Raw genomic sequence first — 72,089 nt, 5'->3', positions numbered from 1 at the left:
TTTTTTTGCATCTCTGTACATTTACATAGTCAATTGGTATCAAGCTCAAAATACTTGTTCCATTACCGATATATATACTGTGTTTTTTGTGTATCTAATTAATTTATTGCTAAAAAAACCTTTATTTATTTAATCATTTGTGTGTTCTTAGGTTGATATTCATATCAGTGATATTTCCGCTTTATTTCTTTATTTATTCATTAATTTGGTTATGAGTGTGGCAAACATGAATCAATTTTGTATCTATCTTTGTATTTATAAATTGTATTTATAGCTTTTTATCATCAATTAACATTCAAAAATCGTAGCTTTTACCTATGTGTTTACACATGTCATTGACATACATTTTTTGCTATATCCATTGGTTTAACTAATGCAAGTAAGCTATTGTGTATTTGTAATCTTGGTTCCTCTAACAATGTCTCAATACATGTTCTGATACAGATGCAATGCATTTCATCTAATTAGCTATGACCAATAGCATGTCAGTATTGTTCTTAAATAAGGTGATAATCAAATTGAACTTCAGTCTATGAGTAAGGCCACCTGTCCGAAACATGTCAGACGTTTCTTTCTGATTATTGTTCATGCTTTTTAATTGGACCATTAAAGTTGGACGTTTTAGTTTACAGTTCCAGACTATTTTGTTCTTTCTCATTATATGTATACATATGTATTTATGTGTCTATATGTGTATATATGCATGTAAATACATAAATACACATAATTACAAATGTACACCCATATATATATATATATATATATATATATATATATATATATATATATATATATATATATATATATATATATATATATATATACAGGGAGTGCAGAATTATTAGGCAAATGAGTATTTTGACCACATCATCCTCTTTATGCATGTTGTCTTACTCCAAGCTGTATAGGCTCGAAAGCCTACTACCAATTAAGCATATTAGGTGATGTGCATCTCTGTAATGAGAAGGGGTGTGGTCTAATGACATCAACACCCTATATCAGGTGTGCATAATTATTAGGCAACTTCCTTTCCTTTGGCAAAATGGGTCAAAAGAAGGACTTGACAGGCTCAGAAAAGTCAAAAATAGTGAGATATCTTGCAGAGGGATGCAGCACTCTTAAAATTGCAAAGCTTCTGAAGCGTGATCATCGAACAATCAAGCGTTTCATTCAAAATAGTCAACAGGGTCGCAAGAAGCGTGTGGAAAAACCAAAGCACAAAATAACTGCCCATGAACTGAGAAAAGTCAAACGTGCAGCTGCCAAGATGCCACTTGCCACCAGTTTGGCCATATTTCAGAGCTGCAACATCACTGGAGTGCCCAAAAGCACAAGGTGTGCAATACTCAGAGACATGGCCAAGGTAAGAAAGGCTGAAAGACAACCACCACTGAACAAGACACACAAGCTAAAACGTCAAGACTGGGCCAAGAAATATCTCAAGACTGATTTTTCTAAGGTTTTATGGACTGATGAAATGAGAGTGAGTCTTGATGGGCCAGATGGATGGGCCCGTGGCTGGATTGGTAAAGGGCAGAGAGCTCCAGTCCGACTCAGACGCCAGCAAGGTGGAGGTGGAGTACTGGTTTGGGCTGGTATCATCAAAGATGAGCTTGTGGGGCCTTTTCGGGTTGAGGATGGAGTCAAGCTCAACTCCCAGTCCTACTGCCAGTTTCTGGAAGACACCTTCTTCAAGCAGTGGTACAGGAAGAAGTCTGCATCCTTCAAGAAAAACATGATTTTCATGCAGGACAATGCTCCATCACACGCGTCCAAGTACTCCACAGCGTGTCTGGCAAGAAAGGGTATAAAAGAAGAAAATCTAATGACATGGCCTCCTTGTTCACCTGATCTGAACCCCATTGAGAACCTGTGGTCCATCATCAAATGTGAGATTTAGAAGGAGGGAAAACAGTACACCTCTCTGAACAGTGTCTGGGAGGCTGTGGTTGCTGCTGCACGCAATGTTGATGGTGAACAGATCAAAACACTGACAGAATCCATGGATGGCAGGCTTTTGAGTGTCCTTGCAAAGAAAGGTGGCTATATTGGTCACTGATTTGTTTTTGTTTTGTTTTTGAATGTCAGAAATGTATATTTGTGAATGTTGAGATGTTATATTGGTTTCACTGGTAAAAATAAATAATTGAAATGGGTATATATTTGTTTTTTGTTAAGTTGCCTAATAATTATGCACAGTAATAGTCACCTGCACACACAGATATCCCCCTAAAATAGCTATAACTAAAAACAAACTAAAAACTACTTCCAAAACTATTCAGCTTTGATATTAATGAGTTTTTTGGGTTCATTGAGAACATGGTTGTTGTTCAATAATAAAATTAATCCTCAAAAATACAACTTGCCTAATAATTCTGCACTCCCTGTATATATATATATATATATATATATATATATATATATATATAAATATATATATATATATATATATATATATATATTTAGAACCTTTGCAGACCTTGAGGCCTACTTATCAAGCCATCAACTGTGCTGCATTTGCCGGCACCAATACGCTCGCCTAACATCGCGGCCGCGGACCTGAATACGCTCTCCATATTTATAAAAAAAGCTGTCAAAAAGCCGCGCACCAAGTATGGGGCGATGAGCAGCGGACTGTTAACTTTCTAGAATCATCACATTTATATTCACATTTTCTTTGATTGTGATGTTTGGTATATTTTTTATATTACTTGTTGTTAACTAACAGTCATCGATCTTGCTGCTATTCGGCTTTTTCCCAAATTTATTTATATCCTGTCACTAAACACCAACACTATACTAAAATGTTTAACCCCTATCCCACCGCTCCCGGACCCCGCCGCAACTAAATAAAATGATTAACCCCCATCCCGCTGCTCCTGGAGCCCACCGCAACTCTAATAAAGTTATTAACCAATATCCTGATGTTCCCGGAGCCCACCGCACCTAAATAAAGTTATTAACCCCTATCCCAATGCTCCCCGAGCCCACCGCAACTAAATAAATGTATTAACCCCTAAACCCCTGGCCTCCCACATCACTAACACTTACTAAACCTATTTAACCCTAAACCGCCAGCACCCCACATCGCTATAAACTAAATTAACCTATTAACCCTTAAACCTAACAACCCACTAACTGTACATTAAAATTACATCATCCCTATCTTATAATAAATTTAAACTTACCTTTAGAATTACATTAAACTATATTAAACTATTAATTAACCTACCCTAACTATTAAACTAAAATTACATTAAACTATATTAAACTAATAATTAACCTACCCTAACTATTATACAAAAATTAAATTAAACTATATTAAAATATTAATTAACCTACCCTAACTATTTTACTTAAATTACATTAAACTAAAAATGTAATTAACTATATTATGTATTTAAAAACCTAACCCTACTCAAATTATTTAAATCTACTATTAAAAATTACTGTTACAAAAAACTAACAACTAAGTTACACAAAATAAAAAATAAATTATCAAATATTTAAACTAATTACACCTAATCTAAGAGCCCTATGAAAATAACCCCCCCCCCCCAGCCTACAATAAACTAACAATGGCCCTTAAAAGGGCCTTTTGCAGGGCATTGCCCCAAAGAAATCAGCTCTTTTACCTTTAAAAAAAATACAAATACCCCCCCAACAGTAAAACCCACCACCCACACAACCAACCCCCCCCCAAATAAAATTCTATCTAAAAAAACTAAGCTCCCCATTGCCCTGAAAAGGGCATTTAGGTGGGCATTGCCCTTAAAAGGGCATTTAGCTCTTTTTCCGCCCAAAGTCCCTAATCTAAATATAAAAACCCACCCAATAAACCCTTAAAAAAAACTAACACTAACCACCAAAGATCCACTTACAGTTTTTGAAGACCCGACATCCATCCTCAACGAAGTGGCAGAAGTCCTCAGCGAAGCCGGCAGAAGTCTTCATCCAATCGGGCCGAAGTCTTCATCCAAGCCGGCAGAAGTCTTCATCCAGACGGCATCTTCTATCTTCATCCATCAGGCGCGGAGCGGCTCCATCTTCAAGACATCCGGCGCAGAGCATCCTCTTCTTCCGATGTCTTCTGGAACAATGAAGTTTCCCTTTAAATGACATCATCCAAGATGGCGTCCCTTACATTCCGATTGGCTGATAGAATTCTATCAGCCAATAGGAATTAAGGTGGAAAAAATCCTTTTGGCTGTTGCAATCAGCCAATAGGATTGAGCTTGCATTCTATTGGCTATTCCAATCAGCCAATAGAATGCGAGCTCAATCCTATTGGCTGATTGGATCAGACTTCTGCCGGCTTGGATGAAGACTTCTGCCGCTTCGTAGAGTATGGATGTCGGGTCTTCAAAAACTGTAAGTGGATCTTTGAGGGTTAGTGTTAGTTTTTTTTAAGGGTTTATTGGGTGGGTTTTAATTTAAGATTAGGGACTTTGGAAGGAAAAAGAGCTAAATGCCCATGCAAATGCCCTTTTCAGGGCAATGGGGAGCTTAGAATTTTTAGACAGAATTTTATTTGGGGGGATTGGTTGTGTGGATGGTGGGTTTTACTGGGGGGGGGGGGTTGTATTTTTTATTACAGGTAAAAGAGCTGATTTCTTTGGGGCAATGCCCCGCAAAAGGCCCTTTTAAGGGTCATTGGTAGTTTATTGTAGGCTGGTTTTTTTTATGTTGGTGGGGGGGGCTTTTTTATTTTCATAGGGCTCTTAGATTATGTGTAATTAGTTTAAATATTTGATAATTTATTTTTTATTTTGTGTAACAGTGTTTATTTATTTTATGTAACTTAGTGTTTATTTTTTTGTAACAGTGTTTTTTATTTTGTGTAACTTACGGCTAGATTTAGAGTTCTGCGACCAAAGGGGTGCTTTAGCTACGCATGCTTTTTTTCCCCCGCACCTTTTAAATACCGCTGGTATTTAGAGTTCACAGAAGGGCTGCGTTAGGCTCCAAAAAAGGAGCGTATAGCATATTTACCGCAACTGCAACTCTCAATACCAGCGTTGCTTACGGACGCGGCCAGCTTCAAAAACGTGCTCGTGCACGATTCCCCCATAGGAAACAATGGGACAGTTTGAGCTGAAAAAAACCTAACACCTGCAAAAAAGCAGCGTTCAGCTCCTAACGCAGCCCCATTGTTTCCTATGGGGAAACACTTCCTAATGTCTGCACCTAACACCCTAACATGAACCCCGAGTCTAAACACCCCTAACCTTACACTTATTAACCCCTATTCTGCCGCCGCCGCTATCACTGACCCCTGCATTTTATTATTAACCCCTAATCTGCCACTCCGTACACCGCCGCAACCTACGTTATCCTTATGTAGCCCTAATCTGCTGCCCCTAACACCGCCGACCCCTATATTATATTTATTAACCCCTAATCTGCCCCCCACAACGTTGCCGCAAGCTACCTACAATAATTAACCCCTAATCTGCCGACCGGATCTCGCCGCTACTCTAATAAATGGATTAAACCCTAAAGCTAAGTCTAACCCTAACACTAACACCCCCCTAAGTTAAATATAATTTAAATCTAACGAAATAAATTAACTCTTATTAAATAAATTATTCCTATTTAAAGCTAAATACTTACCTGTAAAATAAACCCTAATATAGCTACAATATAAATAATAATTATATTGTAGCTATTTTAGGATTAATATTTATTTTACAGGCAACTTTGCAATTATTTTAACCAGGTACAATAGCTATTAAATAGTTAATAACTATTTAATAGCTACCTAGTTAAAATAATTACAAAATTACCTGTAAAATAAATCCTAACCTAAGTTACAATTAAACCTAACACTACACTATCAATAAATTAATTAAATACAATACCTACAAATAACTACAATTAAATAAACTAACTAAAGTACAAAAAATAAAAAAGAACTAAGTTACAAAAAATAAAAAAATATTTACAAACATTAGAAAAATATTACAACAATTTTAAACTAATTACACCTACTCTAAGCCCCCTAATAAAATAACAAAGACCCCCAAAATAAAAAATGCCCTACCCTATTCTAAATTAAAAAAGTTCAAAGCTCTTTTACCATACCAGCCCTGAAAAGGGCCATTTGCGGGGCATGCCCCAAATAATTCAGCTCTTTTGCCTGTAAAAAAAAACATACAATACCCCCCCAACATTACAACCCACCACCCACATACCCCTAATCTAACCCAAACCCCCCCTTAAATAAACCTAAAACTAAGCCCCTGAAGATCTTCCTACCTTATCTTCACCATGCCAGGTTCACCAATCCGTCCTCCGAAGTCTTGATCCAAGCCTCCGAAGTCTTCATCCAAGCCCAAGCGGGGGCTGGCGATCCATAATCCGGCTGAAGTCTTCTATCAAGCGGCGGCTGAAGAGGTCCAGAAGAGGCTCCAAAGTCTTCATCCTATCCGGGAAGAAGAGGAGATCCGGACCGGCAACCATCTTGATCCAAGTGGCATCTTCTATCTTCATCCGATGACGAATGGCTCCATCTTGAAGACCTCCAGCGCGGATCCATCCTCTTCTTCCAACGTCCAACTGAAGAATGAAGGTTCCTTTAAGGGACGTCATCCAAGATGGCGTCCCTCGAATTCCGATTGGCTGATAGGATTCTATCAGCCAATCGGAATTAAGGTAGGAAAATTCTGATTGGCTGATGGAATCAGCCAATCAGATTCAAGTTCAATCCGATTGGCTGATTGGATCAGCCAATCAGATTGAGCTCGCATTCTATTGGCTGATCGGGAAACAGCCAATAGAATGCGAGCTCAATCTGATTGGCTGATCCAATCAGCCAATCGGATTGAACTTGAATCTGATTGGCTGATTCCATCAGCCAATCAGAATTTTCCTACCTTAATTCCGATTGGCTGATAGAATCCTATCAGCCAATCGGAATTCGAGGGACGCCATCTTGGATGACTTCCCTTAAAGGAACCTTCATTCTTCAGTTGGACGTCGGAAGAAGAAGATGGATCCGCGCTGGAGGTCTTCAAGATGGAGCCGTTCGTCATCGGATGAAGATAGAAGATGCCGCTTGGATCAAGATGGTTGCCGGTCCGGATCTCCTCTTCTTCCCGGATAGGATGAAGACTTTGGAGCCTCTTCTGGACCTCTTCAGCCGCCGCTTGATAGAAGACTTCAGCCGGATTATGGATCGCCAGCCCCCGCTTGGGCTTGGATGAAGACTTCGGAGGCTTGGATCAAGACTTCGGAGGACGGATCGGTGAACCTGGCATGGTGAAGATAAGGTAGGAAGATCTTCAGGGGCTTAGTGTTAGGTTTATTTAAGGGGGGTTTGGGTTAGATTAGGGGTATGTGGGTGGTGGGTTGTAATTTTGGGGGGGAGGGGGGTATTGTATGTTTTTTTTACAAGCAAAAGAGCTGAATTATTTGGGGCATGCCCCGCAAATGGCCATTTTCAGGGCTGGTAAGGTAAAAGAGCTTTGAACTTTTTTAATTTAGAATAGGGTAGGGCATTTTTTTATTTTGGGGGTCTTTGTTATTTTATTAGGGGGCTTAGAGTAGGTGTAATTAGTTTAAAATTGTTGTAATATTTTTCTAATGTTTGTAAATATTTTTTTATTTTTTGTAACTTAGTTCTTTTTTATTTTTTGTACTTTAGTTAGTTTATTTAATTGTATTTATTTGTAGGTATTGTATTTAATTAATTTATTGATAGTGTAGTGTTAGGTTTAATTGTAGGTAATTGTAGGTATTTTATTTAATTAATTTATTGATAGTGTAGTGTTAGGTTTAATTGTAACTTAGGTTAGGATTTATTTTACAGGTAATTTTGTAATTATTTGAACTAGGTAGCTATTAAATAGTTATTAACTATTTAATAGCTATTGTACTTGGTTAAAATAATTACAAAGTTGCCTGTAAAATAAATATTAATCCTAAAATAGCTTTCAATATAATTATAATTTATATTGTAGGTATATTAGGATTTATTTTACAGGTAAGTATTTAGCTTTAAATAGGAATAATTTATTTAATAAGAGTTAATTTATTTCGTTAGATTTAAATTATATTTAATTTAGGGGGGTGTTAGTGTTAGGGTTAGACTTAGCTTTAGGGGTTAATACATTTATTATAGTAGCGGTGAGTTCCGGTCGGCAGATAAGGGGTTAATAAGGGAAGTTAGGTGTCGGCGATGTTAGGGAGGACAGATTAGGGGTTAATAATATTTCTTATAGGGTTATTGAAGCGGGAGTGAGGCGGATTAGGGGTTAATACATTTATTATAGTAGCAGTGTGGTCCGGTCGGCAGATTAGGGGTTAATAATTGTAGGTAGGTGGAGGCGACGTTGGGGGCGGCAGATTAGGGGTTAATAAATATAATATAGGGGTCGGCTGTGTTAGGGGCAGCAGATTAGGGGTACATAGGTATAATGTAGGTTGCGGCGGTGTACGGAGCGGCAGATTAGGGGTTAAAAAAATATGCAGGTGTCAGCGATAGCGGGGGCAGCAGATTAGGGGTTAATAAATATTATGTAGGTGTCGGCAGTATTAGGGGCAGCAGATTAGGGGTACATAGGGATAACGTAGGTGGCGGCGGTGTACGGAGCGGTAGATTAGGGGTTAAAAAATTTTAATAGAGTGGCGGCGATGTGGGGGGACCTCGGTTTAGGGGTACATAGGTAGTTTATGGGTGTTAGTGTACTTTAGAGCACAGTAGTTAAGAGCTTTATAAACCGGCGTTAGCCCAGAAAGCTCTTAACTACTGACTTTTTTCTGTGGCTGGAGTTTTGTCGTTAGATTTCTAACGCTCACTTCAGTCAAGACTCTAAATACCGGCGTTAGAAAGATCCCATTGAAAAGATAGGATACGCAATTGGCGTAGGGGGATCTGCGGTATGGAAAAGTTGCGGCTTGGAAGTGAGCATTAGACCCTTTCATGACTGACTCTAAATACCAGCGGGCGGTAAAAACCAGCGTTAGGAGCCTCTAACGCTGGTTTTGACGGCTACCGCAAAACTCTAAATCTAGGCCTTAGTGTTTTTTATTTTGTGTAACTTAGTTGTTAGTTTTTTGTAACTTAGTAATTTTTAATAGTAGATTTCAATAATTTGAGTAGGGTTAGGTTTTTAAATATATAATATAGTTAATTTACTTTTCAGTTTAATGTAAATTTAGTATAATAGTTAGGGTAGGTTAATTAATAGTTTAGTGTAATTCTAAAGGTAAGTTTAAATTTATTATAAGATAGGGATGATGTAATTTTAATGTACAGTTAGCAGGTTGTTAGGTTTAGGGGTTAATAGGTTAATTTAGTTTATGGTGATGTGGGGGGGCTGGCGGTTTAGGGGTTAATAGGTTTAGTAAGTGGTAGTGATGTGGGAGGCCAGGGGTTTAGGGGTTAATACATTTATTTAGTTGCGGTGGGATAGGGGTTAATAACCTTATTTAGTTGCGCGATGTCCGGAAGCAGCGGGATAGGGGTTAATAAATTTATTTAGTTGCGGCAGTGTCGGGGAGCAGCGGGATAGGGGTTAATACATTATTTAGGTGGCGGCGATGTCGGGGCGGCAGATTAGGGGTGTTTAGACTTGGGGTTTATGTTAGGGTGTTAGGTGTAAACATAACTTTTACTCTACCATAGAAATCAATGAGATATAGGGCAGCAGCGAACATAAGCTTTCGCTGCTTTCAGACTCCCATTGATTCCTATGGCATCCGTGGCATCCAGGATGGCGGATTGAAAAGCAGGTACGCTGGGCCGGAATAGTGGCGAGCGTACCTGTTAGGAGTTTGATAACTAGCAAACGGCTAGATTACAAGTTGTGTGTTAGGCTTAAAAAGCAGCGTTAAGAGGTCGTAACGCTGCTTTTTTACGCCCGCTGGTATTGCGAGTCTTGAAAGTTTAGGGTCACTGCACACTTCTTTGGCCTTACTGCAAAACGACTTACGCAATTTTTTAAAAAATTATTTTTATAAGATAGTGTTATTATAACTGTATTTTTGATGTGTTTTGTGCAACTTATTAATGTAGAGTACAGTAAACCAGAGCTCTGAAGTTGCGCTATCCCTTCACTCATTAAATTAAATTGCACTTGAGTGAACGAGTTTACTTTCAACTTATACCTGCACTACATCCAATGCGCGCAAAGAGCTGTGATAAACCACTTTTCGCTTGTGCTCAATGTGTTATTGGGCCACTCATAATCTAAACCTTTGTGTGGGAGGTGTCACAATTAGACAATGAGAAATAGACACCTAGAGATCAGTTATAAATATATACACTTCATGTTAGCTTCACTTTGAACTTTTTTTTTAAACTTTCCTCCAGTGTAATTGCATACTACTGCTGATACAATTTTTTTTTTAGTGTAATGCATGCTCTAATTTAAGTTACATTACTTTTAACTAAGATTTGTAGTGTATAAGTCTAATAAAGATGGACATTGATCACAATTTATTGTTTGACCTATCTTTGTTGTGTCAATGATCAGCCATATTCATGGTTTGTTGGCAGCACCTTTGTCTTTATTGTTTGAGTAAAAAATGGCCAAATACTTAACAAGTTCCAGTCCTGTTTTTGTGATCACAATCCAAATTCTCAACACATTTACAGAGAGATTTTCATGTATTGAATTAAATAGCTAAAAGAACAGACAACACTTTTCCACTTATTACAGTGCACCCCGAAAACGTAACATTGATTTTTCACACACTGAAATTACACCATTATATTGGATGATATTTGAAAGCAACTTCAACAGATACAAATGTTACAAATAAGCACTTTTACATTAATATAATTTAACCAAGGGGGAGTGTCCAGGCAGCGATTACTAGGGGCTATGAGCTGGAGAATTATAATCCACCTATTATCTAACATCTATCACTAAAAGGGTTACATGTGCTTAAATAAGAAGCTGCTAAATAGTTTGATATCAAATTTGTTGCTTGTTCCCATTTAAAAGTTGGTCTGGATTGTTGGAACTGGTAGTGGCGACTCTTTAATTATTAGAAATATTTAATAAATAATACTTATTACTATTCACCAAAGATTGTCACTAAATAACAGTGGTGACTATAATTGTTCAGTAATAAATCTGATTCCTAAGTTCTTTTAGATCTTGTATATGGCATATTCATTCAGTCTTACTTACAGAACAAATTGGCTGACCAATGTGTTCAGATAGCTCCCATTAGTGCATTGCTACTCCTTCAACAAAGGATACCAAGATAATCAAGCAAATTATATAATAGAAGTAAATTGAAAAGTTGTTTAAAATTGTATGCTCTATCTGAATAATAATAATAATAAAAAAATGGTGTTCCATGTCCCTTTAAATATAATACTAGTAGACATAGAGTCTTCAACAAGTGTGGACCCATGGATGCGAGCTACACAGTTCAAGGACACTTGTGTGGAGATACTCTTAATACAACAACTTATAAGGTACAAAGAGTTAACAATAGCCACCCAAAGTTTTGAAAATAATCTCCCACACTTTGCTCGCAATAGATTTACAAAGAAAAGCGCTAGCAGCAATCTAATATATCGCATATACTTTTGTATTTTGGAAAAAGGTGTAATCTAACTTCTGTGAAACTATCCTGACACTATCTTAGTTTATTACAGGACTGCTGACATGTTTTATATTAGACATGAATATATACTATTTTAATTGATGGTATGCCTCCCTGATGGTTGATGTAGGCCACTGCCGTGATGTTCTCTGATTGGAATCATATATAACGGGTGGAACCCAACTGAGGCCACGCTAGATGTATATAGCCCTTAACTCTAGAATTTTGATTGGAAGGGACACTTCCTCCTGGCACCAGGTTCCTTGGGATCTCAGGGTACCCCACTCCACACCCCATTCAGACAGACTCGCTTCTGGGGTGATTATAAACCAAGAGGGGTGACCTAAACACGTTCCTAGTAGAACTGGAGTTGGGGATTGCCACCAGGAAAGATTCCGTCTCGTCTGGGAGTCCAGGCAGATGATCTGCAACAGATCTGAATGATCTCCATTCCATTGTCTGAGCATACACAACTGAAGTGGTCTCAAATGAAAGCGAGCAAACGGTATAGCATCCAATGACGCCACCCATAGACCTACCACCTCCATGCATTGTGCCACCAAAGGATGAGCAGTGGCCTGAAGCATACGACAAGCTTCCTAAAGCTTCTTTCTGCACTGATCTGTGAGGTAAATGCATACACAACTGAAGTGGTCTCAAATGAAAGCGAGCAAACGGTATAGCATCCAATGACGCCACCCATAGACCTACCACCTCCATGCATTGTGCCACCAAAGGATGAGCAGTGGCCTGAAGCATACGACAAGCTTCCTAAAGCTTCTTTCTGCACTGATCTGTGAGGTAAATGCACATAGTGACAGAATCTATAATCGTTCCAAAAAAGTTTACCCTCATTGTCGGGACAAGGGAGCTCTTTTCCAAATTGAACTTCCATCTTTGCCACTGGCAAAGATAGAGTCTGGAATAGCCAAAAATCCAAAGAAGTGGCAGCAATCAGATTTATTAGTAATACACATAACACACAGATACAGAAAGCAGCAACATTTCAGGATTGCTCCCTTATTCATGCGAACACACAGTCACCTAGATTACAAGTTTTGCGTTGCGGCTTGTAATGCTGAAAATATTACTATTACAAGTGTTATCGGTATAGGTGTATCGCACACCTTTTAGCCTATAATGCAAAGTCAGTCCCGCACACATAAAAATTATGTTTTTTAATGGGATTCCCATAGCGCCTGTATTACGAGTTTTGTGTTCTGGCTAAAAAGTGAGCGTTACAGCCTAAAATGACAAGATCTGTACCGCCATCTAAAGTCAGTAGTTATGAGTGTTACGCTACAATGCTGTAGCATAAAACTCATAACTAAACTGTTACAAAGTACACTAATTACCCATAAACTACCTATTAACCCCTAAACCGAGGCCCTCCCGCATCACAAACACTATATTAAATTTATTAACTACTAATCTGCCGCACCCAACATCGCCGCCACTAAAGAAACGTATTAACCCCTATTCTGCCGCTCCCCGACATTGTCACCACTATAATAAACTTATTAACCCCTAAACCGCAGCCCTCCCGCAATGCTCCCCACAATGAAATATACTAAAATAAACTATTAACCCCTAAACTGAAATCCCCCACAACAAAATAAACTAATTTAAACTAGTAACCCCTAAACCAAATGACCCCCTAACTTTATATTACAATTACAATTTCCCTAGCTTAAATTCAATTAAAACTTACCTGTCAAATTAAAAAAAAATAATTTTAAACTAGCAATTAAACTATTATAATTATTAAACTAAAATTAAACTAACTACCAATTAGCTCTTTTACCTGTAAAAAAAATGCAAACACCCCCCCAACAGTAAAACCCACCACCCAACCAACCCCCCCAAATAAAAAACTATCTAAAATAACCTAAGCTAACCATTGCCCTGAAAAGGGCATTTGTATAGGCATTGCCCTTAAAAGGCCATTTAGCTCTTTTACATTGCCCAAACCCTAATCTAAAAAAAACAAAACACCCAAAAAACCCTTAAAAAACCTAACACTAACCCACGAAGATCCACTTACAGTTGTTGAAGACCTGCTTGAAGGATTTTCATCCAGCCGGTTAAGTCATCATCCATGCGGCAAGAAGTCTTCATCCAGACGGCCTCTTCCATCTTCATGCAGCCAGCGAAGTGCTCCTCCAGGCGGCAAGATGTCTTCATCCAGACGGCCTCTTCTATCTTCATCCAGCCAGCGAAGTCCTCATCCAGGCGGCAAGAAGTCTTCATCCAGCCGGCCTCTTCGATCTTCATCCAGCCGGCGCCGAGTGGGTCCATCCTGAAGACATCCGGCATGGAGCATCCTCTTCATACGGTCGCCGCCGTACACTGTATCTTCAATGCAAGGGACGCGATTCAAGATGGCATCCCTTGCATTCCTATTGGCTGAAAAATTTGAATTAGCCAATAGAATGAGAGCTGCTTAAATCCTATTGGCTGATTTGAACAGCCAATAGGATTTTAGCAGACCTAATTCCTATTGGCTGATTCAAATTTGAAGAGGATGCTCCGTGCCGTATGTCTTCAGGATGTAGGCTAGAAGAGGCTAGAAGAGGCCGTCTGGATGAAGACTTCTTGCCGCCTGGATGAGGACTTCGCCGGCTGGATGAAGATAGAAGAGTCTGCATGGATGATGACTTTGCCGGCTGGATGAAGATCCTTCAAGCGGGACTTTAAAAACTGTAAGTGGATCGTCAGGGGGTTAATGTTAGTTTTTTTAAGGGCTTATTGGGTGGGTTTTATTATTTTAGTTTAGGGTCTGGGCAGTAAAAGAGCTAAATGCCCTTTTAAAAGCAATGCCTATACAAATCCCCTTGTCAGGGCAATGGGTAGCTTAGGTTTTTTAGATAGTTTTTATTTTCTTTTGCGGGTTGGGGGGTGGGGGTTTGTAATGTTAGAGAGTCTTTGTAATTTTTTTTCAATAAAAGAGCTGATATCTTTAGGGCAATGGGGCTGCGTTACAGAACTTTTGTTTCCACGATCGCAGGTGTTAGTTTTTTTTTCTAACCCGCTCTCCCCATTGATGTCTATGGGGAATTCGTGCACAAGCACGTCTCAGCAGTGCTCTGATTGTGTGCGGTATGGAGCTCAACGCAACCATATTGCACGCAAAAGGCGTATGTTTGAAAACTTGTAATGGCAGCTCTATAGGAAATTAAATAACGTAACTTTTGTTGTGTTCGTTAATTTCTCAGTGCTGAAAACTCGTAATCTAGCTGAGAATGATTAACATAATCTATTTATACAAAGCAATTTATATTAACTTTTAACTGGCCATAGGCAAAGATATTAAAGGCAACAATGTTACTAAACAAATTAACAGATTTCAATTAATTACAATAGAAAATTAAAAATAGATATAATTTCTCCTAACTACTATGTCTTCAGGCATACCTAACACTGTAGAGCATACAAAAAATGGTTTAAGATATCCATAAATACCAATTAGATGTATTTAATTTGTTAACATCCTTATGGTACTGTACACATTTTATATATATTAATTATTTAAATTATTATTGAAAACTGATTCTCAAAGATTCAAAGAAAAACTGAAAGATCCCAATGAAAAGATCCATGAAAGAAAAAATTTAGGTTCAGTGTCCCTTTAACACATTTTTATTTAGCCATATTGGCTTAGATTTTTTTTTTTTTTTATATCTCTTTATTTGTCGCCAACAATGTTCAATACACATAGTTCCATCAATGTCACACATGACCAAAAACAAAAACTTAGATGCAGAGTTTATCACAAAACACAGTATGACATTAATTTGTCGGCATTTTTATACTCGACGCCTAGCAGCACCTGGCTGCAAGGAGCCCTAACATAAAAAATAAACAAGAAAAGAAAAAAAACAAAAGAAGAGAAAAAAAAAAAAAAAACAACACCCTTAACCAATCCCTGGGATAATTAGTATTATATCCCGCCTGCATTTGTTATCCACGTATACGGAAACAACTCTAATATAACCATTTCTGCAAAGCTAGAAGAGGACAGGAAAGGCGATAAGATCTGTTTTTGTATGGATATAGGGTAGGACTTAATAATGGGGTACCATCCAAATAAAAATTTCTTAATTCTTTTTTCTGAAGTATCCAGCAGATGATAGGATTCAAAGACAATCTGTTCTTGAATAGCTTGAGTAACCACTGAGAAAACAGGCCCTCTTTTAGCTTTCCAACTCTTTAATATAACCTGTCTTACTGCTAATATTATGGTGTATAAAGTACGTACCCAGTGGCTATCTCTATTATTAGGAGTCTCAATTAATAATACAATGTCTTGGAACGTGAGAGGGGTAGACAGATTATAATAATTATTAAACCAATATATAGTTTTCAACCATAATTGGTTGATCTTAGGACATGACCAAAACATATTAAATAAATCTGCTTCGGGATTCATACATCTTGGACAACATGGGGACCTAGTTGCATAAAATCTAGCAAGTTTAACTGGATGTGGATAAAAATTATTTAGAAGCTTCATATGTGATTCCTTCCAATTCGATGGAACTTTACATTTATTTAAAGTACTAAAGCTTTGCTTGACTCTGTCATGCTCTATATCGGGAATTGACAGAACCCAATAATTACAGATCTTATCTAGAAATCCTTGACTTTGCTTTGACAACATAATATCATATATTAATGAAATTGACGTGTCACCAGAGACAAATTTTTGTATCAGGATTCTGATATTGGACCACGCAACAGATAAAGGAAACAGCCAAAATAACCCGCTCTTCTTAAAACCCCAGACTATTCAAACACCTATGATCGCAGGCTCCCTCTCTAATATTCCAGCACACACCTTACTAAATAACAGGGTAATGCGCTCACAAGCAGAAATAGGACAATTTCTAGGCCCACCATTCCATTTGTGGTTTCCCTATTTCCAAATTAGGCACGCCATATTCAGCAGTCCATATAAAACAAGCCTCACTAGACCCCTCTCCCCCTTTGAGTCACTTTGCGCGTCCCCCTCTATAAGGAGCTCTCATATCTCCATAATCTATAAACTACTCAGGGGGTCTTTCCCCAATAAAAAATCTGCGTATATTACTAAATGGTAGAGGGAGCTTGGCATAAACCTCCCAGATACCCAGTGGTGCCGTATTTTTAGAGAAAACAAAAAAGCATCTATATCACTGATACTGATAGAAATGAATTTTAAATTAACGTCCCGTTGGTATTTAACACCTCACAGACTCCATAACATTTTTCCCAATTCTTCCTCCCAGTGCTGGAGACATTGCGGTGAGACCGGTACCCTCTCCCATATCTGGTGGTCCTGCCTGCTCCTACTCACATTCTGGAACGCTATTAGCAAAAAGATAACTAAAACTCTAGGGGGTAATATCAAACTCTCTATTAACATGGTCCTGCTGGGCGATATACCAAAAATCCTCTGTTTATACAGGAAGAAATTACTGCAGATTATGCTCAACAGTGCCAGGCGCCTGATACCCAGGCTTTGGAAGAAGGCTGTAGTTCCATCATATGAATTGTGGCTGAGAGAGGTGGGTTATATCTTAGAATTAGAAAAAATACACTACACTTATATTGGTAAACAAGGATTTATTGCTGATGTGATGTTCCAAGACCTGTGAGTTCCATGGATTTGTGCTGTGTTGAGTTGTTATATTATGGCTGATGATGATGATGCGTTATTGGAAGCTGTTTGAACTGAGATGTGGTAAGTCTTCAATAAGAACGTTAATGTATCTATTTCTCTCAATGTTATTGTTATAATGGTGAGGTGTGACAACTCAATTTGATGTGTTGAGCAATATAAGGTATTTTAACTCCCGCATTACTCCTTTTTTGTGTCTTTCAATTGTGTTTGTTGTTTATTTCAAAATGTAAAAGAGAAACTTCTTTTTCATTGCCATTCATGTAACTGTACCTCACTTGCTATTTATAAAAAGATTTATTGCAAAAAAAAAGGAAACAGCCAATTCTGAGCAGAAACAAAATGTCAAACTTGAAAAAAAGCAAATAAACCTGACCTGGGTAGCTCAAATAAAGAAAAAAGGGTTTCCCCGCAAGCAATTGATAATCAGGTCCTAGTAACTGATTTTCTAAGCTTAAGCCTTTCTCTGCCCAAGATTTAATAAAAGGTCTATGATTAATACCTGGAGAAAATAACGGGTTACCCTGAATAGGAAGAAACTCTGAAAAAGTAAAATCTACCCCTAAAGTTCTACAAAACTTATGCCACGCAAGGACTATATTCTTGAATGTTATGAGCGAGAGAACTTTAGAAGGCAACTGTCGAGGATTACAGTGTAATATTGCTGTTAGCGCGAAAGGATATATTAAAAAAGTCTCCTCTTCAATAGAAGAGAATATATTTGTTCGAGCCAGCCAATCAATCGCAAATTTTATCAAAGAGGCAACATTGTACGACCTAATATCTGGAAACGATAATACCCCTGAACCAGTTTTCTGTATTAGCCTGGCCAATGCCATGCGTGTTTTTTTATTTTGCCAAATAAATTTGGAAAAATACCCATGCAGTTTTCTTAAGTCACTATTAGACAAAAACAGAGGTACATTTTGTAACGGATAAAGAAGACGCTGAAAAATAATAGTTTTCACCAAGTTCACCCTTGCCGTTATGGACAATGGGAAGGAAACCCAAAATTGCAAGTCCAATTTAATTTTTTGGAATAAAGGAGCATAGTTATCTAAGTACCAATGTTTGGGATTATTATGCAGCTCTAATCCTAAATATTTAATAGTATCGACCACTTTAAATGGGTTATTAAAAAAGGTAGGGGAGGATTTACCCACATACATCAGTTCGCTTTTTTCTACATTGACCTTGTAGCCTGAAAATGAACTGAACTCATCAAGCAGATGAGTCAAAATTGGAATAGATTGCTGGAGGTTCTCCAAAAACACTAGGATATCATCCCCGTATAACAAAGTTTTTAGACGTTGAGAGCCTAATAAAATCCCTATTAGGCTATCTCTTAATCGTATCGCTAGCAGTTCTAAAGTTGTATTAAACAGTAAGGGTGATAATGGGCAATCTTGCCTTGTGCCACACTGCAGTGTTATCTTAGGGGAACAAGTTCAATTTACCAGTAAATATGATATTGATTTAGAATAAATTCCGTGGATAAACTGAACAAAGTTCCCATTAACCCCAAATTTTTCAAGCGAGATGAATAAATGTTTCCAGACTATAGAATCAAATGCTTTAACCGCATCTAATGTAAGGACAGCCATGTCCTGAACCCTACTCAGTTTATGATCTTGCTCCTTATTCCAAGCATAGTCTAAAAAAGTTGTAAGTTTGCGAAAATTCTTACAGGGGTTCCTGGTCGTCATAAACTCTGTTTGATCCGGATGTATAAGATTCTGTAAACAGTGCGAGAATCTAGCAGCTAGAATAGAAGCTAGAATCTTATAATCCGAATTCAGGACTGATATCGGTCTATATGATGCTGGATCCTCTGGATTTTTACCCTTGTTCAGAATAAGGGAGATATTAGCCATTGAAAAATAAGATGAGATTGCTTTATCTACTGTGTAATAATTATTAAACAAGGTCTCTAATACCGGGAGTAGGTCCTCCCTTAGACATTTGTAATATTCTGCTGGAAATCCATCTGGACCAGGAGCTTTATTCAGTTTCAGTTTGTCAATAGCTTTACAAATCTCTTCTCTAGTTATAGGTTCATTTAACATTGCCAGTTCTTCAAGTTGAATCTTAGGAGTCACGACTTTAGACCAGAATATATCTTGGTTATGCGAATTAATCTTTAGTGAGGAATATAAATGTTGATAATAGGTAGCGAATACTTCACTAATTTCCTGAGTCTCAATATGTCTAAACTCACCACCTTTAATAACTGGTATAAAAAAAATTTCTTCCTACTTTTGGTGAGGTTTGCAAGATATTTTGCCAAGCACCCATGAAACCCCCGGTAATGACGATTTATTCTAACTTCTTCTGCTTGTAATTTTTGTTTTAAAAAGAGATCTCGCTCTTTTCTACTTGCTAAATACTTATCCCAATTTGTCTGCGAGGGAACATTCTGTACCTCTCTATACGTATTCTTTACTCTATTAGCCAAAGAAACCTCCCGCAACTTAATCTTTCTTCCTCATCTATTCAGATAAGCCATACTCTCCCCCCTTAACACTGTTTTAGATGCCTCCCAAAAAATTTCCACTTTGTTTCTGTAATCAGCATTATTAAAGCCATACTCCTGCCATTTTTGTTTCAACCATGATCGAAATCTAGGATCGGAATATAAAAAACGAGGGAAACAAAACACCAAATTCTGTAATTTGCCCTTACTAGAGGGAGGAAACATTAGTGAAATTATTGCGGGGTCTGATATCAAGATCTCTCTAATCTCCGCCTTTAATTGCCATATAGAAAGAGATTCTGAGACTAAAAACAGGTCAATCCTGGAGAACGTCCTATGGGCTTTAGACTCACACGTATATGCTAGAATATCAGGATTTTGGATCCGCCAAATATCTGTCAGATTTAATTTATGGCAAAAAAGTATTTAGCACTTTGCATATAGCTGGCTGCATTTTTGTGTGAGAAATGATCTATAGCTGGCTCCAATGTCATGTTGAAGTCTCCACATAAAACTAGGTTTTGCCCCTTAAACGGAAATACCTTATTTTGAATTCTTTCCCAAAATTCTATCGAGAGTCTATTTGGCGCATTGATATTACAGATTATAAATTTTATGTTCTTAACCATTATTTGGAGTAAAATAAACTGGGCTGCGGTATCAATCTCTATTTTAATAATCTTATAATCTAATTGTTTGTGCAACAATACTACCACTCCACATTTTTTGTTGGAGCCTTTGGTAGAGATTACTTCTCCGACCCAGTTAGTCTTCAGCTTCGCAGCTTCCAACTCGTTGAGATGAGTTTCCTGAAGAAAAACTAGGTCGGCTTTTTGTTTAGCTAGGGTTCTAATGATTAATTTGCGTTTAACTGGAGACAAGATGCCCCCCACGTTCCAAGATAACATCTTAATTTCCTCTATCATCTTATCTTATTCACAACCCCCAGGGAGAAGAAGAAAAAAACAAAAAAAAAACAAAACAAAAACACAAACAGTCCAGACATATTATTAAATTCCAGAGACCATATATACATCTTCCAATATCTAACATTTCTTAACATTAAACCATGTAAAATAAACATCAGGATCAACATCCCAGCACTCTGATTATTATATTTACTCTCTGTTATTATCTTAGGCTTTTTAAAAATTCATTGACATCTGACACTTCACTAAACACATGTCTACTGCCTTTGTCCTCCACTACAATTCTAGCGGGATACATTAACCAAGCTTTTATACCTTTATTTATTAGCTGGGTACAGTATGGTGCCATGGCCTTCCTCCTGGAGGAGGTCTCAATAGAAAAATCCTGAAACAATAGTATCTTATTGTTACCAAATACCAAGGAATCCGCTTTTTTAAACAGCTTCAATAGCTCAACTTTATACTGGAATTTCAGGAGTTTGAAGATTGACATTCTTGGTCTGAAAGACCCATTCCCTACAGGTTTCCTAGGGCCGACTTTATGCACCCTTTCAATTGCTAATGGTAGCAAGTGTGCTGGCATACCCAGGGCCTGTGGTAGGGTGATGGAAGTAAATACCATCAAATCCTCAAACTCGGGTAATTCCGGTAGGCCAATGATTCTTATGTTATTGCGCCTGGAGCGATCTTCCAGGTCTTCCAGGTGCAATTGCATGTTATTTAATTTGGCCTCTTGTTTTTGTATGATTGTTTCTTGCACATTTGCCTGATCTTCTAGTAACAAGATCCTATCTTCTGCTTCAACCAATCTTGTTGAAAATTGCTTAACTTCTATAGAAAGTGCCCCTATATCTGATGAAATAACTCCTAGTTCTTTTTTAATGGAGTCAAATTGTGGAGAAAAAAATAGCAGTCAACTGACCGATAAGAGCCTGAGTATCAATAACTAAGGGAACCGTGTCTGTTGGACTATCAACACTGATATCAGCCGTCTTGGCTTTTTTATCTTTGGATTTCACAGGCATTTTTGGTGAATAAATAATACATTTTTCCAGTAAGTGAAGTGCAAAAAAAAAAAACAAAAGAAGAACAAAAACAACAAAATTACTTGAGTGTATCTGAACACACTCTGGCCTAGATTTGGAGTTTGGCGTTAGCTGTGAAAACCAGCGTTAGAGGCTCCTAACGCTGGTTTTGGCCGCCCGCTGGTATTTGGAGTCAGTGATTAAAGGGTCTGACGCTCACTTTTCAGCCGCGACTTTTCCATACCGCAGATCCCCTTACGTCAATTGCGTATCCTATATTTTCAATGGGATCTTCCTAACGCCGGTATTTAGAGTCGTTTCTGAAGTGAGCGTTAGAGCTCTAACGACAAAACTCCAGCCGCAGGAAAATAGCAGTAGTTAAGAGCTTTCTGGGCTAACGCCGGTTCATAAAGCACTTAACTACTGTACCCTAAAGTACACTAACACCCATAAACTACCTATGTACCCCTAAACCGAGCTCCCCCCACATCGCCGCCACTCGATTAAAATTTTTTAACCCCTAATCTGCCGACCGCCACCTACGTTATACTTATGTACCCCTAATCTGCTGCCCCTAACCCCGCCGACCCCTGTATTACATTTATTAACCCCTAACCTGCCCCCCACAACGTCGCCGCCAGCTACTTAAAAAAATTAACCCCGAATCTTCCGACCGCAAAGCGCCGCCACCTACGTTATCCCTATGTACCCCTAATCTGCTGCCCCTAACACCGCCGACCCCTATATTATATTTATTAACCCCTAATCTGCCCCCCTCAACGTCGCCGACACCTGCCTACACTTATTAACCCCTAATCTGCCGAGCGGACCTGAGCGCTACTATAATAAAGTTATTAACCCCTAACCCGCCTCACTAACCCTATAATAAATAGTATTAACCCCTAATCTGCCCTCCCTAACATCGTCGACACCTAACTTCAATTATTAACCCCTAATCTGACGACCGGAGCTCACCGCTACTATAATAAATGGATTAACCCCTAAAGCTAAGTCTAACCCTAACTCTAACACCCCCTAAGTTAAATATAATTTAAATCTAACGAAATAAATTAACTCTTATTAAATAAATTATTCCTATTTAAAGCTAAATACTTACCTGTAAAATACATCCTAATATAGCTACAATATAAATTATAATTATATTATAGCTATTTTAGGATTTATATTTATTTTACAGGCAACTTGGTAATTATTTTAACCAGGTACAATAGCTATTTAATAGTTACCTAGTTAAAATAATAACAAATTTACCTGTAAAATAAATCCTAACCTAAGATATAATTAAACCTAACACTACCCTATCAATAAATTAATTAAATAAACTACCTACAATTACCTACAATTAACCTAACACTACACTATCAATAAATTAATTAAACACAATTGCTACAAATAAATACAATTACATAAACTAGCTAAAGTACAAAAAATAAAAAAGAACTAAGTTACAAAAAATAAAAAAATATTTACAAACATAAGAAAAATATTACAACAATTTTAAACTAATTACACCTACTCTAAGCCCCCTAATAAAATAACAAAGCCCCCCAAAATAAAAAATTCCCTACCGTATTCTAAATTAAAAAAGGTAAAAGCTCTTTTACCTTACCAGCCCTGAACAGGGCCCTTTGCGGGGCATGCCCCAAGAATTTCAGCTCTTTTGCCTGTAAAAAAAAACATACAATACCCCCCCCCCAACATTACAACCCACCACCCACATACCCCTAATCTAACCCAAACCCCCCTTAAATAAACCTAACACTAAGCCCCTGAAGATCTTCCTACCTTGTCTTCACCATCCAGGTTCACCGATCCGTCCTGATCTTATGTTTGTAAATATTTTTTTATTTTTTGTAACTTAGTTCTTTTTTATTTTTTGTACTTTAGCTAGTTTATGTAATTGTAGTTATTTGTAGCAATTGTGTTTAATTAATTTATTGATAGTGTAGTGTTAGGTTAATTGTAGGTAATTGTAGGTAGTTTATTTAATTAATTTATTGATAGGGTAGTGTTAGGTTTAATTATATCTTAGGTTAGGATTTATTTTACAGGTAAATTTGTTATTATTTTAACTAGGTAACTATTAAATAGCTATTGTACCTGGTTAAAATAATTACCAAGTTGCCTGTAAAATAAATATAAATCCTAAAATAGCTATAATATAATTATAATTTATATTGTAGCTATATTAGGGTTTATTTTACAGGTAAGTATTTAGCTTTAAATAGGAATAATTTATTTAATAAGAGTTAATTTATTTCGTTAGATTTAAATTATATTTAACTTAGGGGGGTGTTAGTGTTAGGGTTAGACTTAGCTTTAGGGGTTAATCCATTTATTATAGTAGCGGTGAGCTCCGGTCGTCAGATTAGGGGTTAATAATTGAAGTTAGGTGTCGGCGATGTTAGGGAGGGCAGATTAGGGGTTAATACTATTTATGATAGGGTTAGTGAGGCGGATTAGGGGTTAATACATTTATTATAGTAGCGCTCAGGTCCGCTCGGCAGATTAGGGGTTAATAAGTGTAGTCAGGTGTCGGCGACGTTGTGGGGGGCAGATTAGGGGTAAATAAATATAATATAGGGGTCGGCGATGTTAGGGCAGCAGATTAGGGGTACATAGGGATAACGTAGGTTGCGGCGGTTTACGGAGCGGCAGATTAGGGGTTAAAAATAATATGCAGGGGTCAGCGATAGCGGGGGCGGCAGATTAGGGGTTAATAAGTGTAAGGTTAGGGGTGTTTAGACTCGGGGTACATGTTAGGGTGTTAGGTGCAGACGTAGGAAGTGTTTCCCCATAGGAAACAATGGGGCTGCGTTAGGAGCTGAACGCTGCTTTTTTGCAGGTGTTAGGTTTTTTTTCAGCTCAAACAGCCCCATTGTTTCCTATGGGGATATCGTGCACAAGCACGTTTTTGAGGCTGGCCACGTCCGTAAGCAACTCTGGTATCGAGAGTTGCATTTGCGGTAAAAATGCTCTACGCTCCTTTTTTGGAGCCTAACGCAGCATTTGTTTGAACTCTCGATACCAGAGTTACATTTATGGTGCGGCCAGAAAAAAGCCCGCGGAGCGTTAACAGCCCTTCTACCGCCGAACTCCAAATCTAGGCCTTAGTCAGCTAGTGTGTCTAAAAAAACCAATCAACCATAAGCAAGCAGGATAACAATCCCCAGTGCAATATACTCTTTTTTTTGTTTTTTTGTTTGAGAGAAGATTATCCCTATATAGTGTTGTGAATTAGTGCTATCTTAAAGTATAATAGTGTGATATAGAAAACCACTTTGTTTGCAGATACAGAACAACCTGTGCCTTAATTACCAATAAAAAATATAATTTATGTAAGAACTTACCTGATAAATTCATTTCTTTCATATTAGCAAGAGTCCATGAGCTAGTGACATATGGGATATACATTCCTACCAGGAGGGGCAAAGTTTCCCAAACCTTAAAATGCCTATAAATACACCCCTCACCACACCCACAATTCAGTTTAACGAATAGCCAAGAAGTGGGGTGATAAGAAAGGAGCAAAAGCATCAAAAATAAGAAATTGGAATAATTGTGCTTTATACAAAAAAATCATAACCACCACAAAAAAGGGTGGGCCTCATGGACTCTTGCTAATATGAAAGAAATGAATTTATCAGGTAAGTTCTTACATAAATTATGTTTTCTTTCATGTAATTAGCAAGAGTCCATGAGCTAGTGACGTATGGGATAGCAGATACTCAAGATGTGGAACTTCCACGCAAGAGTCACTAGAGAGGGAGGGATAAAATAAAGACAGCCAATTCCGGTGAAAAATTAATCCACTACCCAAATCAAAAGTTTCAATTTTTATAATGAAAAAAACTGAAGTTATAAGCAGAAGAATCAAACTAAAACAGCTGCCTGAAGTACTATTCTACCAAAAACTACTTTTTTTTTTAAAATTTTAAATATTTTTCTTTATTAAATAGAAATGCACCGTACAGTAATATTGAAATAACATTACAGCAAAGCATATCCTGAACAAAATTATAGCAATAGGTGTGGTTAACAGAAACATACATTTCACTTGCTGAAATAATCAGAAACATTAGAACTTGTGTGTCGGCAGTGTACATTCACATAGTAGCTAATATAAAGAAAAAAAAAATCAGATACCGGGCATTAATTGGCCCTAGGAGGGAAGCAAATAGGATGTGAGCCAACAGGGCACATCTACTAATTTTCCAGACAACTTGATGATTAGAGATTATACACATCTCCCTCATAGAGAGGGTAAAGAAAGAGATAAAGAGAAAAGAGGGGAAGAGGAGGAAGAGAAAGAGAGAAAGAGAGAGAGAAAAAAAAAAGGGGGGGGGGGAGAGAAGGAGGCGGAGTGGTGAAGGGGCCGCATGTACTCCCTCCTCACGGTTCGGGAGTAGAGCACTGCTGGTAGGTCTCATTTATCGAGGCTCAAACCAGTCAGACCACGTCTCCCAGTAAGAGTTCAGGGTATTGTTTTCTCCGGCGACAAATCTCTCCATGGTTGCGAAGTGATTTATCACATCACATATCTCATTTAAATTTTGGGCCTCAGTGCGTTTCCATGCCCGAGCTATGCACAGTTTGGTTGCTGCCAGGGCGTAAATTAAGAACTTTTTGGTGTTCAGGGAGAAAGATCTCGGAAGAATGTGAAGCAAAGCCATCGCAGGTGTTAAGTGGACATCAAGGTTCATGGAGCTAAGTAATAGTTCAACCAAAAACTACTTCTGAAGAAGATAAAACATAAAAATGGTAGAATTTAGTAAAAATATGCAAAGAAGACCAAGTCGTTGCTTTGCAAATCTGATCAACAGAAGCTTCATTCTTAAAAGTCCAGGAAGTAGAAACTGACCTAGTAGAATGAGCTGTAATCCTCTGAGGCGGGGATTAACCCGACTCCAAATAAGCAAGATGAATCAAAAAGCTTTAACCAAGATGCCAAAAAAATGGCAGAAGCCTTCTGACCTTTCCTAAAACCAGAAAAGATAACAAATAGACTAGAAGTCTTTCTGAAATCTGAATAGCTTCAACATAATTTCAAAACTCTGACCACATCCAAAGAATGTAAGAATCTCTCCAAAGAATTCTTAGTATTAGGACACAAGGAAGGGACAATAATTCCTCTACTAATGTTGTTAAAATTCACAACTTTAGATAAAAATTGAAAAGAAGACAGCAAAACCACCTTATTCTGATGAAAAATCAGAAAAAGGAGAATCACAAGAAAGAGCAGATAATTCAAAAACTGTTCTAGATGAAGAGATGTCTAAAAGGAACAATACTTTCCATGAAAGTAATTTAAATGTCCAAAGAAAGCATATGCTCAAACGGAAGAGCCTGTAAAGCCCTCAGAACCAAATTAAGACTCCAAGGAGTAGAAATTGGCTTAAATGACAGACTTGATATGAACCAAAGCCTGAACAAAACAATGAATAACAGAAAGATTAGCAAATTTTTCTGTGAAAACAGCACAGAAAAAGCAGAGATTTGTCCTTGCAAGGAACTTGCAGACAAAAACCCTTATCTAAACCATCCTGAAGAAACTATAAAATCCTAGGAATTCTAAAAGAATGCCAAGAGAATTTATGAAAAGAGCATCAAGAGATGTAAATCTTTCAAACTCAATAATAAATCTTACTAGACACAGATTTACGAGCCTGCAACATAGTATTAATTACTAAGCGTTAAATCTCCATACCATCAAATTAATAATTTGAGTTCCTGATGGAAAAAATGAATGTTAAGATATAAGGTCTGGCCTTAATGGAAGTGACCAAGATTGGCAACTGGACATCCGAACAAGAACCATATACCAAAACCTTTGCGGTCATGCTGGAGCCACCAGCAACACAAAATATTGCTCCCTGATGATTTTGAAAATCACTCTAAAAAGAAGAACCAGAGGCGAAAAAATATAGGCAGATTGATAACTCCAAGGAAGTGTCAATGCATACACTGCTTCCCCCAGAGGATCCCCGGACCTGAATAGGCCCCTGGGTAGTTCCTTGTTTAGATGAGATGCCATCAGATCTATTTATGGAAGCCCACACATCTGAACAATTAGAAAAAAACACATCTGGGTAAAGAGACCATTCTCCCGGATGTAAAGCTTGATTGACAGAGATATTCCACTTCCCAATTGTCTATACCTGGGAAATGGACCGCAGAAATTAGACAGGAGCTGGATTTAGCCCAAGCAAGTATCCAAGATACTTCTTTCACAGCCTAAGGACTGAGAGTCCCACCCTGATGATTGACATACGCCACAGTTGTGACATTGCCTGTCAGAAAAACAATAAACGTCTCTTTCTTCAAAAAGAAGCCAAAACTGAAGAACTCTGAAAAATGTATGGAGTTCCAAAATATCGATTGGTAATCTCACCTCCTGAGATTTCCAAACCCCTTGTACTGACAGAGATCCCCAGACAGCCTCCCAACCTAAAAGACTTGCATCTGTAGTGATCATGGTCCAGGTTGAATGAACCGAAGAGACCCGTAGAACTATATGATGGTGATCTAACCACCAAATCAAAGATAGTTGAACATTGGGATTCAAAGATATAAAAAGTGATATCCTAGAATCCCTGCACCATTAATTCAGTATAAAAAACTGGAAAGGTTTCTTATGAAAACGAGCAAAGGGAATCGAATCCAATGCTGCAGCCATAATACCAAAAACTTCCATGCATATAGCAACTGAAGGAAATAATAGAGACTGAAGGTTCCGACAAACGGAACCCAATAAAATTGTCACTTGTCTGCTAGAGACAAAGACATTGACATAATCTGGAAACCTAAAAAAAAAGGTGACCCTTGTCTGAGGAATCAACGAGATTTTGATAAAAAGATCCTCTAACCATGTCTTGAAGAAACAACAAAAGTTGAATCATATGAGATTCCGCAGAACAAAAAGACTGAGCCAGTACCACGAGACCGTCCAAATAAGGAAACACTGAGAACCTTGAAAAGATTCTTAGAGCTGTCGCTAGACCAGAAGGAAAAGCAACAAATTGGTAATGCTTGTCAAAAAAAGAGAATCTCAGAAAATGAAAATAATCTGAATGAAAACAGAAAATGAAGACCATATAAACCATATAAACACCATTCTAAAAGATGGTATACTTATATGACAATTCAAAAAGATTTTCTATCTTTGGGATAATGAATAGTTTTGAATAAAACCCCCAAACCCTGCTCCTAAAAAGGAACTGGTATAAATACCCCAGAAAACTCCAGGTCTGAGCAGCGCCTTGAGCCCCAACGGGTGACCAGCCGCGCTTCACAAGTACCCAATACATACAGGACTGAAAACACACTTCAGGAAAGTATGAGCCTTACTGGAATAGCTGGAATATGTTAGAGAAAAAAATACTACTCACAGACGGTTTTACTCTGAATCCTATTCTGTATCCAAATCTAAGAAGTTTGGACCGAATTGAACCAAACAAATTTTTAAAAAAGTCTTAACCTGCCCCTTACCAGCTAAGCTGGAATAAGAACTGCACCTACATGCAAATTTGGGGAGCTAACTTTGATTTTTTTAAATGGCTTAAATTGAATGAAGAAAACTTCCAATTATAAACATGTTACTTGGGGAAGAATTTAGAATTCCGTTCCTTAGTAAGAACAAAAACTAATAAAAGCTTAAAATTTAGCCTTAGAACTCAATCTTGAAGCCCAGAGTAACAGTTGAAGAATTGAATCCAATTGTGAACCAAATAATTGATTACCTTGGAAAAAAAGAAATATGGAATTTAGAAATCAAATCAGCATTCCAAGATTGAAATCACAAATTTCTTCTAGCTAAAATAGCTAAAGACATAGATTAAACCTCATTTGCGAAAATATCAAAAAAATTATGACACAAATGAAATCATTAGCATGTTGATCAACTTAACAATGCTAAACAAATCATAATCCGATACTTGTTGCACTAAAGCATCCAACCAGAAAGTTGAAGCAGTTGCAACATCTGCCAAATAAATTACAGGTCTAAGAAAAGTACCTGAAAATAAATAATTTTCCTTAAATAAGATACAAGTTTCCCAAGGAAAAAAATAAATACTATTTGCTATAGGAATAGTAGTATGTTTAGCAAGAGTAGAGATAGCCCCATTAACTTGGGGATCTTCCTCGAAACTTAAAACTAACTGCAGGCAAAGGATACAATTTAAAAACCTTAAAGAAGGAATAAAAGAAATTCCCAGCCTATTCCATTCCCTAATATCAGGAACTGGAAAAATAAACTCTGAAGAAACCACAGAAGGTTAATAAGCAGAATTTAAATGTTAGCTAGTCTTAAAATCAAAAGAACTAGTTACTTCAATATCCAAAATAATCAACACCTTTTCAACAAAGAACGAATGTACTCTATTTAAAAATAAAAAAGTAGATTTGTTTTTGTCAATATCTGATGAAGAATATTCTGAATGAGAAAAAACACCATCAGAGAAGGATAATTCAGTATGTTGTTGGTCATTTAAAACTTCATCAACTAAATGAGAAGTTTAAAAAAGACCTAAAAATTTTATTAGAAGGCGGGATAGCAGACAAAGCCTTTATAATAGAATCAGAAAAATATTCTTATAAATTCCTAAGTATATCTTGTACATAAGATGTAAAAAGAATAGCAATAGATAATGCATGAATACTAATGGACTCTGCATGTAAAAGTTTATCATAAAAACTTATTACAAACCGTTGCAAATAGCAATAACACACACCCTCCAAAATTGGAGAGATAAACCGTTGTCTTGGTAGGGTAGAATACAGGCGACAAAATTGTCAATTCTCCCAAAGATCCTTTATATCTTACAAACAATCCCAATCACCTTACCTAAATCATATCTCCCACAACTTCAAAAACACATCCACCTATTTATATGGGGTAAGACAAAACCACGTATCAATGCTGCAACCCTGCATAGAACAGTGAGAGAGGGTGGTCTGGGTGTCCCAAAGTTGGAATCTTACTACCATTCCATAGCTCTACAACATATACTAGACTGGCATTTGAAAAAAGATGTAAAGGCCTGGGTGTCCTTAGATTCCCAAATCCTCAAGGCCCCAAAACCAGTCTCCATTTGTTGGATTGATAAGTGTCTCAGACCCACAATCTGCCACACCTCCTTGCTTTATAAACACATATTAGAGGTCTGGGATTACTTAATTCAAAAATATCCGAAACTATCCTCATCCCAATCCCCCCTCACACCAATTTCAGCCAACATGGAATTGACAGAAGGCTATGAACCACTACAGAATACTAGAGTTACATGGGAACTGCCGGATTCAATACCAATCATAGACCTTCTAGACAAGGGAGCACTTAAACCCAGGCAGGAAATGACACACATATTACATGGGGCTTTCATGTCCTGGCTTAAGTATACACAACTTTCACACTATATACACAGTAACCATAATAAACATGACTTAACTAGACCACCTACTGCCTTTGAAAGTTTGTGTCTAACGGCCACCCCCATCAAAGGAACCCTTTCCATAGCAAAAAGAGCATTAGAGACAGCTAAGCAAGCCCCCCTCCCGGCATATACATCACATTGGCAACAAGACTTAGATTTACAGATAGATGAGGAAGCATGGAAAAAAATCTTCAATAACACCTGTAGGTTATCCACCTCCACTAGAATAATTGAAATGAACTTTAAAATCTTGATGCGCTGGTATTTAACACCACATAGGCTACATAGAATATACCCTTCATCCACGCGTTATGCTGGAGGGGGTGTGGGGAAACAGGGACTATGGCGCACGTATGGTGGCACTGCCCCAAAATTAAACCTTTCTGGAAAATGGTAGAGCAGAAGTTACAGAAACTAGGTGGCACGGATTTCACACTATCACCACTAACGGCACTGTTAAACCACCCCTCGGGTTGTAAATGCAAGATTCGCCAAAATTTAATACAAATATGCCTAAATAGTGCAAGGTCATTAATAGCTTTGAACTGGAAGTCACCTCAGACACCCACAATCCAGCAATGGTTAACAAAAACCAATGACATAATCCCACTAGAACAATATGGTTATTACAGAAGAAACCAATTAGCCATGTTTTTAGATATGAAATTATGTTGGGAAGAAATGGTGAACACACCCGGTTCAGCTAACTAGTGCCCACAGTATAAAGCGTAAACACTCATAAGCAGATGTAAAATATATAGTATAACGCCAAAACAGAGGACCACACCCGAACCAAAGATACCCAAAACAGAACCAAATCAGCGTTGAGTTTTTCCACTAAAACTTACCATTTAAACTATACACAGAATATGACACACAGGCTAACCCAGCCCAGACAGACCTCGTTGAATTATTTACACAGTTTTATAAGTTTATTTTTGTTATTTCTATCATCACTAATGCTATATGGCTTACAATGGTTTCCTAAACATTCTGGACAGAAATGCAGGACTTACTTCATAAAGGAATAACACTCCCTTTACATAATGGAAGCAGACTATGCTAAGATAAGTAACGGGAGCTTCAACAACTTTCAAATTAAATACATCTCCTGTTAGCAGGGGAGATCCATGCTGATTGTAAACCCAGGAATGTATTGCAAGTTACAAACTGAATCTGTCAATTGTTGTTATGTTAATAATGTATGAAAACCAATAAAAATTATTGTTAAAAAAAAAAAAACTTATTACAAACCATAGCTAAAGATAAACATTCATAACATTAAAATAAATGAACTTAGCTTTGGTAGGACTGATATCAGTCATCAGGAATCCCTCAGTATTTTCTGATACAGGAACAGTTTTTGAAATATCTTGCAATATGTAATAGAAAAAAACAACATATAAAGCAAAATTATCAAATTCCTTAAATGACAGTTTCAGGAATGGGAAAAAAATGCAAAACAAACAAGCCTCTAGCAACCAGAAGCAACAAAAAAGTGAGACTGAAATAATGTGAAAAAAAACTGGCGCCAAGTATGACGCCCACATTTTTTGGCGCCAAGTATGATGCCCACATTTTTTGGCGCCAAGTATGACGCCCATATTTTTTGGCGCCAAAAATGACGCCCACATTTGTCTGTAACACACATGCATCAAAAAATGACGCAACCATGTGAAATGACGAAATTTTGCGTCAAAAAAGGTTGCGTCAAAAATGACGCAATAAATTGAAGCATTTTCTGCATCCGCGAGCCTAAAAGCCCGCAAAAAAGTCAAATTGAAATTTTTAAGGTAAGAAAAAATATTTATTCATATGCATTTTCCCAAAAAAATGAAACTGACAGTCTGAAAGAAGGAATACTGATTATCCTGAATCATGGCAAATATAAGTTTAAAACATATATTTAGAACTTTACATATAAAGTGCCCAACCATAGCTTAGAGTGTCATAAATAAAATAAGACTTACTTACCCTAAGACACTCATCTACATATAGTAGATAGCCAAACCAGTACTGAAACGAGAATCAGTAGAGGTAATGGTATATAAGAGTATATCGTCAAACTGAAAAGGGAGGTAGGAGAAGAAATCTCTTCGACCGATAACAGAGAACCTATGAAATAGATCCCCTAGAGGAAGACCATGGTATTCAAATAGGCAATACTCTCTTCACATCCCTCTGACATTCACTGCACTCTGAGAGGAAAACCGGGCTTCAGCCTGCTGCAAAGCGCATATCAACGTAGAAATCTAGCACAAACTTACTTCACCACCTCCATGGGAGGCAAAGTTTGTAAAACTGAATTGTGGGTGTGGTGAGGGGTGTATTTATAGGCATTTTAAGGTTTGGGAAACTTTGCCTCTCCTGGTAGGAATGTATATCCCAAACGTCACTAGCTCATGGACTCTTGCTAATTACATGAAAGAAATACCACTAGTTTAGCCAAGCAAATCTAACTGCATGGCAGCGCTTACAACCCCAAACAGGGCAAGTAATCAGCTATAACCTTATTACACGGTCCTACCATATATCCATTCCAAAATAATTAGCTCTTATCTAAATTACAATCTGTCTAGCCTTCTATACTGATTTCAAAGGTATATGTAACATATCCTAATATAACATGATCAATATTTGGCATATGTTTGACATATATACAGTATTCGACAGTATTTGACATATATACCAACGTTGTTACTTAAGAAACAAAAAGTACTTTCCAGCAGGAAAATAAAGAGGGATTTTCAATAGCACACATAAATTGTAGCTGGCATTAGAAGCTATAAATAATATAGAGCCCTCATGTATCGACATCAGTCATTTTAGTCCTGTGTAGATAGTACAAGCCACAATAGGAGGATCCTGCAGTACACTTTTGGGGTTTTGAACTACTTTTGTATCCAGCAAAGAAGTTGTCGGCCCTATACAAAAATATCCCCACTTGCCTATACAGCAGACCTGAACCGGTTAACTCCTAGGGTCCACAAAATCACAGAAGGGGCTGTAACATCAATGATTGTATACCGTTCACTCCTGGCCCCTGACTTTAGCTGTGCTGCTAACCGGACCCAGCACTCACCCTGGAAGTTAACAGATACCACTGTCGGCAGACCAACAAAAGATTTGTAATTTTTAACAAACACGACGACTGCCGTGTATACTTGCGGATTCCGCAGATACCGCCTCTGTTGGCAGCTGGCTCCCCTCCAAGTAGTATGGGAACGTAGAACTTCAATGTATCCCTTCCTCGAAGCAGGACACTTTCAGCAATCCACCAATCACCTCACTGGGCAACCACTCACGGATCTTCCAGACTGCTGTAGTGGAGCGTGACCTGTGAATCCCTCCGCAAATCAGCAGCGCCTCCCACCACAGTGTAATTCTCCTCCGGGTCGTGACTTGCGATGCTCCCACCAAAAGTAAGTCTGGGTTTATGTTTATGCAGCTTCTTGGCACCTGGGTAGTCTGTGGAGATCCACCGTCATCATCCAGGCTACTGCAATATGTCCAGACCACACCAGTCTAAAAACAGGAATGCGGCAGAACCGCTGGCCTAACTGGCCACTTGGGGTTTCCACCTCCGGCTATACCAAGTCTTGCTGTAGCCCAACTGAACCTCAGCGATCTGGGGCTATGGAGCTAAAAGTGGGGGATAAGATTTTGCAGGTCGACCAACACGCCGACATAGAACATGCTGCCGTTAGTCTCCACCCCCTGACCGGAAACCCCCTTCTATACTATAGTACTATCATGGAGGTTAAACATGAGAAATATTTAAGAGATCAAAGGGATTATGATAATAACAGAGTCTATATATGGAATAGAAAATCATGATCTCAGTCTTACAAATCTAAGAAACATAACAAAGGAAAGGTTCAAGGGGATGATAAAAAGAAGGGTCAACAGACACATAAGAAAGTTGTAACATTTTCAGATAGTGAGTTTGAGTCTCAAGATGGAAATTATAACATTGGTGCATCCTCAGGAGAAGAATCTGCACATACTCTTACAATAGCAACCAGTAAAAGTACACCCTTACCACAGATTAACACTAGAGGCAGAGGGAGGGGCAGAGGTAGATGGTCAAAATATCACGATTTAGAAACAACCACGAAGATATCAACAGCCACCCCTGCCACTACTGTGGAAAAGGAAAGGGTGGACATTGAGCAGGTTTTTTCCAGGGCCCCCGTAGGACCAGAAGGGGGGAGGGAGAGATGGAGAACATACAAGAGTAAGATATCCAGTTAGGAGGGGATGCCAGAACAGAAAATACAATTGACACCGATTATTAATCTGTCTGATTACAAGCTTAGTACTGTTGAAGAAAAAGTCCTTAGCCTGGGACTTAGTTTTGTTCCCTCGAATGATTTCGATTTGTTTTCTACATTACTAGATGTGAATAAATTAATTAGAACATTCACATTAAAGAAACACTTTAAAACTTATCCCTCAAATGATCTACAGGGATTTCTGATAAGAATGTGATATCAGGTATGACGTTTAATGAATGTTGTGATGTAGCGGATCTTGAATCATTACATAATGAAGGCTATAGCACAGATGTAGAGTTTATGAGCCATACCAATACCAGCTATCCCAGATTTAGAGGTGTTTCCAGATTTTATCCTATTCAGTCTAGAGGCCATTTGCTTGAAAAGTTTCAACAAAGGGTCGAAAATTACCTTAACAAATTGGCTTACACCACTAGATCTGGGTTAAAAGGTAATCTCAATCACAAAGAGAAAACTGCTCTTAAACTTTTAAGTGAAAACAGGAACCTTGTAACAAGGGCAGCGAACAAGGGAGGTTCAATAGTGCTAATGAACAGAGAGTACTTCATTAATGAAGCCCTAAGGCAATTGGATAATCCACAACAGTATATTAAACTGGAGTTTGATCCAACTGTTAGGTTCCAGAAGGAACTACTACACCTTATAGATGATGGTAAGGAAGCAGGTTTTCTTGATGATGATACATGTGACTTTCTCTATATCAAAAGCCCTAGGGTACCAACCTTTAACCTTCTCCCTAAGGTATATAAGACTGTGGTAAATGTAGAGGGTAGACCCATTATCAGTGGGATTGGCTCTATGCTTGAACCACTGTCCAAGTGGCTGGATTCACTTCTACAACCACTGGTTGGGCAATTACTCAGTCATCTACGTGACATAAAACAACAAAAATTTTGGCCCCATCTTATGCCAACCTTTATATGGTTTGGTGGGAGCTGTGCCACATCTTTGGAGATAACAATAAGTTCAGAACAGATATAGTCTATTACCGTCGGTATATAGACGATTTGCTTCTAATTTGGAATGGAAGGAAAGACATAGCTGTGGAGTTTATTACTTACTTGAATTGTAATGATGCAAACTTAAAATTCACTTATGAGTTTGGGATTTCTGAAATTAATTATTTGGATGTGACTCTCCATGGAGAAAAGGAACAGAAGGTCAGGGTGGAACTATACAGAAAACCTATTACAGGTAACACCCTGTTACATGCTGAAAGTAGTCACCCCAAACAAGTGTTTAGATCAGTACTTACAGGACAGTTTACAAGGGTGAAAAGAAATTGCACCCTAGACATGAGGAGTTAACAAACAAATTTATGGAGAGAGGTTATCCAAAACAGGGAATAGAAAGAGCATGTAAAGAGGTGAGAGATAAAGAAAGATCCAGCCTCCTAAGGGACAAATTTGAGGAACCAGGGGTAAATAAGGGCTCTATACAAATTACCTTTGTTACAACATATAGTAGACAATACTATCAAATTTGTAACATCTTACACAAGCATTTGACAATGTTGAAAGCAGACGATGATGTAACAGAGATTGTCTCACAGGGATGTCGTTTTGCTTTCAAAAGGGGTAAAACTTTAGGAAATCATTTAACCCCGACACAACTAAAGGATGAAAGAAAAAGTGAATCCTCTTGGCTCAGATTTAAGGGAGTATACAGATGCAGTTATAGTAACTGTATAGCTTGCAAACATATTAGGCTTGACAATATATTTAGGAAACCAATAACAACAATAGAAAATTATCCCAGGCGAAACAAACACACTCTAGTGGATATCTGAACTCCGGTTTAAAATGTCACTTTAAGGCAATGTTCCGTGAAAAACAGGCATATAGGCTTAATATACACACCCCCCAAGGAAGCTTCAACAACCTCAATCCTCCAAGGCATCCACTGATGCGGAATAGGGTGAAAGTAAAAGACTCACCCTTCTGCCATAGGAGGTTTCTTGTCGGCCCAAAAGAAACTTAGTAGCGAACTCCTCCGAGGTATAATCCTAAATGGGGACAATCTGCGGCTAAAGCCGCCGGTTCACCTATAGGAATTAGCTCCTCTCCGTACCGCTTCTAATTTCAAATGACGGGCCTCCGCAGCTTGGCGTGTGACGTCATCGGGGTTGTGCGTAGTTAGGGGTGTGCCGCCTTCAGCCTATCACCATCCAGGAAACACGGTGCTTGCACTGTATTGACCACAGCGTAAAAACCGAAGTTTGAGGATCTTCGAAGGGACAAACTGCCAAAGAACAGGGACTCCTTGTCATCCCAAAGTAAATAGATAGCAAAAGATGAGGCAGCAGTCAGTTCCTTGTATGCGTAAAAAACAATTCTTTATTCTTCTTGTTTAAAACATTACTTCACATCACAGCAAACAGGTAAAAGGAATGCAGGTGGTTGACTAGTTTCGGCAGTGCCGTAATCATAAACCTGAGGTTTATGATTACGGCACTGCCGAAACTAGTCAACCACCTGCATTCCTTTTACCTGTTTGCTGTGATGTGAAGTAATGTTTTAAACAAGAAGAATAAAGAATTGTTTTTTACGCATACAAGGAACTGACTGCTGCCTCATCTTTTGCTATCAATATATTTAGGAGTTCATATACTGGTGAGACTTTTTCACACAGAGCACTCTTTAATTGTAGGTCAATTTATGCTACTTATTTGCTTAACTGTGACACATGTAACCTCCAATACACAAAACTAACAACACGACAAGTAAGGACCAGGGTCAGGGAACATATCAATGATATTAAACTAGGAAAACCAGTCATTTGACCGAAGGCCAAGGAAGAAAAAGGAGAAACTATAAGGTGGAGAGGTGACTGAAGTTTTTAATAAAAAATACCATCTGTCTTGAATAGACAGGGCGGGCCGTGGACTCGGTACATCGCAAAAGAAAGAAATTTATAAGGTAAGCATAAATTTTGTTTTCTTTTGCATGATGTACCGAGTCCACGGATTCATCCTTACTTGTGGGATACCAATACCAAAGCTTTAGGACACGGATGAAGGGAGGGACAAGACAGGAACCTAAACGGAAGGCACCACCGCTTGCAAAACCTTTCTCCCAAAAATAGCCTCCAAAGAAGCAAAAGTATGAAATTTGTAAAATTTTGAAAAGGTATGGAGCGAAGACCAAGTTGCAGCCTTACAAATCTGTTCAACAGAAGCATAATTTTTAAAAGCCTATGTGGAAGCTACCACTCTAGTAGAATGATGCTTTTCAGCTAAAAGGAAAGAGAAGTCGCCGTAGCCTTTTGACCCCTACGTTTTCCAGAATAGACAACAAAGAAGATGTTTGACGAAAATCTTTGGTTGCCTGCAAATAAAATTTCAAAGCACGAACCACGTCCAAGTTGTGCAACAGACGTTCCTTCTTACAAGAAGGATTAGGACACAGAGAAGGAACAACAATTTCCTGATTGATATTCCTGTTAGTAAAAACCTTAGGTAGGAACCCAGGCTTGGTACGCAAAACCACCTTATCAGCATGGAACACAAGATAAGGTGAGTCATATTGTAATGCAGATAGTTCAGAAACTCTTCGAGCTGAAGAGATAGCAACTAGGAACAAAACTTTCCAAGATAAAAGCTTAATATCTATGGAATGCATAGGTTCAAATGGAACCCCCTGAAGAACTCTAAGAACCAAATTTAGACTCCATGGCGGAGCAACAGGTTTAAACACAGGCTTAATTCTATCTAAAGCCTGAGAAAAAGCCTGAACGTCTGGAACATCTGCCAGACACTTGTGCAACAAAATAGACAGAGCAAATATCTGTCCTTTCAGGGAACTAGCTGACAATCCTTTCTCCAATCCCTCTTGGAGAAAAGACAAAATCCTAGGAATCCTGATTTGACTCCAGGAGAAGCCTTTGGATTCGCACCAAAAAAGATATTTACGCCATATCTTATGATAGATTTTCCTGGTAACAGGCTTTCGAGCCTGAATCAAGGTCTTTATGACCGACTCAGAGAAACCCAGCTTTAATAGAATCATGCGTTCAATCTCCAAGCAGTCAGTTGCAGAGAAATTAGATTTGGATGCTTGAATGGACCTTGAATCAGAACGTCCTGTCTCAGTGGCAGAGACCATGGTGGAAGAGATGACATGTCCACTAGGTCTGCATACCAAGACCTGCGTGGCCACACAGGTGCTATCAAAATCACTGATGCTCTCTCCTGTTTGATTCTGGCAATCAGACGTGAAAGGAGAGGGAAAAGTGGAAACACATAAGCCAGGTTGAACGACCAGGGTACTGCTAGAGCATCTATCAGTACAGCCTGAGGATCCCTTGACCTGGAGCCGTAACGAGGAAGTTTGGCGTTCTGACGAGATGCCATCAGATCCATAGCCGAACCAGTTGAGCAAACACCTCCGGATGGAGTTCCCACTCCCCCGGTTGAAAAGTCTGACGACTTAGAAAATCTGCCTCCCAGTTCTCTACACCTGGGAAATAGATCGCTGACAGATGGCAAGAGTGAGCCTCTGCCCATCGGATTATCCTTGAGACCTCTATCATCGCTAAGGAACTCCTTGGTCCGCCCTGATGATTGATATAAGCCACAGTCGAGATGTTGTCCGACTGAAACCCGAAGCCAGCTGAGGCAATGCCTGGAGAGCATTGAATATCGCTCTTAATTCCAGAATATTTATCAGTAGGAGAGACTCCTCCCAAATCCACAAACCCTGTGCTTTCAGGGAATTCTAGACTGCACCCCAGCCCAGAAAGCTGTCGTCTGTCGTCACTATAACCCATTCTGGCCTGCGGAAACACATTCCCAAATTCTTGATCCAGATTTATCTGAGGAGATAAATCTGCATGATCCCCATTCCACTGATTGAGCATGCATAGTTGCAGTAGTCTGAGATGCAAGCGAGAAAGTGGAACTATGTCCATTGCCCCCACTCCACTGATTGAGCATGCATAGTTGCAGTAGTCTGAGATGCAAGCGAGCAAGTGGAACTATGTCCATTGCCGCTACCATTAAACCGATTACCTCCATACACTGAGCCACTGACGGCCGAGTAATGGAGTGAAGAGCTCAGCAGATGGACAAAAACATAATTTATGCTTACCTGATAAATTCCTTTCTCCTGTAGTGTAGTCAGTCCATGGGTCATCATTACTTCTGGGATATTAACTCCTCCCCAACAGGAAGTGCAAGAGGATCACCCAAGCAGAGCTGCTATATAGCTCCTCCCCTCTACGTCACACCCAGTCATTCGACCGAGAACCAAACGAGAAAGGAGAAACTATAGGGTGCAGTGGTGACTGGAGTATAATTGAAAAATTTAGACCTGCCATAAAAAACAGGGCGGGCCGTGGACTGACTACACTACAGGAGAAAGGAATTTATCAGGTAAGCATAAATTATGTTTTCTCCTGTTAAGTGTAGTCAGTCCACGGGTCATCATTACTTCTGGGATACCAATACCAAAGCTAAAGTACACGGATGACGGGAGGGACAGGCAGGATCTTTATATGGAAGGGACCACTGCCTGAAGAACCTTTCTCCCAAAAACAGCCTCCGAAGAAGCAAAAGTGTCAAATTTGTAAAATTTGGAAAAATTATGAAGAGAAGACCAAGTTGCAGCCTTGCAAATCTGTTCAACAGATGCCTCATTCTTAAAGGCCCAAGTGGAAGCCACAGCTCTAGTAGAATGAGCTGTAATTCTTTCAGGAGGCTGCTGTCCAGCAGTCTCATAGGCTAAACGTATTATGCTATGAAGCCAAAAAGAGAGAGAGGTAGCAGAAGCTTTTTGACCTCTCCTCTGTCCAGAATAAACGACAAACAGGGAAGAAGTTTGGCGAAAATCCTTAGTTGCCTGTAAATAAAATTTCAGGGCACGAACTACATCCAGATTGTGTAGAAGTCGTTCCTTCTTTGAAGAAGGGTTAGGACACAATGATGGGACAACAATCTCCTGATTGATATTCCTATTAGTGACTACCTTAGGTAAGAACCCAGGTTTAGTACGCAGAACTACCTTGTCTGAATGAAAAATCAGATAAGGAGAATCACAATGTAAGGCCGATAACTCAGAGACTCTTCGAGCCGAGGAAATAGCCATTAAAAACAGAACTTTCCAAGATAACAATTTAATATCAATGGAATGAAGGGGTTCAAACGGAACACCCTGTAAAACGTTAAGAACTAAATTTAAGCTCCATGGTGGAGCAACAGTTTTAAACACAGGCTTAATCCTGGCCAAAGCCTGGCAAAAAGCCTGAACGTCTGGAACTTCTGACAGACGTTTGTGTAAAAGAATGGACAGAGCTGAGATCTGTCCCTTTAAGGAACTAGCAGATAAACCCTTTTCTAAACCCTCTTGTAGAAAAGACAATATCCTAGGAATCCTAACCTTACTCCATGAGTAACTCTTGGATTCGCACCAATGTAAGTATTTACGCCATATTTTATGGTAAATCTTTCTGGTAACAGGTTTCCTAGCCTGTATTAAGGTATCAATTACTGACTCCGAAAATCCACGCTTTGATAAAATCAAGCGTTCAATTTCCAAGCAGTCAGCTTCAGAGAAATTAGATTTTGATGTTTGAAAGGACCCTGAATTAGAAGGTCCTGTCTCAGAGGCAGAGACCAAGGTGGACAGGATGACATGTCCACTAGATCTGCATACCAGGTCCTGCGTGGCCACGCAGGCGCTATTAGAATCACCGATGCTCTCTCCTGTTTGATCCTGGCAATCAATCGAGGAAGCATCGGGAAGGGTGGAAACACATAGGCCATCCCGAAGGTCCAAGGTGCTGTCAAAGCATCTACCAGGACCGCTCCCGGGTCCCTGGACCTGGACCCGTAACAAGGAAGCTTGGCGTTCTGGCGAGACGCCATGAGATCTATCTCTGGTTTGCCCCAAAGTCGAAGTATTTGGGCAAAGACCTCCGGATGAAGTTCCCACTCCCCCGGATGAAAAGTCTGACGACTTAGGAAATCCGCCTCCCAGTTCTCCACTCCAGGAATGTGGATCGCTGACAGGTGGCAAGAGTGAGACTCTGCCCAGAGAATTATCTTTGATACTTCCATCATCGCTAGGGAGCTTCTTGTCCCTCCTTGATGGTTGATGTAAGCTACAGTCGTGATGTTGTCCGACTGAAACCTGATGAACCCCCGAGTTGTTAACTGAGGCCAAGCCAGAAGGGCATTGAGAACTGCTCTCAATTCCAGAATGTTTATTGGAAGGAGACTCTCCTCCTGAGTCCATGATCCCTGAGCCTTCAGGGAATTCCAGACAGCACCCCAACCTATTAGGCTGGCGTCTGTTGTTACAATTGTCCAATCTGGTCTGCTGAATGGCATCCCCCTGGACAGATGTGGCCGAGAAAGCCACCATAGAAGAGAATTTCTGGTCTCTTGATCCAGATTCAGAGTAGGGGACAAATCTGAGTAATCCCCATTCCACTGACTTAGCATGCACAATTGCAGTGGTCTGAGATGTAGGCGTGCAAAGGGTACTATGTCCATTGCCGCTACCATTGAGCCACTGACGGGTGTTGAATGGAATGAAGGACACGGCAAGCATTTTGAAGCTTTGTTAATCTGCCTTCTGTCAGGTAGATCTTCATTTCTACAGAATCTATAAGAGTCCCCAAGAAGGGAACTCTTGTGAGTGGAAAGAGAGAACTTTTCTCTTCGTTCACCTTCCACCCATGCGACCTTAGAAATGCCAGTACTAACTCTGTATGAGACTTGGCAGTTTGAAAGCTTGATGCTTGTATCAGAATGTCGTCTAGGTACGGAGCCACAGAAATTCCTTGCGGTCTTAGTACCGCCAGAAGAGCGCCCAGAACCTTTGTGAAGATTCTTGGAGCCGTAGCCAATCCGAATGGAAGAGCTACAAACTGGTAATGCCTGTCTAGGAAGGCAAACCTTAGATACCGGTAATGATCTTTGTGAATCGGTATGTGAAGGTAAGCGTCCTTTAAATCCACTGTGGTCATGTACTGACCCTTTTGGATCATGGGTAAGATTGTCCGAATAGTTTCCATTTTGAACGATGGAACTCTTAGGAATTTGTTTAAGATCTTTAAATCCAAGATTGGTCTGAAGGTTCCTTCTTTCTTGGGAACCACAAACAGATTTGAGTAAAACCCCTGTCCGTGCTCCGACCGCGGAACCGGGTGGATCACTCCCATTAGCAAAAGATCTTGTACACAGCGTAGAAACGCCTCTTTCTTTATTTGGTTTGTTGACAACCTTGAAAGATGAAATCTCCCTTTTGGGGGAGAGATTTTGAAGTCCAGAAGATATCCCTGAGATATGATCTCTAACGCCCAGGGATCCTGGACATCTCTTGCCCAAGCCTGGGCGAAGAGAGAAAGTCTGCCCCCCACTAGATCCGTTCCCGGATCGGGGGCCCTCAATTCATGCTGTCTTAGGGGCAGCAGCAGGTTTTCTGGCCTGCTTGCCCTTGTTCCAGGACTGGTTAGGTTTCCAGCCTTGTCTGTAGCGAGCAACAGCTCCTTCCTGTTTTGGTGCAGAGGAAGTTGATGCTGCTCCTGCCTTGAAGTTACGAAAGGCACGAAAATTAGACTGTCTAGCCCTAGGTTTGGCTCTGTCTTGAGGCAGGGCATGGCCTTTACCTCCTGTAATGTCAGCGATAATTTCTTTCAAACCGGGCCCGAATAAGGTCTGCCCTTTGAAAGGTATGTTAAGTAATTTAGATTTAGAAGTAACATCAGCTGACCAGGATTTTAGCCACAGTGCTCTACGTGCCTGAATGGTGAATCCGGAATTCTTAGCCGTAAGTTTAGTTAAATGTACTACGGCATCTGAAATAAATGAATTAGCTAGCTTAAGGGTTTTAAGCTTATTTGAAATCTCATCTATAGTTATTGAGTCAAGAGTCTCTTCCAGAGACTCGGACCAAAATGCGGCCGCAGCCATGACAGACGCAATACATGCAAGGGGTTGCAATATAAAACCTTGTTGAACAAACATTTTCTTAAGGTAACCCTCTAATTTTTTATCCATTGGATCTGAAAAGGCACAGCTATCCTCCACCGGGATAGTGGTACGCTTAGCCAGAGTAGAAACCGCTCCCTCCACCTTAGGGACCATCTGCCATAAGTCCCGTGTGGTGGCGTCTATTGGAAACATTTTTCTAAATACAGGAGGGGGGGAAAAGGGTACACCGGGCCTATCCCACTCCTTAGTAATTATCTCTGTAAGCCTCTTAGGTATAGGAAATACGTCAGTACTCGCTGGTACTGCATAGTATCTATCCAGCCTACATAATTTCTCTGGGATTGCAACGGTGTTACAATCATTCAGAGCCGCTAATACCTCCCCTAGCAGTACACGGAGGTTTTCTAGTTTAAACTTAAAATTTGAAATGTCTGAATCCACTCTATTTGGATCAGATCCGTCACCTGCAGATTGAAGCTCTCCGTCCTCATGTTCTGCAAATTGTGACGCAGTATCTGACATGGCCCTAATATTATCAGCGCACTCTGTTCTCACCCCAGAGTGATCTCGCTTACCTCTAAGTTCTGGTAATTTAGACAAAACTTCAGTCATAACATTAGCCATGTCCTGTAGTGTGATTTGTAATGGCCGCCCTGAAGTACTCGGCGTTACAATATCACGCACCTCCCGAGCGGGAGATGCAGGTACTGACACGTGAGGCAAGTTAGTCGGCATAACTTCCCCCTCGTTGTTTGGTGAATGATGTTCAATTTGTACAGATTGACTTTTATTTAAAGTAGCATCAATGCAATTAGTACATAAATTTCTATTGGGCTCCACCTTGGCTTTTGCACATATAGCACAGAGATATTCCTCTGAGTCAGACATGTTTAACAAACTAGCAATTAAACTAGCAAGCTTGGAAATACTTTTCAACTCAATTTACAAGTAATATGAAAAACACACTGTGCCTTTAAGAAGCACAGAAAAAAACTATGACAGTTGAATAACAATGAACCGGAGAAATTATAAAAACCAAATTTTTCCCGGTAAAGGCATAAATTTAGCAAAGGATTGCCCCCATTAGCAATGGATAACTAACCCTTAATAGCAGAAAAAAAATGTACAAAATATAAACGTTTTTTATCACAGTCAAAGCACAATCTCACAGGTCTGCTGTGAGTGATTACCTCCCTCAAAATAATTTTTGAAGACCCTTGAGCTCTGTAGAGACGATCCGGATCATGCAGGGAGAGAAACAGACTTGTGACTGAATTTCTGATGCGTAGCAAAAGCGCCAAAATAGGCCCCTCCCCCTCACACACAGCAGTGAGGGAAGTTCAGTAAACTGTCTTAAATTAAAATAAACGACAGCCAAGTGGAAAAACAGTGCCCAAAACAATTTTTCACCCAGTACCTCAGATAATTAAACGATTTAACATGCCAGCAAAAACGTTTAAAATCAAATAACATGAAATGTCATTAAACAGCCTGTTGCTAGACGTTCCCACTGCAAGTTAGGCTAAAAGTTATATGCATATAGTATTATCCCAGTGAAGTGCCATTCCCCAGAATACTGAAGTGTAAACATATATACATAACAGCCTGATACCAGTTGCTACTACTGCATTTAAGGCTGAACTTACATTATATCGGTATTGGCAGTATTTTCTCAGTCAATTCCATTCCTCAGAAAATAATATACTGCAACATACCTCTTTGCAGGTGAACCTGCCCGCTGTCCCCTGATCTGAAGTTTACCTCACTCCTCAGAATGGCCGAGAACAGCAAAATGAATCTTAGCTACGCCGGCTAAAATCATCCAAAAACTCAGGTAGATTCTTCAAATTCTACCTGAGAAGGAACAACACACTCCGGTGCTGTTTTAAAATAACAAACTTTTGATTGAAGATATAAAAACTAAGTATAATCACCACAGCCCTCTCACACATCCTATCTATTAGTTGGGTGCAAGAGAATGACTGGGTGTGACGTAGAGGGGAGGAGCTATATAGCAGCTCTGCTTGGGTGATCCTCTTGCACTTCCTGTTGGGGAGGAGTTAATATCCCAGAAGTAATGATGACCCGTGGACTGACTACACTTAACAGGAGAAATCTTTGATTTCCTGACCTCCGTCAGAAATATTATCATATCCACTGAGTCTATCAGAGCCCCTAGAAATGAAACTCTTGTGAGGGGGGAAAGAGAACTCTTTTTTACGTTCACCTTCCACTCGTGAGATCTTAGAAAGGCCAACACTAAGTCCGTGTGAGACTTGGCTAGTTGGAAAGTCGACGCTTGAATTAGAATGTCATCTAGATAAGGCACCACTGCTATGCCCCACGGCCTTAGAACCGCCAGAAGGGACCCTAGCACCTTCGTGAAGATTTGTGGCGCCGTGGCCAACCCAAAAGGAAGAGCCACAAACTGATAATGCCTGTCCAGTAAGGCAAACCTGAGGAACTGGTGATGATCTTTGTGGATAGGAATGTGTAGATACGCATCCTTTAAGTCCATGGTGGTCATATATTGACCCTCCTGGATCAATGTTAAGATAGTCCGAATGGTCTCCATCTTGAAAGATGGGACTCTTAGGAATTGGTTTAGGATCTTGAGATCCAGAATTGGTCTGAAGGTTCCCTCTTTTTTGGGGACTACAAACAGATTGGAGTAGAACCCATGCCCCTGCTCTGCTTTTGGAAAAGGGCAGATCACTCCCATGGTAAAAAGGTCTTCTACACAGCGTAAGAACGCCTCTCTTTTTGTCGGGATTACAGACAATTGAGAAAGATGGAACCTCCCCCTTGCAGGAGAATCCTTGAAATCTAGAAGGTATCCCTGGGTTACAATTTCTATTGCCCATGAATCCTGAACATCTCTTGCCCAGGCCTGAGCAAAGAGAGAGAGTCTGCCCCCTACTAGATCCGGTCCCGGATCTAGTAGGGGGCAGACTCTCTCTGCTGACTTAGTGGCAGCAGCAGGCTTTTTGGCCTGTTTACCCTTGTTCCAAGCCTGATTAGGTCTCCAGGTTGGCTTGGATTAAGCAAAGTTCCCCTCTTGCTTTGCAGCAGAGGAAGAGGAAGTGGGACCACTCTTGAAGTTTCGAAAGGAACGAAAATGATTTTGCTTGGTCCTTGTCTTATTTGACTTATCCTGAGGGAGGGTATGACCCTTCCCTACAGTAATGTCTGAAATGATCTCTTTCAGTGCAGGCCCGAATAGGGTCTTACCTTTGAAAGGGATAGACAAAAGCTTAGATTTAGATGACACATCAGCTGACCAGGACTTAAGCCATAACGCTCTATGCGCTAAAATGGCAAAACCTGAATTTTTTGCCGCTAACTTAGCAAGATGAAAAGCGGCGTCTGTAATAAAAGAATTAGCTAACTTGAGAGCCTTAAAGGGACAGTCTAGTCAAAATAAAACTTTCATGATTCAGATAGGGCATGCAATTTTAAACAACTTTCCAATTTACTTCTATTATCTAATTTGCTCAATTCTTTAGATATCCTTTGTTGAAGCAATAGCAATGCACATGTGTGAGCCAATCACACAAGGCCTCTAGGTGCAGCAACCAATCAGCAGCTACTGAGCATATCTAGATATGCTTTTCAGCAAGTGATATCAAGAGAATGAAGCAAATTAGATAATAGAAGTAAATTAGAAAGTTGTTTAAAATGACATGCTCTTTCTAAATCATGAAAGAAAAAAATTGTCTTTCATGTCCTTTTAATTCTGTCCAGAATATCATCTAGTGGGGTCTCCAACTGAAGAGCCTCTTCTAGAGCCTCAAACCAAAAGGCAGCTGCAGTGGTTACAGGAACAATGCACGCTATAGGTTGAAGAAGAAAACCTTGATGAACAAAAATTTTCTTTAGGAGACCCTCTAATTTTTTATCCATAGGATCAATGAAAGCACAACTGTCTTCAATAAGTATAGTTGTACGCTTAGCCAGAGTAGAAATAGCTCCCTCCACCTTAGGGACCGTCTGCCATGAGTCCTTTATGGTGTCAGAAATGGGAAACATTTTCTTAAAAACAGGAAGGGGAGCGAACGGAATACCTGGTCTATCCCACTCCTTAGTGACAATGTCCAAAATCCTCTTAGGGACAGGAAAAACATCAGTGTAAACAGGAACCTCTAAATATTTGTCCATTTTACACAATTTCTCTGGAACTACAATAGGGTCACAATCATCTAAAGTAGCTAAAACCTACCTAAGCAATAAGCGGAGGTGCTCTAGCTTAAATTTAAATGCCGTCATATCTGAATCTGTCTGAGGGAACATCTTTCCTAAATCAGAAATCTCTCCCTCAGACAGCAAATCCCTCATCCCTACCTCAGAACATTGTGAGGGAATATCGGATACGGCTACTAAAGCGTCAGAAGGCTCAGCATTTGTTCTTAACCCAGAGCTACTGCGCTTCCCTTGCAACCATGGCAGTTTAGATAAAACCTCTGTGAGGGTAGTATTCATAACTGAAGCCATGTCTTGCAAGGTGAAAGAATTAGAAGCACTAGAAGTACTTGGCGTCGCTTGTGCGGGCGTTACTGGTTGTGACACTTGGGGAGAACTAGATGGTAAAACCTGATTTCCTTCTGTCTGAGAATCATTTAATGCCAAATTTTTATAAGTCAAAATATGTTGTTTGCAATTTATAGACATATCAGTACAAGTGGGACACATTCTAAGAGGGGGTTCCACAATGGCTTCTAAACAAATTGAGCAATGAGTTTCCTCAGTGTCAGACATGTTTAACAGGCTAATAATGAGGCAAGCAAGCTTGGAAAACACTTTATTTAATGAAAAAAATACAATTTGTAAAAACGGTACTGTGCCTTTAAGAAAAAAAAGGCATACACAAACTGCAAAACAGGTTAAAATTGCTTCAAATTTTCCAAAATTTTAACAGTGTACCCACTAAGCTTTAGAAGGATTGCACCACAAGTAAATAAGCAATAAACCCCCAAATGAAAAAAACGGATTGATAATTGTCTAAAACCAGATAAAAAAAACCTATTCGGACCTTGCCACAGCTCTGCTGTGGCCCTACCTGCCCTTAGGGAACGATAATATGGGGTTAAAGCTTTGAATAGGCCCTCAGAAGACTATCAGGACCTCTGGAGAAGTTGCTTGCTGCTTGACTGAATAACTAAATGTGCAACTGAAGCGCAAAATAGGACCCGCCCACTGCACTCGATGTTGCTGGGGCCTACACAAATCTAACAAACCTTGTCTGAAAGCCATATGGGTTATAACAACCCCAAATAAGCCAAATGGACCCTCAAGCAAATGTCCCATCAAAAATAAAAAACGTTACTCCCAGAACACACAAACGTTTGTCCCAATCTCTGATAAACAAACTGAGTGCCCCCCAAAAATTAACCCTTTATGCAAGCTAGTAAAGCCTCTTATAACACTAGGATTACTGCTTACCCTTCCCAAGGAAATGTATATAATTGAAGCATTGAGACAGCTGGGGGACTCCAAATGCTATAAACATCTTTTTGGATATCCGACAACAGACTTTCTATCAAAATACAAGAGCATAATCGAAAGCGCCAAAAGCGAAGAACTAATCAACAACAGAGAGTATAAGTATTTGAATGTCAACAAACCAAGAACAGCAACATTATATCTCCTCCCTAAAATCCACAAAAACAAGCTAATACCACCAGGGAGACCAATTGTCTCCGGTATTGGTAGCCTGAGCGAGCAAGCCTCCAGATACTTTGATTTCAGACTGAGAGACATTGTCCTAGCATTACCTTCTTATGTTAGAGACACGATGGATGTTTTGCGTAAAATAGATGGGATTATCCTTGAGGATAATACCTTCTTCGCCACATGCGATGTTGAGTCCCTCTATACATCAATTGACCACAAATGGGGCTGCCATGCAACGGAATATTTCCTTAAAATGGAGGGGCCGGATGGTAGGGAAAAGAACAATTTCATACTACGTCTAAGTGTGCCCCAAAGATATCTCTATTCTTTCCTCTCCCTCTTTTTTGAACACCAGGGTTCCCAATGGGTTCAATTCAGAGTTTGACTTGATAAACTACTGGTTTTGACCTGTGCATCCGGACTCTTTGTATATTTGAATAATCTAATATCCATATATTCTAATTCTCCTGTACACTTAATAATTTCCATATGTAATTATTCTTCAGTCCCGTTGAGTATTTGTGGTTTGTTCAGCAGAAACGATCTCTCTCTAAATATTAGAGGAGCCACATAAGGGCTAGCCAATTAAGAGATTTATTTCCTTCTTCTCCCATTCCAAATTTAACGGTATAATATGAATAAGTATAGTAAAAGTCAGGAGGGTGACTTTGAGTGATATACATTTAAAACAATGCTATGATATTGTTGGAAAATGAAGCAATATTATATATATTATGCAATTTAAAGATTTTTTTTTTTTTTTTCAATCCATGTCAATAGCATTGAATCCGATCACTAAGTCATATGAGTCACTTTTTTCTTCATATATGTATGTTGTTACAAATACTGTTTACTTCCTTTTGAATAATTAGGGCCATCCGCAATGGGCATATTTGAAATTATAGAGGTGGAGGTGTATTCTACCACGTGGTTTATTTTAACCAATGACAGAGTATTTTAATGTTTAAATAGAAGCCTGCTTGAGAACCCTACAGCTACGATTACGGCAACAGCCAAAACATGTCAGCGTTAGGGTACGTGGAGTACTGCAACCCACACCTTGCCCTGAGGGTTTTTAAGCATTTACCCATTTTTCCTATGTAACCTTTTTAATGAATAAAGGACTGTTAATGTGTTCATCTTGGTGCCTATAGTCGTTTCTTGTCTGTGAAGAGTTGGATTCCGCCCAAGAAAGTATCCGTGATAATTCTTTCATTGCTAAAGGTTTGCTAGTTTCTCCCTGATGATTGACATATGCCAAAGTTGTGATATTGTCTGAAAGTGAATAAAAAGTTCAATAGAGGTCAAGCCTGAAGAGCCCTGAAAATAGCAGGGAGTTCTAAGATATTGATTGGTAACCTCGCCACCAGAGGATTTCAAACCCCTTGTGCTGTCAGAGACCCCCAGACAGCTCCTCAACCTGAAAGACTTCCATCTGTTGAGACTACAGTCCAGGAAGGAAGAACAAAAAGAGGCCCCTTGAATAATACGATGATGGTCTAACCACCAAGTCAGAGAGAGTAGAATGCTGGGATTTAAGAATATCAATTGTGACATCCGAGTATAATCCCTGCACCATTGATTCAGCATGCAAAGCTGCAGAGGTCTCATATGAAAACAAGCAAAGGGGACCGTGTCCGATGCTGCAGTCATGAGACCAAAAACTTCCATGCACATAGCCACTGAAGGGAATGATCGACTGAAGGTTTCCATAGGCTAAAACCAATTTCATTCGTCTCTTGTCTGTTAAAGACAGAGTCATGGACACTGGATCTATCTGGAAACCTAAAAAGGTGACCCTTGTCTGAGGAATCAAGAAACTCTTTGGTAAATTGATCCTCCAACCATGTCAACACTAGTTGATTCGTGCGAGATTCTACTAAGTGAAAAGATTGAGCCAGTACCAAAAAGGCAGAATAGTCCTTATAGTCACCATCTTGAAAGTTGGGACCCTTACAAAACTATTCAAAAACTTCAGATCCAGAACTGGTCTGAATGAATTTTCTTTCTTTGCGACAATGAATAGATTTGAATAAAAACCCAGACTCTGTTCCTGATGCGGGACTGGTGTAATCACCCCTGAAACCTCCTGATCTGAAACACACTTCAGAAAAGCCTGAGCTTTCACAGGATTTGTTGGAACATGAGAGAGAAAGAATCTTCTCACAGGAGGTCTTATTCTGAAACATATTCGATACCCTTGAGAAACAATGCTCTGAATCCACTGATTCTGATCAGAATCTGCCCAAATGTTTTGTAATAATTTCAATCTGCCCCCCCCCACCCGTTGAACTGGATTGAGGACCGCACCTTCATGCAGTCTTGGGTACTGGCTTTGGCCTATTATAAAGCTTGGAATTATTCCAACTTTAAGTTAGCTTACATTTGGAGCCAGAGTCCTTAGGGGAAGGAGTGGTTTTCTGTTCTCTATTCTGACGAAAGGAACAAAACCGATTAAAAGCTTTAGATTTACCCTTAGACACTTTATCTTGGGGCAAAAAAACTTCCTTCCCCCAGTGATAGTGGAAATAATAGAGTCCAACTGAGAACCAAATAAATTATTACCCTGGAAAGACAGAGGCCTAGATTTGGAGTTTTGTCGGTAACGACCCGAAAAACTAACGCCGGCTTTTTTCTGGCCGCACCATAAAAATAACTCTGGTATCGAGAGTCCACATAAAGGCTGCGTTAGGCTCCAAAAAAGGAGCGTAGAGCATTTTTAACGCAGCTTCAACTCTCGATACCAGAGTTGCTTACGGACGCGGCCAGCCTAAAAAACGTGCTCGTGCCCGATTCCCCCATAGGAAACAATGGGGCTGTTTGAGCTGAAAAAAACCCAAACACCTGCAAAAAAGCCGCGTTCAGCTCCTAACGCAGCCCCATTGTTTGCTATGCGGTAACCCTTCCTACGTCTGCACTTAACACTCTAACATGTACCCCGAGTCTAAACACCCCTAACCTTACACTTATTAACCCCTAATCTGCCGCCCCCGCTATCGCTGACCCCTGCATATTATTATTAACCCCTAATCTTCCGCTCCGTAAACCGCTGCTACTTACATTATCCCTATGTACCCCTAATCTGCTGCCCCTAACACCGCCGACCCCTATATTATATTTATTAACCCCTAATCTGCTCCCCACAACGTCGCCTCCACCTGCCTACACTTATTAACCCCTAATCTGCCGACCGGACCTGAGCGCTACTATAATAAAGTTATTAACCCCTAATCCGCCTCACTAACCCTATCATAAATAGTATTAACCCCTAATCTGCCCTCCCTAACATCGCCGACACCTAACTTCAATTATTAACCCCTAATCTGCCGACCGAATCTCGCCGCTATTCTGATAAATGCATTAACCCCTAAAGCTAAGTCTAACCCTAATACTAACACCCCCCTAAGTTAAATATAATTTAAATCTAACGAAATTAATTAACTCTTATTAAATAAATTATTCCAATTTAAAGCTAAATACTTACCTGTAAAATAAATCCTAATATAGCTACAATATAAATTATAATTATATTATAGCTATTTTAGGATTTATATTTATTTTACAGGTATCTTTGTATTTATTTTAACCAGGTACAATAGCTATTAAATAGTTAAGAACTATTTAATAGCTAAAATAGTTAAAATAATTAAAAATTTACCTGTAAAAGAAATCCTAACCTAAGTTACAAATAAACCTAACACTAGACTATTACTAAATTAATTAAATAAACTACCTACAATTACCTACAATTAACCTAACACTACACTATCAATAAATTAATTAAATACAATTGCTACAAAGAAATACAATTAAATAAACTAGCTAAAGTACAAAAAATAAAAAAGAACTAAGTTACAAAAAATAAAAAAATATTTACAAACATAAGAAAAATATTACAACAATTTTAAACTAATTACACCTACTCTAAGCCCCCTAATAAAATAACAAAGCCCCCCAAAATAAAAAAAATGCCCTACCCTATTCTAAATTACTAAAGTTCAAAGCTCTTTTACCTTACCAGCCCTGAACAGGGCACTTTGCGGGGCATGCCCCAAGAAATTCAGCTCTTTTGCCTGTAAAAAAAAACATACAATACCCCCCCCCAACATTACAACCCACCACCCACATACCCCTAATCTAACCCAAACCCCCCTTAAATAAACCTAACACTAAGCCCCTGAAGATCATCCTACCTTGTCTTCACCATACCAGGTTCACCGATCGGTCCAGAAGAGCTCCTCCGATGTCCTGATCCAAGCCCAAGCGGGGGGCTGAAGAGGTCCATGATCCGGCTGAAGTCTTCATCCAAGCGGGCCAGAAGAGGTCTTCCATCCGATTGAAGTCTTCATCCAAGCGGCATCCATCCGGAGCGAAGCGGCAGCATCCTGAAGACCTCCACCGCGGAACATCCATCCTGGCCGACGACTGAACGACGAATGACGGTTCCTTTAAATGACGTCATCCAAGATGGCGTCCCTCGAATTCCGATTGGCTGATAGGATTCTATCAGCCAATCGGAATTAAGGTAGGAATATTCTGATTGGCTGATGGAATCAGCCAATCAGAATCAAGTTCAATCCGATTGGCTGATCCAATCAACCAATCAGATTGAGCTTGCATTCTATTGGCTGATTAAATTATATTTAAATTAGGGGGGTGTTAGTATTAGGGTTAGACTTAGCTTTAGGGGTTAATACATTTATTAGAATAGCGGCGAGATTCGGTCGGCAGATTAGGGGTTAATAATTGAAGTTAGGTGTCGGCGATGTTAGGGAGGGCAGATTAGGGGTTAATACTATTTATGATAGGGTTAGTGAGGCGGATTAGGGGTTAATAACTTTATTATAGTAGCGCTCAGGTCCGGTCGGCAGATTAGGGGTTAATAAGTGTAGGCAGGTGGAGGCGACGTTGTGGGGGGCAGATTAGGGGTTAATAAATATAATATAGGGGTCGGCGGTGTTAGGGGCAGCAGATTAGGGGTACATAAGGATAACGTAGGTGGCGGCGCTTTGCGGTCTGCAGATTAGGGGTTAATAAGTGTAGGCAGGTGGAGGCGACGTTGAGGGGGGCAGATTAGGGGTTAATAAATATAATACAGGGGTCGGCGGTTTTAGGGGCAGCAGATTAGGGGTACATAAGGATAACGTAGGTGGCGGTCGGCAGATTAGGGGTTAAAATTTTTTTTTCAAGTGTCGCGATGTGGGGGGACCTCGGTTTAGGGGTACATAGGTAGTTTATGGGTGTTAGTGTACTTTAGAGTACAGTAGTTAAGAGCTTTAGAAACCGGCGTTAGCCCAGAAAGCTCTTAACTACTGACTTTTTTCCTGCGGCTGGAGTTTTGTCGTTAGATGTCTAACGCTCACTTCAGAAACGACTCTAAATACCGGAGTTAGAAAAATCCCATTGAAAAGATAGGATACGCAATTTACGTAAGGGGATCTGCGGTATGGAAAAGTCGCGGCTGGAAAGTGAGCGTTAGACCCTATTTTGAGTGACTCCAAATACCGGCGGTAGCCTAAAACCAGCGTTAGGAGCCTCTAACGCTGGTTTTCATGGCTAACGACAAACTCTAAATCTAGGCCAGAGAGAGTAATCTAGATTTAGATACCATGTCAGCATTCCATGATTTAAGTCATAAAGCTCTTCTAGCCAGAATAGCTAAAGACATATATTTAACATTAATCTTGATGATATCAAAAATAGCATCACAGATAAAATGATTAGCATGTTTAAGCAAATGAACAATGCTAGACAAATCAGGATCTGTTTCCTGATGTGCTAAGCTATCCAACCAAAAAGTTGATGCAGCCGAAACATCAGCCATAGAAATGGCAGGCCTAAGAATATAGCCAGAATGTAAATAAGCTTTCCTTAGATAAGATCCAATCTTCCTAATCCTATCTAAAGGATTCTTAAAAGAAGAACTATCTCCCATAGGAATAGCAGTATGTTTGGAAAGAGTAGAAATAGCCCCAAAACTCCAAATTAGCCACTGGTAAAGGATATAACTTCTTAAACCTAGAAGAAGGATTAAAAGAAGCACCAGGCTTAGACCATTCCTTAGCAATCACATCAGAAACCGCATCTGGAACAGGAAAAACCTCAGGAGTAATCACAGAGGGTTTAAAAACAGAATTTAAACATTTACTGGTTTTGTTATCAAGAGGATCAGACTCCTCAATACCCAAAGTAACCAATACTTCTTTCAACAAAGACCGAATATATTCAATCTTAAAAAGATAATAAGATTTATCAATTTCAATGTCTGAAGTAGGATCTTCTGAACCAGAGAGATCCTCTTCAGAGGAGGATATTTCAGTATTTTGTCGGTCATCATAAATTTCATCAGTTTTATGAGAAGTTTTAAAAGACCTTTTACATTTATTAGAAGGTGGAATAGCAGACATAGCCTTCTGTATTGCATCAGCAATATAATTTTTCATATCAACAGGGATATCATGCACATTAGATGTTGAGGGAACAACAGGTGCTGTACTAGTACTAATAGAAACATTATCGGCATGCAAAAGCTTATCATGACAACTGTTACATAATATAGCCGGAGATATAATCTCAGCTTGCTTACAACAGATACACTTAGCTTTGGTAGAACTGTGTTCATGCGGCATGGTTCCTACAGTAGCTTCTGAGACAGGATCAGACTGAGACATCTTGCAAAATGTAAAAGAAAAAATAAAATTTAAACAAAATATCCAATTTCCTTATATATCAGTTTCAGGAATGGGGAAAAATGCATATGCTAAATAAGCAGAAAAGCAAACACCCTAGCCCTCTAGAATATAAAGAGAGCAGGGAGCATAAAGGAAGTGGGGTAATATAACCAAAAAAAACTATTTGGTGGCAAGTATGACGCAAATTGCAATGTGAACATTTTTTGGCACCAAATAACATCCGGAAATGACGCAACTCGCGTCATAACAAAAGCGACTTCGCACCAAACGTCAGTAAAGACGCAGGAAATTCGAAACTTGTGATACTATAGATGCAATTTTGTGGCAAAAAAAGTTTTGCGCCAAAAAATTACGCAATAAATAACAGCATTTTGTGCCCTCGCAAGACTAGATTTGCCTGCGAAAAAAAGGATTAACCCCAGGTAAGAAAATTATATATTTTTTTCCCCTAAAACATGATTCTCATACTGAAACTGCAAAGGGAAATACCCATAGACTTGACTCATGGCAAAAATAAGTAAAACAAAATGTATGCTTACCTGATAAATTTCTTTCTTTTGAGATGTACCGAGTCCACGGATTCATCCTTACTTGTGGGAATATTATCCTTCCTAACAGGAAGTGGCAAAGAGAGCACCACAGCAGAGCTGTCTATATAGCTCCCCCCTTAACTCCACCCCCCCCTCATTCAACGCAAGGCCAAGGAAGAAAAAGGAGAAACTATAAGGTGCAGAGGTGACTGAAGTTTTTAATAAAAAATACCATCTGTCTTGAATAGACAGGGCGGGCCATGGACTCGGTGCATCGCAAAAGAAAGAAATTTATCAGGTAAGCATAAATTTTGTTTTCTTTTGCATGATGTACCGAGTCCACGGATTCCAATAGCAAAGCTTTATGACACGGATGAAGGGAGGGACAAGACAGGAACCTAAACGGAAGACACCACTGCTTGCAAAACCTTTCTCCCAAAAATAGCCTCCGAAGAAGCAAAAGTATCAAATTTGTAAAATTTTGAAAAGGTATGGAGCGAAGACCAAGTCGCAGCCTTACAAATCTGTTCAACAGAAGCATCATTTTTAAAAGCCCATGTGGAAGCTACCGCTCTAGTAGAATGAGCTGTAATCCTTTCAGGAGGCTGCTGTCCAGCAGTCTCATAAGCCAAACGGATGATGCTTTTCAGCTAAAAGGAAAGAGAAGTCGCCGTAGCTTTTTGACCCCTACTTTTTCCAGAATAGACAACAAACAAAGATGTTTGCCGAAAATCTTTGGTTGCCTGCAAATAAAATTTCAAAGCACAAACCACGTCCAAGTTGTGCAACAGACGTTCCTTCTTACAAGAAGGATTAGGACACAGAGAAGGAACAACAATTTCCTGATTGATATTCATGTTAGTAACAACCTTAGGTAGGAACCCAGGCTTGGTACACAAAACCACCTTATCAGCATGGAACACAAGATAAGGTGAGTCATATTGTAATGCAGATAGTTCAGAAACTCTTCGAGCTGAAGAGATAGCAACTAGGAACAAAACTTTCCAAGATAAAAGCATAATATCAATGGAATGCATGTGTTCAAACGGAACCCCCTGAAGAACTCTAAGAACCAAATTTAGACTCCATGGCAGAGCAACAGGTTTAAACACAGGCTTAATTCTAGCTAAAGCCTGACAAAAAGCCTGAATGTCTGAAACATCTGCCAGACGCCTGTGCAACAAAATAGACAGAGCAGATATCTGTCCTTTCAGGGAACTAGCTGACAATCCTTTCTCCAATCCCTCTTGGAGAAAAGACATAATCCTAGGAATCCTGATTTTACTCCAGGAGAAGCCTTTGGATTCGCACCAAAAAAGATATTTACGCCATATCTTATGATAGATTTTCCTGGTAACAGGCTTTCGAGCCTGAATCAAGGAATTTATGAACGACTCAGAGAAACCCCGCTTTGATAGAATCAAGCGTTCAATCTCCAAGCAGTCAGTTGCAGAGAAATTAGATTTGGATGCTTGAATGGACCTTGAATCAGAAGGTCCTGTCTCGGTGGCAGAGACCATGGTGGAAGAGATGACATGTCCACCAGGTCTGCATACCAAGTACTGAGTGGCCACGCAGGCGCTATCAAAATCACTGATGCTCTCTCCTGATTGATTCTGGAAATCAGACGTGGAAGGAGAGGGAAAGGTGGAAACACATAAGCCAGGTTGAATGACCAGGGTACTGCTAGAGCATCTATCAGTACATAAATAAAAAGAGAGAAGCGCTCAACCTGGGAAACGAACAATAGCATAATAGCTTGTTCTATGGCTAGTTACCACCCTAGAAGCAGCCTCTTTTTGCTCAATATGTGCCTTTCACAGAGAAGAACTTTCCTGTAGCATATCAGTCTGATCCTGACTTAACAGTGCAGTCCAGCCCCGAAATACCAGGCAATCCCTCTCTGAACGAGAGAAACAGCAAAACCCCAGACGTACGTTTCGGCCTATTGTGGGCCTCGTCAGTGAGGTGCAGCCATATCCCTCTAGGCACACTGAGCAACGGGTCCACATCTGGATTCCCGCATCACACTTAGGGAGACTTCCCTAAGTGTCATAATTTGCATAAATAAAAAGAGAGAAGTGCTCAACTAGCCATAGAACAAGCTATTATGCTATTGTTCGTTCCCAGGTTGAGCGCTTCTCTCTTTTTATTTATGCAAATTATGACACTTAGGGAAGTCTCCCTAAGTGTGATGCGGTAATCCAGACGTGGACCCGTTGCTCAGTGTGCCTAGAGGGATATGGCTGCACCTCACTGACGAGGCCCACAATAGGCCGAAACGTACGTCTGGGGTTTTGCTATTTCTCTTGTTCAGAGAGGGATTGCCTGGTATTTCGGGGCTGGACTGCACTGTTAAGTCAGGATCAGACTGATATGCTACAGGAAAGTTCTTCTCTGTGAAAGGCACATATTGAGCAAAAAGAGGCTGCTTCTAGGGTGGTAACTAGCCATAGAACAAGCTATTATGCTATTGTTCGTTCCCAGGTTGAGCGCTTCTCTCACTTTTTTATGCAAATTATGACACTTAGGGAAGTCTCCCTAAGTGTGATGCGGTAATCCAGACGTGGACCCGTTGCTCAGTGTGCCTAGAGGGATATGGCTGCACCTCACTGACGAGGCCCACAATAGGCCGAAACGTACGTCTGGGGTTTTGCTATTTCTCTTGTTCAGAGAGGGATTGCCTGGTATTTCGGGGCTGGACTGCACTGTTAAGTCAGGATCAGACTGATATGCTACAGGAAAGTTCTTCTCTGTGAAAGGCACATATTGAGCAAAAAGAGGCTGCTTCTAGGGTGGTAACTAGCCATAGAACAAGCTATTATGCTATTGTTCGTTCCCAGATTGAGCGCTTCTCTCTTTTTATTTATGCAAATTATGACACTTAGGGAAGTCTCCCTAAGTGTGATGCGGTAATCCAGACGTGGACCCGTTGCTCAGTGTGCCTAGAGGGATATGGCTGCACCTCACTGACGAGGCCCACAATAGGCCAAAACGTACGTCTGGGGTTTTGCTATTTCTCTTGTTCAGAGAGGGATTGCCTGGTATTTCGGGGCTGGACTGCACTGTTAAGTCAGGATCAGACTGATATGCTACAGGAAAGTTCTTCTCTGTGAAAGGCACATATTGAGCAAAAAGAGGCTGCTTCTAGGGTGGTAACTAGCCATAGAACAAGCTATTATGCTATTGTTCGTTCCCAGGTTGAGCGCTTCTCTCTTTTTATTTATGCAAATTATGACACTTAGGGAAGTCTCCCTAAGTGTGATGCGGTAATCCAGACGTGGACCCGTTGCTCAGTGTGCCTAGAGGGATATGGCTGCACCTCACTGACGAGGCCCACAATAGGCCGAAACGTACGTCTGGGGTTTTGCTATTTCTCTTGTTCAGAGAGGGATTGCCTGGTATTTCGGGGCTGGACTGCACTGTTAAGTCAGGATCAGACTGATATGCTACAGGAAAGTTCTTCTCTGTGAAAGGCACATATTGAGCAAAGAGAGGCTGCTTCTAGGGTGGTAACTAGCCATAGAACAAGCTATTATGCTATTGTTCGTTCCCAGGTTGAGCGCTTCTCTCTTTTTATTTATGCAAATTATGACACTTAGGGAAGTCTCCCTAAGTGTGATGCGGTAATCCAGACGTGGACCCGTTGCTCAGTGTGCCTAGAGGGATATGGCTGCACCTCACTGACGAGGCCCACAATAGGCCGAAACGTACGTCTGGGGTTTTGCTATTTCTCTTGTTCAGAGAGGGATTGCCTGGTATTTCGGGGCTGGACTGCACTGTTAAGTCAGGATCAGACTGATATGCTACAGGAAAGTTCTTCTCTGTGAAAGGCACATATTGAGCAAAAAGAGGCTGCTTCTAGGGTGGTAACTAGCCATAGAACAAGCTATTATGCTATTGTTCGTTCCCAGGTTGAGCGCTTCTCTCTTTTTATTTATGCAAATTATGACACTTAGGGAAGTCTCCCTAAGTGTGATGCGGTAATCCAGACGTGGACCCGTTGCTCAGTGTGCCTAGAGGGATATGGCTGCACCTCACTGACGAGGCCCACAATAGGCCGAAACGTACGTCTGGGGTTTTGCTATTTCTCTTGTTCAGAGAGGGATTGCCTGGTATTTCGGGGCTGGACTGCACTGTTAAGTCAGGATCAGACTGATATGCTACAGGAAAGTTCTTCTCTGTGAAAGGCACATATTGAGCAAAAAGAGGCTGCTTCTAGGGTGGTAACTAGCCATAGAACAAGCTATTATGCTATTGTTCGTTCCCAGGTTGAGCGCTTCTCTCTTTTTATTTATGCAAATTATGACACTTAGGGAAGTCTCCCTAAGTGTGATGCGGTAATCCAGACGTGGACCCGTTGCTCAGTGTGCCTAGAGGGATATGGCTACACCTCACTGACGAGGCCCACAATAGGCCGAAACGTACGTCTGGGGTTTTGCTATTTCTCTTGTTCAGAGAGGGATTGCCTGGTATTTCGGGGCTGGACTGCACTGTTAAGTCAGGATCAGACTGATATGCTACAGGAAAGTTCTTCTCTGTGAAAGGCACATATTGAGCAAAAAGAGGCTGCTTCTAGGGTGGTAACTAGCCATAGAACAAGCTATTATGCTATTGTTCGTTCCCAGGTTGAGCGCTTCTCTCTTTTTATTTATGCAAATTATGACACTTAGGGAAGTCTCCCTAAGTGTGATGCGGTAATCCAGACGTGGACCCGTTGCTCAGTGTGCCTAGAGGGATATGGCTGCACCTCACTGACGAGGCCCACAATAGGCCGAAACGTACGTCTGGGGTTTTGCTATTTCTCTTGTTCAGAGAGGGATTGCCTGGTATTTCGGGGCTGGACTGCACTGTTAAGTCAGGATCAGACTGATATGCTACAGGAAAGTTCTTCTCTGTGAAAGGCACATATTGAGCAAAAAGAGGCTGCTTCTAGGGTGGTAACTAGCCATAGAACAAGCTATTATGCTATTGTTCGTTCCCAGGTTGAGCGCTTCTCTCTTTTTATTTATGCAAATTATGACACTTAGGGAAGTCTCCCTAAGTGTGATGCGGTAATCCAGACGTGGACCCGTTGCTCAGTGTGCCTAGAGGGATATGGCTGCACCTCACTGACGAGGCCCACAATAGGCCGAAACGTACGTCTGGGGTTTTGCTATTTCTTTTGTTCAGAGAGGGATTGCCTGGTATTTCGGGGCTGGACTGCACTGTTAAGTCAGGATCAGACTGATATGCTACAGGAAAGTTCTCTGTGAAAGGCACATATTGAGCAAAAAGAGGCTGCTTCTAGGGTGGTAACTAGCCATAGAACAAGCTATTATGCTATTGTTCGTTCCCAGGTTGAGCGCTTCTCTCTTTTTATTTATGCAAATTATGACACTTAGGGAAGTCTCCCTAAGTGTGATGCGGTAATCCAGACGTGGACCCGTTGCTCAGTGTGCCTAGAGGGATATGGCTGCACCTCACTGACGAGGCCCACAATAGGCCGAAACGTACGTCTGGGGTTTTGCTATTTCTCTTGTTCAGAGAGGGATTGCCTGGTATTTCGGGGCTCGACTGCACTGTTAAGTCAGGATCAGACTGATATGCTACAGGAAAGTTCTTCTCTGTGAAAGGCACATATTGAGCAAAAAGAGGCTGCTTCTAGGGTGGTAACTAGCCATAGAACAAGCTATTATGCTATTGTTCGTTCCCAGGTTGAGCGCTTCTCTCTTTTTATTTATGCAAATTATGACACTTAGGGAAGACTCCCTAAGTGTGATGCGGTAATCCAGACGTGGACCCGTTGCTCAGTGTGCCTAGAGGGATATGGCTGCACCTCACTGACGAGGCCCACAATAGGCCGAAACGTACGTCTGGGGTTTTGCTATTTCTCTTGTTCAGAGAGGGATTGCCTGGTATTTCGGGGCTGGACTGCACTGTTAAGTCAGGATCAGACTGATATGCTACAGGAAAGTTCTTCTCTGTGAAAGGCACATATTGAGCAAAAAGAGGCTGCTTCTAGGGTGGTAACTAGCCATAGAACAAGCTATTATGCTATTGTTCGTTCCCAGGTTGAGCGCTTCTCTCTTTTTAATTATGCAAATTATGACACTTAGGGAAGTCTCCCTAAGTGTGATGCGGTAATCCAGACGTGGACCCGTTGCTCAGTGTGCCTAGAGGGATATGGCTGCACCTCACTGACGAGGCCCACAATAGGCCGAAACGTACGTCTGGGGTTTTGCTATTTCTCTTGTTCAGAGAGGGATTGCCTGGTATTTCGGGGCTGGACTGCACTGTTAAGTCAGGATCAGACTGATATGCTACAGGAAAGTTCTTCTCTGTGAAAGGCACATATTGAGCAAAAAGAGGCTGCTTCTAGGGTGGTAACTAGCCATAGAACAAGCTATTATGCTATTGTTCGTTCCCAGGTTGAGCGCTTCTCTCTTTTTATTTATGCAAATTATGACACTTAGGTTAGTCTCCCTAAGTGTGATGCGGTAATCCAGACGTGGACCCGTTGCTCAGTGTGCCTAGAGGGATATGGCTACACCTCACTGACGAGGCCCACAATAGGCCGAAACGTACGTCTGGGGTTTTGCTATTTCTCTTGTTCAGAGAGGGATTGCCTGGTATTTCGGGGCTGGACTGCACTGTTAAGTCAGGATCAGACTGATATGCTACAGGAAAGTTCTTCTCTGTGAAAGGCACATATTGAGCAAAAAGAGGCTGCTTCTAGGGTGGTAACTAGCCATAGAACAAGCTATTATGCTATTGTTTGTTCCCAGGTTGAGCGCTTCTCTCTTTTTATTTATGCAAATTATGACACTTAGGGAAGTCTCCCTAAGTGTGATGCGGTAATCCAGACGTGGACCCGTTGCTCAGTGTGCCTAGAGGGATATGGCTGCACCTCACTGACGAGGCCCACAATAGGCCGAAACGTACGTCTGGGGTTTTGCTATTTCTCTTGTTCAGAGAGGGATTGCCTGGTATTTCGGGGCTGGACTGCACTGTTAAGTCAGGATCAGACTGATATGCTACAGGAAAGTTCTTCTCTGTGAAAGGCACATATTGAGCAAAAAGAGGCTGCTTCTAGGGTGGTAACTAGCCATAGAACAAGCTATTATGCTATTGTTCGTTCCCAGGTTGAGCGCTTCTCTCTTTTTATTTATGCCAATTATGACACTTAGGGAAGTCTCCCTAAGTGTGATGCGGTAATCCAGACGTGGACCCGTTGCTCAGTGTGCCTAGAGGGATATGGCTGCACCTCACTGACGAGGCCCACAATAGGCCGAATCGTACGTCTGGGGTTTTGCTATTTCTTTTGTTCAGAGAGGGATTGCCTGGTATTTCGGGGCTGGACTGCACTGTTAAGTCAGGATCAGACTGATATGCTACAGGAAAGTTATTCTCTGTGAAAGGCACATATTGAGCAAAAAGAGGCTGCTTCTAGGGTGGTAACTAGCCATAGAACAAGCTATTATGCTATTGTTCGTTCCCAGGTTGAGCGCTTCTCTCTTTTTATTTATGCAAATTATGACCCTTTGGGAAGTCTCCCTAAGTGTGATGCGGTAATCCAGACGTGGACCCGTTGCTCAGTGTGCCTAGAGGGATATGGCTGCACCTCACTGACGAGGCCCACAATAGGCCGAAACGTACGTCTGGGGTTTTGCTATTTCTCTTGTTCAGAGAGGGATTGCCTGGTATTTCGGGGCTGGACTGCACTGTTAAGTCAGGATCAGACTGATATGCTACAGGAAAGTTCTCTGTGAAAGGCACATATTGAGCAAAAAGAGGCTGCTTCTAGGGTGGTAACTAGCCATAGAACAAGCTATTATGCTATTGTTCGTTCCCAGGTTGAGCGCTTCTCTCTTTTTATTTATGCAAATTATGACACTTAGGGAAGTCTCCCTAAGTGTGATGCGGTAATCCAGACGTGGACCTGTTGCTCAGTGTGCCTAGAGGGATATGGCTGCACCTCACTGACGAGGCCCACAATAGGCCGAAACGTACGTCTGGGGTTTTGCTATTTCTCTTGTTCAGAGAGGGATTGCCTGGTATTTCGGGGCTGGACTGCACTGTTAAGTCAGGATCAGACTGATATGCTACAGGAAAGTTCTTCTCTGTGAAAGGCACATATTGAGCAAAAAGAGGCTGCTTCTAGGGTGGTAACTAGCCATAGAACAAGCTATTATGCTATTGTTCGTTCCCAGGTTGAGCGCTTCTCTCTTTTTATTTATACATCTATCAGTACAGCCTGAGGATCCCTTGACCTGGAGCCGTAACGAGGAAGTTTGGCATTCTGACGAGACGCCATCAGATCCAATTCTGGTGTGCCCCATAGCCGAACCAGTTGAGCAAACACCTCCGGATGGAGTTCCCACTCCCCCGGATGAAAAGTCTGACGACTTAGAAAATCTGCCTCCCAGTTCTCTACACCTGGGATATAGATCGCTGACAGATGGCAAAAGTGAGCCTCCGCCCATCAGATTATCCTTGAGACCTCTATCATCGCTAAGGAACTCCTTGTTCCGCCCTGATGATTGATATAAGCCACAGTCGTGATGTTGTCCGACTGAAACCTGATGAATCTGGCCGAAGCCAGCTGAGGCCATGCCTGGAGAGCATTGAATATCGCTCTTAATTCCAGAATATTTATCGGTAGGAGAGCCTCTTCCCGAGTCCACAAACCCTGTGCTTTCAGGGAATTCCAGACTGCACCCCAGCCGAGAAGGCTGGCGTCTGTCGTCACTATAACCCATTCTGGCCTGCGGAAACACATGCCCTGGGAGAGATGATCCTGTGACAACCACCAAAGAAGAGAGTCTCTGGTTTCTTTATCCAGATTTATCTGAGGAGATAAATCTGCATAATCCCCATTCCACTGATTGAGCATGCATAGTTGCAGTGGTCTGAGATGCAAGCGAGCAAATGGAACTATGTCCATTGCCGCTACAATTAGTCCGATTACCTCCATACACTGAGCCACTGACGGCCAAAGAATGGAGTGAAGAGCTCGGCAGGTGGACAAAATGTTTGATTTCCTGACCTCCGTCAGAAATATTTTCATGTCCACAGAGTCTATCAGAGTCCCTAGAAATGAAACTCTTGTGAGGGGGAAAGAGAACTCTTTTTTACGTTCACCTTCCACCCGTGAGATCTTAGAAATGCCAACACTAAGTCTGTGTGAGACTTGGCTAGTTGGAAAGTCGACGCTTGAATTAGAATGTCGTCTAGATAAGGCGCCACTGCTATGCCCCGCGGCATTAGAACCGCCAGAAGGGACCCTAGCACCATTCGTGAAGATTTGTGGTGCCGTGGCCAACCCCAAAGGAAGAGCCACAAACTGATAATGCTTGTCCAGAAAGCCGAACCTGAGGAACTGTTGATGATCTTTGTGGATAGGAATGTGTAGATACGCATCCTTTAAGTCCACGGTGGTCATATATTGACCCTCCTGGATCAATGGTAAGATAGTCCGAATAGTCTCCATCTTGAAAGATGGGACTCTTAGGAATTGGTTTAGGATCTTGAGATCCAGAATTGGTCTGAAGGTTCCCTCTTTTTTGGGAACTACAAACAGTTTGGAGTAGAACCCTTGCCCCTGCTCTGATTTTGGAACAGGGCAGATCACTCCCATGGTAAAAAGGTCTTCTACACAGCCTCTCTTTTTGTCGGGTTTACAGACAATTGAGAAAGATGTCCCCCTTGGAGGAGAATCCCTGAAATCTAGAAGGTATCCCTGGGTTACAATTTCTACTGCCCAGGAATCCTGAACGTCTCTTACCCAGGCCTGTGCAAAGAGAGCGTCTGCCCCCTACTAGATCCGGTCCCGGATCGGGGGCTAACCCTTCATGCTGACTTAGTGGCAGCAGCAGGCTTTTTGGCCTGTTTACCCTTGTTCCAAGCCTGATTAGGTCTCCAGATTGGCTTGGATTGAGCAAAGTTCCCCTCTTGCTTTGCAGTAGAGGAGGAAGTGGGACCACTCTTGAAGTTTCGAAAGGAATGAAAATTATTTTGTTTGGTCCTTGTCTTATTTGACTTATCCTGAGGGAGGGTATGACCCTTCCCTCCAGTAATGTCTGAAATGATCTCTTTCAGTGCAGGCCCGAATAGGGTCTTACCTTTGAAAGGGATAGACAAAAGCTTAGATTTAGATGACACATCAGCTGACCAGGACTTAAGCCATAACGCTCTACGCGCTAAAATGGCAAAACCTGACTTTTTTGCTGCTAACTTGGCAAGATGAAAAGCGGCGTCTGTAATAAAAGAATTAGCTAATTTGAGAGCCTTAATTCTGTCCAGAATATCATCTAGTGGGGTCTCCAACTGAAGAGCCTCTTCTAGAGCCTCAAACCAAAAGGCAGCTGCAGTGGTTACAGGAACAATGCACGCTATAGGTTGAAGAAGAAAACCTTGATGAACAAAAATTTTCTTTAGGAGACCCTCTAATTTTTGATCAATAGGATCAATGAAAGCACAACTGTCTTCAATAGGTATAGTTGTACGCTTAGCCAGAGTAGAAATAGCTCCCTCCACCTTAGGGACCGTCTGCCATGAGTCCTTTATGGTGTCAGAAATGGGAAACATTTTCTTAAAAACAGGAAGGGGAGCGAACCGAATACCTGGTCTATCCCACTCCTTAGTGACAATGTCCAAAATCCTCTTAGGGACCGGAAAAACATCAGTGTAAATAGGAACCTCTAAATATTTGTCCATTTTACACAGTTTCTCTGGAACTACAATAGGGTCACAATCATCCAGAGTAGCTAAAACCTCCCTAAGCAATAAGCGGAGGTGCTCTAGCTTAAATTTAAATGCCGTCATATCTGAATCTGTCTGAGGGAACATCTTTCTTAAATCAGAAATTTCTCCCACAGACAGCAAATCCCTCATCCCTACCTCAGAACATTGTGAGGGAATATCGGATACGGCTACTAAAGCGTCAGAAGGCTCAGCATTTGTTCTTAACCCAGAGCTACTGCGCTTCTCTTGCAACCCTGGCAGTTTAGATAAAACCTCTGTGAGGGTAGTATTCATAACTGAAGCCATGTCTTGCAAGGTGAAAGAATTAGACACACTTGAAGTACTTGGCGTCGCTTGTGCGGGTGTTACTGGTTGTGACACTTGGGGAGAACTAGATGTCAAAACCTGATTTCCTTCTGTCTGAGAATCATTTAATGCCAAATTCTTATAAGTCAAAATATGCTGTTTGCAATTTATAGACATATTAGTACAAGTGGGACACATTCTAAGAGGGGGTTCCACTATGGCTTCTAAACAAATTGAACATTGCATTTCCTCAGTGTCAGACATGTTTAACAGGCTAATAATGAGGCAAGCAAGCTTGGAAAACACTTTATTTAATGAAAAAAATACAATTTGCAAAAATGGTACTGTGCCTTTAAGAGAAAAAAAAGGCATACACAAACTGCAAAACAGGTTAAAATTGCTTCAAATGTTCCGAAATTTTAACAGTGTACCCACTAAGCTTTAGAAGGAATGCACCACAAGTAAATAAGCAATAAACCCCTTCCTGCTTAGAGCCGGCAAAGAGAATGACTGGGGGGTGGAGTTAAGGGGGGAGCTATATTGACAGCTCTGCTGTGGTGCTCTCTTTGCCACTTCCTGTTAGGAAGGATAATATTCCCACAAGTAAGGATGAATCCGTGGACTCGGTACATCATGCAAAAGAAACACATATTTAAAACTTTATATTAATATATAAAGCGCCAAACATAGCTGACAGTTTCTTAAATAATGATACATACTTACCAAAGACACCCATCCACATATAGCAGACAGTTTTCAGAGGTAATGGTATAAGAGTATATCGTCAATCTGAAAAGGGAGGTAGGAGAGGAATCCCTACGACCGATAACAGGACCCTTGAAAAGATTTCCCATGAGTGAAACCATAAAAATCAACAGGCATTACTCTCTTCACGTCCCTCTGACAAACACTATACTCTGAGAATGCTTAGAAGCGCTTATCATAGAAGAAATCATAAAAATCAAGCACAAACTTTCTTCACCACCTCCATAGGAGGCAAAGTTTGTAAAACTGCAGTATGTGTGTGGTGGGAGGTGTATTTATAGGCATTTTAAGGTTTGGAAAACTTTGCCCCCTCCTGGTAGGAATGTATATCCCATTTGTTACTAGCTCATGAACTCTTGCAATTTACATGAAATAAATATATATATATATATATATATATATATAAAGAAGTATCTCACAGCACCATTATACATATAGGCCACGATAATCAACCATGATCTGCAATGTAAATATGTAGCAGACCAGGGGTGCTGGACAGTAGCATCGTATTAAATGAGAACCATAAGAAAAAGTGGTTAAAAAACCACAAGTCTACTATAGCCTGCACTGATTAATAAAAGGCAATTCAAGAAAACTCCAGAGAATTAGGAACAAATGGACAAGGCGAAAAAATCACACTGATACAGTAACCTGTGCTAAACCACACCATTTATTCAATACCGCTAAATACTAGAAAACAATTCCCCAAACAAATAATAAACACATGGATAAAGTAATAACCACAGATACTAATGTGTCGACACAGATGGACTAATCCTATGACCTCTATTGATTACCATCCCGGGAGGTAAGGAAAATAATAATGTCCAAAGAAATTAATTTCAATGCACTAGTGGAATTCCTGAAGCACACGTAATTCACTTTATAACAGGACATCTGCTTAAAATTCTCCTTGGATGATAATGCTTGAATGGACAGAGGTAAACTGTATACAATAAGAGGGAGCTGCTAGAGTTGTGTAACCCCTGTATATAATAAACTTCATATACTGTCCAGTATAACATAGAACAGTCTTGTTATCACACGTATGTTAATCAGTTATATCAGAACGCTAGGGTGGCTATTGCAGCGGCTTCCTTAGAAAACAAATTAGAGATGGCACACGGATACCTGTATCAGGGATAACTCCTTTCTCACCTGACCCATCCTTGGACGGTCCGCACTATGCCTTTAACTCATCACACTGTTAAATCCGGCTTTTGTCTGCTGCAGATGAAAATGAATATTTGCACTCACCCTGGCGTTCATGCAGTAGCCATACTCGGCTGTTGTACAGGGGTTAACAGTCTCTACCTCTATATTGTTCCTCGGCCTGTTTTCATCCGGTCGATCAAAAAGAAGGGGTTCAGCTGCTACCCCAGTGTTGCTGCTGCTGCTGCTACGCGTGTTTCACCCGCACAAGGCAAATTTCAAATCGGGCTTCGTCAGGCCATGTATCTCAATCCGATTGGATCTTACTCATTTATTTATGTGATTCCACGTGACGTCAGAAAGGTGAAATGTTAACAATGTTGCTGTGGTGTCCATTGTTATTAGGGGATTGCAACATTTTTGTTTCAAATTAAATAAACTTATAAATACACAAAATTTAGACAGAATCTATAAAATAAATGATAAACGCCTATTCATTGCCATTTTTTGGCCTTACATATAGCGAAAAATCTTCACTTATCATTCAGTTATTTATTTAAGTTATGATGCACAGTTTTATAGCGGGCTTCAAAGAACAATTAAATAACTAATTTCTAAAGTGTTTGAGTGATGGTCCCTAATGTTAAATTGTTTTGAAATTACAGAGCAAAGGAAATAGAACATATTTAGTAATCCAATTGCATAAACGAGAAAAATTATGTTATAGAAATATGTGTATTTCTAAATCTAAATTATTCACATCAACATAGATTTTATTTACATATATAATGGACCAACTTATATTCAATACATAATTCGTTACTATCTAACTAGTGTCAATAAATGACAATCGAATAGTCATTCATAAAAAAGGAGCATAATTTATTTCCTCATTCAAACCACTAGGGGTTAATGCTTTTAAGTTAAAAATCCACTTGCACTCCCTTTGCAATAGTAGCTTATCAATATCTCCTTCTCTATTTTTAAGGTCTACTTTCTCTAAACCCATACATTTTAAATGGTTTTTATTACTATGATGGAAGGATTGAAAATGTCTTGCTACACTGCTAGTATTAACTTCATTTTCTATATCTCTTTTATGCTCTTTAATTCGTTCTCTCATTTCTCTGTAAGTTTTTCCTATGTAGTACATGGGACAATCGCAAAACACTATGTATATTACACCTTCTGATCTACAATTTATCCTCCCTATCACCTTATTGGAAGTGCCCCATTTGTCTACAAAGTAGGATGTTTGCTGCATATTTTTACAGACTGAGCATCTTTTACATTTCAGATTCCCATCTTTTTGAGAAACTTTCCCCAACCAGTTTTGTTGTTCCTGTCGAATATAGTAACTAAAGACTAACTTGTCCTTTATATTGGGGGCCTTTCTAGGTGTCATAAGGGGTCTATCTCCAACTATTAATTTGATTTCATTATCAATTGTTAGGACATCCCAGTGTTTTTGTGAAATAGCTTGTATGTCATTCCATTTATTATTATACTGACTAATGAATCTAATAGTTGATTCCGAATCTTTGAGTTTATCCTTATAGAGTAATTAATCTCTGGTTCTCTCCATAGCTGCTCCATATGCTTTTTTTAAAACTGTCTTGGAGTAACCTCTCTGAATGAATCGTCCTTTTAAATTTTTTGCTTCAGATTTAAAATCGGAGATTGTTGAACAATTACGCCTGTGTCTTAAATATTGACCTTTCGGAATATTCTGTATAAGGGAATTAGGATGATGGCTGTCAGCTCTTAGAAGGGAATTGCCAGCAGAGGGTTTCCTGAAGGTATTTGTCACTATTTTATTGTTGACTATTTTTGTTAGATCTAAAAAGTCAATATTAGTTCTACTATATTTATAAGTAAACCTCAAATTCAAATCATTTTTATTAAGGTTA

Source organism: Bombina bombina, chromosome 2 (genome assembly GCF_027579735.1).
Source record: "Bombina bombina isolate aBomBom1 chromosome 2, aBomBom1.pri, whole genome shotgun sequence".
NCBI lineage: Eukaryota > Metazoa > Chordata > Amphibia > Anura > Bombinatoridae > Bombina > Bombina bombina.
This window is presented reverse-complemented; position numbering follows the sequence as displayed.